General features: G+C 39.4%; 1 protein-coding gene across 1 annotated transcript; it reads right to left on the reverse strand.

Annotated features, from left to right (window-relative positions):
* Positions 1-8,925: 8,925 nt before the first annotated feature.
* Positions 8,926-44,204, reverse strand: LOC308632488 (uncharacterized protein; the record flags this gene model as incomplete). Its single annotated transcript, XM_081264581.1, has 4 exons — positions 8,926-11,355; positions 15,893-16,019; positions 39,008-39,360; positions 44,192-44,204. The coding sequence occupies 4 exons, from the start codon at positions 44,202-44,204 to the stop codon at positions 9,155-9,157; spliced, it is 2,694 nt and encodes an 897-aa protein (XP_081120707.1). The 3' UTR covers positions 8,926-9,154.
* Positions 44,205-72,089: the final 27,885 nt, after the last annotated feature.

A 72,089-nucleotide genomic window follows, 5' to 3' on the forward strand; every position in this document is an offset into this window, starting at 1 on the left:
TTTTATGCATAGGAGACAAGGAAGCAGTGTCTGTCTTTGGGTTCCTTGGATTTCAGATTCAGCTACACAGTCATCAGCCATTCTGCATTCCGGGGCTTATGGCTCTACCTTTTCTTCTTTTCTCTACTAAAAGTAGTCTCACACAGAGAACTGCTTTAGTTTTGATGTCATTTTAGTTTTCTAAGGCAAGTTAAGTTGTAATTTGGGAGTGCCTAGGGGGTTACTGCAGTTTTTAAGATTATTTCTAGTTTTAGATGGACATAATGCCTTTATTTAATTAATTAATTAATTTATTTATTTTTACATAGTACTGAGGATCAAACCCAGTGCCTCACATGTGATAGGCAAGTTCTCTGCCACTGAGCTATACCCCCGGCTAAAGGTACAGAATTTTTGGAATAATTTTCAATTTACAGGTTAGAATTGTTATATTGTGTTCAGAGGGAAGTGTTGATATACGTTTTTACATGATACAATTAGTACATCACATATCTTTCACCTCAAATATCATTATGGAGAAAATATTGAGAGTTTTTCCTTCTCATCTGTGAATGTACCACACATTCCTATGTGTACTCACCTTACTGTGTAATTGGACCCTAGAGCCCTAGACCTTGTTTTTCCCATAAAAATATGTTTATGAGCTCATCATTTGCTTCCAACACATACCCAGAAGTGGGAAAACTGGATTGCAAGTTTATAAATTTTATGGAAAAGTCCAGTCACTCCAAATGTCTTCCTCTTTTCCCCATTGGTATCTATCCCTATCATAGGCACCAAGACACCGCAGGCTTTAGAATGGGAAGTTTTTAAATGTGAGATGTGCTACTGGCAAGATGACCACATGGCGTGAGAAGATTGGTACAGATGTGGTGTCAATGGCCCACCTCCATTTCTGACCTCACTTCCACCTTATTAGGGTTCAAAAAACCTAAGGCAAGGCCTCCCCCAGGCTCGCCAAAGAGTAGGGGCACTCCAATATGTGTTGCAGGCCATGGCAGCTTTTCACTATTACTAGCCAGCTCCACCCATACTGTGCACTTATGACCAGCCCTGGCAAGAACTTTAATACCTGAAATGGGACTACAGTGAGTTCCTTCTGTGATTCATGGTCCAATACCTCTGATAATGCTGGTTATCTGATTATAGGTGACAAGTTCTGCTTCCTCACATGTTGAAGTTCAAACTTTAGAGAAGCATGCTGAGGAAAGCATATAAATCAGGGTTTATTTAATAAGGGATAACATAGACTTCTCCTGTGAAGGAGAAGGGGGCCCTAGCTGGTATCCTGGTATCCCAAGAAATGAGGTATTCTGCCCTTTTTATATGTCCTAGGCTTCCTTTGTTCTCCTGCCTTTCCCCCTCTCTTTCTCTTTCCTGCCTCGGTGACTAGGCCCAGGAATGCTCACTGGGAGGGACAAAAGGTGGGAACCAGGTGGGATGAAGGGGGAAGGGCAGGGTGGAGTATCCAAGGACACATTAACAACCTTATAGCTCCCTGTAGGGAGGGGAAATACCTGGGACAGGTTACCATGGCACAGGTTGGAGCAGGGGCAGGTTCTTGATAAGATCCCTCAGGAGGACTGTCTCTAACTTCCTAGACTCACTCAAAATTGGCCTCCTAGATCTGAACTGACTTGATTTACCTATCTATACTGACTGCCTGTCTAATTCTGGCTTCACCCCCAGATAACATAGGCCTAATTTGCTCTAACTGCAAGAGGTCTCTGCCCTACTGCACAGAGACCCGCAGTCCTGAGCCAAATGCCCAGTCCTGCCACAATTAAAACACCACCCTTGAGAATGGAGTCTCTGAAATTGAGGCTGGAGGGTCTGTTTTAAAGCCATGTTGAGTGTAAAACTCTGTAATTGGGTAGGACTAACATCTGCACAAAGGCAAATGAACTCAGAATCCATCCGTTTTTGTTGTTGTTGTTGTTGTTGTTGTTGTTGTTTTTAATGAGGTTGGAAGATGTTCTGACGAACTTTATTGGTTTTCTCAAATGCTAGCTGTTTGGCCAGGAACTCAGAGGCATTTGAGTCTCTGATTGATCTGTTTGCTGCCTGGTACTGACGTGCCACAAAAATCGGAAAACTGCTATTCTGATCCTGTTTAATCTGACTAAAATCCAAAGTAGGCTGATCCCAAAAAGGTATTTTTGCCACACCCTTTTGGCACATTCAGTGAACTGATCATAAATGGCCATATTGTAATTTAATTGTCTCTGTAGGTCTGTAAATTCCCCAGTTCCCACCCATTAACATCTCCAAAGGGGCATCAAAGCCTTGCCTCTGGTTTCTCTCAGACTGTTTGGTGCAACAATCAGTCCAGTGAGATCACCAAAGGAGATAATCACCCCTTGATAGACAAATCTTGGCCATAGAGATCAAGTCACATGGTGGTAAAGGCTCATTGCATAACGAATCAAGCCGACTTTGAACAAAGGCTGAATTTCGACTGTAAGTACAGCAAGCACTTTTGAACTCCTTTAGAGTCTTAAAAGGAACTGCAATGTGCACACAGACAGCTGATTTTGCTCGTTAATCTGCTCAAAGACTGTAAAAGGCTGAAAACCTGTAATGTCCTCCCCCACTTCCTGCCCTGTCCTAAGGCCACATTGGAGGGGCATAAGCAAGGATATCGCCAGCTCAGAGTAGTCACTGAACCTTGTTCTGGAGGAGAGGGGCTGGATCTGAATGGCGGGTGCAGGGCCAGTCAGACATAACCTACCAAAGCCCTCCTCCAGGTCTTCCTCACCCTCTGACTGAATCGCCTCAGACTGTGACCCGGTCAAGGAGCTGCACAACAATGATTTTCAAAAACTATTAGGAGATATAAATTGGCTGAGGCCATATTTAAAGCTAACTACATCATATTTAAGTCCTTTATTCCAGATACTATAGGGATATCCTTTTCCAACTTCTGCTCACAGCAGAAGTGAGAATGGCTTTAAGAAAAGTTGAAATTGCTATTAAAAATGCTCAACTTACTAGATTTAACCCACAAGAGCCTATACATTTATTGATATTTCCAACTCCTTATGTTCCTACAGGGGCAATATCACAAACATTGGAAGTTATTGAGTGGATTCATTTAGCCCACTCTTCTCAAAAGTCATTAACTCCTTTTCATAATTTTGTTGCTCAATTAGTGATCAAGAGAAGAACAAGTTTTACAGCTTCTTTGATCAGAACCTAATATTATAATCAGTCCATTTTCTTCTCAACAGAATGATTGACTTTTTCATATTTGTAATACTTGGCAAGTAGCTATTGCTAATTTTCCTGGTCAGATAGAGAGTCATTATCCTCATGATAAAATTATTCAATTTGCATTAGTAACTCCATTTATTTTTCCAAGGATTGTATGTGCACAACCAATGGATGGTTCACTAACAATATTCACTGATGGCTCAAGCTCAGGTAAAGCAGGTATTTATAGTCATGCTCGTACAAAGGTGATACAAACCTCATATACTTTTGCCTAATGAACAGAACTATAAGCTGTCGTTTGTGGTTTAAGTCATTTTGCAAACAAGCCCATCAATATTTATTTTGATAGCTTATATGCAGTTGGAATTTAAAAAAAATAAATTTTAACTATTGGGTGTACATCATCACAAAAGTTTTCAATTTGTTTCATACCCTACAAAGGGAAGTTCAAATGTGAAAGCACCCATGTTTTTCAGGCCACATATGGGTCCACACTAATCTTCCAGGGCCTCTAACATCAAGTAATGATAAGATTTATAAATTGGTAGCTGTTTGTCAACAAATGTCTTTGAGTGTGCACAAACTTCACATTATTTATATTATCAAAATGCTTTCTAACTTACATAAAAAATGTAACATTACTAGAGAGCAAACTCATCAAATTGTACATCAGTGCTCTCAGTGTGTTATATATACTCCATCTTTACCATCTGTGGTAAATCCCCATGGATTAAAACCAAATCAATTATGGCAAATGGATGTAACTCACATTCCTCAATTTGGTAACAATGTTATGTTCATGTAATTGTAGATACTTATTCTAGATTTATCTTTGCTTCAGTCCATGCAAAAGAAAATACTCAACATGTTATTTCTCATTGTTTGACTGCTTTTGCAGTATTAGGATGTCCTTTACGGATTAAAACTGGTAATGCACTGGCTTATTTTAGCTCTTTTTTTCAACAATTTTGCCTAGAGTTTCATATTGACAATGAAACAGGTATTACTTACAACCCTCAAGGTCAAGCTATTGTAGAACAAGCTCATTTATCTATTAAGCTACAATTACAAAAACTAAAAGGGGGACATAGGACTAGCATGCCCCCAAATAACCTTAGTCATGCTCTGTTTGTTTTAAATTTTCTAAATTGTGACTCAGAAGTTTGCACTGCAGCTGAGCGACACATGTCTTCCACAGCAACAGGCCCTTTAGGCCAAGTTTGGTGGAAAGATCTGCAGACTGGCCAATGGAAAGGACCAGATCCAGTGATTATGTAGGGTAGAGGTCATGCTTGTATTTTCCCAGAAGGTGCTTTCCATTCTATTTGGGTACCTGAAGGCACCATAAGGCATGGAGGACTTAGAACCAAGATTCAAACGACTAAGGATTGACCCAGAGATGCCAGACCTGGCTTCCCCCAACAGGAAGAACTCTCAAAGGAAGAGAGGAAGGAAGATGGCCCAGAGAGATGCAATGGTGAAGCTACCCTCAGGGGAGGAGCTGAAGAATCAGATGCTGCAGGCTTAACAAATTATTCAACAACAAGAAAAAATTAAATCTCTAAGGATGATGCTTGCTGCAATATTAACTCTATTGAGCTATCAGGTGAATGGGAATCAGGGAGAAACCTATTGGACATATTTTCCAGATGCACCTTTAGAACACCCAGAAGTGTGGACTGGAGAATCCATCTCAGTATTTACGAATGACTCATGTATGATGGGAGGAGGGTTTACAGACACCCATATTACTCCCAATCATGTGACTGGGTTTAATTATTCTGGCTATAGTGCTCAATTGCCTTTGTGTTGGTCCCACAATAAACTTGCTGCTGTCTAAAAGTGTCCTTTGAGAAAAAGACAGCATTTGGGAGACATAGACCAGCTAATTGTACTGTTCCTGGAGACTCAAAATCTTATATCACATCAGTTATTAAAATGGGGCTTTCTCATAACAAACCAGTCATCTCAGAAGAACGCCCACAAATACCTCATTTTCCTAATCATTATGTGATAGAAATTGTCATCTTTCATAAGATGTATTGTATAAATACTTTTCCAGTACAGCATAAGTTATCTAGAAATAGTGGGTATATTTTGGACTGGTCTCCTAAAATTGACAAAAGGCAATGGTGCGAGGGTATTACCATGACTCCTGGAGGATTTGTAACATCTTGACCTTCAGCAAAGGTGGCATTCAACAAGATGTTTGGTGCTTAATTGCTGCCTCAGAATTCTTTACTGACAAACCTTTACCAGATTTAGTAGGCAAAAACTAAATAACAGGAGGGTTCCTGTTATGGCCTATGGGCCTGTGTTCAATCTCCTGACATTTTAATTACTGGAAATGTGAAAGTTAAAAGAAAGGATGATAGATATCTTGTAACATGTAATAAATGTAATTTAACAAACTGTATCACCAGATATAATAGAGGGAAAGGAACACTGAAACTTCATCAGCCCACTTTTGTCTCATTGCCAGCTAACATTTTAGAGCTGTGGTATGCTGATGCTGGTTTTCATGTTGATGTTTACAACAATTTACATGTTCAGCTAGTAAGACCTAAATGTGCTCCTGGACTCTGTAATAGTGGGAGTTGTTGCTTTAGTTTCCCTTATGGCTTCAAGGGTCACAGCTTCAGTGGCCCTATCTAAAAATATTCAACATGCAAATGTTCTTAAAATTTAGCTTAGAATACTTCCAAGGCTCTTCATAATCAAATAAATATTGATGAAAGGATTGAGGCTAAGTTAAATGCCTCAGAGGCTACTGTCATAAATATTGGTAATGGACTTTCAGCTTTGAAATTCAAGGAAAGACTCATGTTAACTATAAGTATGTGTATGTTACTGTTGCCAAATACAATTCTTCCCAATGGGAATGGGAGGTTAAAAACCATGTTAGGTATTTGGTAAAATAATAATAACAACATGGATCTTTTGGTGTTACATCATCATATTCAAGATATACAAAAAAAGTAAGATTGATTTTTCAGATCTTACTTCTTTAGATAATCAAATACTTAAAGAATTGAATGAATTTAACCCTGGTAACATTCTTACACATTCTGCATGGTATATCCTTGTACTGTTCTCTTTGCTACTAATTCTCTCTTGTATTGTAATTGTAGGATGACCAGCCTTTAGAACAAGAATTTGGGGACTTGAAATAGTGACCCATCACCTACTTTTTCAAATTAAGAAGGGAAAATATGTGGGAAGCTACTCTGAATGACCCACACCTTCCAGTACTGAAGCAAGAAGCTCTGACCAATCACTACATTGGTGGTGACTTGGGCATTGGTGTGTCTTTAGATGTAGGTGTCACCACTGGGGTTGAGTTACACTCACCTGTCCCTTGTAACCCCGCCCCTTCTAGCCTTTTTGGATAGAACTTTCGAAAGAACAAGAGTCCCCCCAATAAAAGCCCACTTCCAAAGGTACTCGCTCTCTCTCACCAGCCTCTTGTGACTTTCTCTTGATCTCTCTTTTGGGGATCCTGAGGCCGATAGCGAAGAAGCCATCCTAAAGCTTGTTTAAAGGTAAAGGGTGTCTGTGTTTTTATTTGGTGTCCCTACAAATTCATACGAGTGATCTTAAGTTCAGGTGCCCACACAGGTTGTGGGCAACAGAGATCCTTTTGCCTCAGCCTCCTGAGCTGCTGGAATTATAGGCATGTGTCAACATTTTTGGCTGTGGTAAACTTTTGAACATGACTTGTATATATTCCAGTGTCTCATCTGAATAAGAACTTTGTTTTTTCCTGTGTGGTGGCAGGTGCTTCTGTTTCTGTGAAGACCTAAAAAGGGACAGGTGTAATCTGGAGTATCTCATAAGGACTCAGTGGTAGAGGAGTTTGGAGAGACTTTGCCATATACTCTCTATCTTTTAATCCCCAATGTAAAATAACCATGATAAATTATAGAATAGAGTGAAAAGTAGCCAAAGTCAGATTATATATAAAATTATATAAATTATGTGGGAGGCTAAAATGCTCTATGAGTATGGCTTTTTCCCCTCACCATAATTATTGGGCACTTGTTTCTGGTTATAGTTCCCTTCTGGTTGTTCAAGGCTAAATGGGTATTTGGTATTGGGCAAAAGTATTTTTCTAAATTTTTAATGTGAGTCTAGACTCCTTGGGGGTTACTCCTGGGGTCTTCAATAGTGGAGTTGGCTTCTTCAGTATTTTAGTTGTTTTCTACCACACATGCCAGGAGCCAGGATGGGTCAGTGTCCAGCTGACCACATGGCTTCCTGGGCAACCATTGGGATTAACCAATGGGCTTTCTTTTCACAAAATTTGCACTGGTGGCTCCTGGTTTCTGGGGTACTAAAAGACCCTGTGTTGGGAAATTGCATTGCTCTCCAAAATTGCAGGGCCCTTAGGACTTCTCTCATTGTATAAGGTACAAAAAAATTGGGAGGTACCAGGAATTGAATCCAGGGGTGCTTAAACACTGGGCCACAATCCCCAGTGCTTTTTATTTTTTATTTTGGGACAGGATCTCATTAAGTTGCTTGGGGCCTTGCTAAGTTGCTGAGGCTGTCTTTGAACTTGGGATCTTCTTGCCTCAGCCTCCTCAGTTGCTGGAAAAAATGGTGTCCACTACTGGGACCAGAATGTGTAGGGTAAATTTGAGAGTAGTAATTCAAGATAGAGAAATCTGGGGCTTATTTTCATGTTCTTATATCTTACCTATAACTGTCTTAAGATCACCATAATTACAAACAGAAAAAAATAAATGAAGATCTGATTTGCCGCAGTCTGGCTGGGCACAATTCAGGAGCCACTTGTCAAAAGAAACGAACTTTATTTTTAGAACCACACAGGCCAAACAAAACAGCTCCTCAGGAAAAACCCTCAGAGCCCAACTGCCACCACCGGCTTCCCACAAGCCTCTCATCCCATCACAAGCCTCTCCACCTCCCACAATCCTCCTGCTCTTGAGGCCGATTTGCTGGGTCATGTGGGCGGAGCCAAAATAGTCCCCCAATGAGCAGCTCCGTGGTCTGAAAGGGCAGGGAAACAGCCCAATGAGCATCACCACAGAGGAGCCAATCAGCTAGATGTTGCTGGGGCCACTGTGAGCCAATCATCAGCTGGCAGTCTGAAAGTTTGCTGGGGCCCCTTCAGTGGTGGCTCTCAACACTGATTTATGTGAATACTATTATCCAAATGAGCTAATGTTTCTAAAAAGATTAATGGAGATATTTTAGTATGTTTTTACTATCTGTTGCATGGAACCTTTAGTAAACAGGAACACAGTAGTACCTCTGACATATTACCATGATTCAACACCTAACATGTTAAATATTAAAAAATTTTACTTTTATTTAGTGGGAAAATTTATACACAATTTGATAAAGATTTTATAATCCACTATAAAGACTTGAAATTATAGACTAACAACTCTGAGGAACAAGTCTTCTTCTTCTAAAAGAATCTAAGTTAAATTGTTTTCTTCAGTTTTCAAAAGTGAAAATGTTGAGAAGTCTTTGATTTATAATAAATTTACATCCTTCCTGAGTCCAGTTTTCTGCACTATTTTATAGTACTTGTGATAATTTCTTTATTTCTCCCACCTCACCTAGGGATTTTTAACAAATTTTAAACAAAAGTTAAAAGAATTTTCTCATTTCCTTCTCACATATATCAAGATACAAAGTACAGATAAGGGCTTTGCTATATTTCTTATATTTCTAAAGATGTTTTCTTTATTGTAGATATTTTGCTGTTTTTTAAGACATATATTTCAGGCAAATATCTTTCCGCATTCCGTATAGATATCAGGTTTCTAAGGTTAAAAAAAAATTGAAATTTGAGTAAAGACTTGGGCACAGTATTTACACTGTTCTGGATTCTACACACATGAATTCTCCCGTGATAAGCAATGTTTGAGCCATTGCTAAAAGGTCTGCAACAGTTTTTACATTTGTACTACCTCTCCTCATTATGATTGGTCTGGTGATGAGTAAGCCATACTCTTTCATTAAGACCTTTCCCACATTCTTCAACTTGAATCTCTGCATTATGAATTCTCTGGTGCTGGGTAAGGCTTGATTTATACCTAAAAGCTTTAACACACTTATTACATTTGTAGGGCTTCTCTCCTGTATGAAATCTCTGGTGTTGAGTAAGCCCTACTCTTTGAGTATATCGTTTGCCACATTTTTCACATTTGTAGGGCTTCTCTCCAGTATGAATACTCTGGTGATGAGCAAGGCCTGCTCTTTGAGTATATTCTTTCCCACATTCTTTACATTTGTAGGGCTTCTCTCCAGCATGAATTCTCTGATGTCGAGTAAGAAATGAATTACACCTAAAAGCTTTGCCACATTCCTTACATTTGTAGGGCTTCTCTCCAGTATGAATACTGTGGTGTAGAGTGAGGTGTACTCTTTGAGCAAATCCTTTTCCACATTCTTCACATTTGTAGGGCTTCTCTACAGTATGAGTACTCTGGTGTAGAGTAAGGCCTGCTCTTTGAGTATATTCTTTCCCACATTCTTTACATTTGTAGGGCTTCTCTCCAGTATGAATTCTCTGGTGTTGTATAAGGTTTGATCTTCGATTAAAAGCTTTGCTACATTCCTTACATTTGTAGGGTTTCTCTTCAGTATGAATACTGTGGTGTAGAGTAAGGTGTGTTCTTCGAGTAAATCCTTTCCCACATTCTTTACATTTATAGGGTTTCTCTGCAGTATGAGTACTCTGGTGCTGAGAAAGACCTGCAGTTTGTCTATATTCTTTCCCACATTTTTTACATCTATAGGGCTTCTCTCCAGTATGAATTCTCTGATGTTGAGTAAGATATGAACTACACCTAAAAGCCTTGCTACATTCCTTACATTTGTAGGGCTTCTCTCCAGTATGAATACTGTGATGTAGGGTAAGTTGTGCTCTTCGAGTAAATCCTTTCCCACATTCTTCACATTTGTAGGGCTTCTCTATGATATGTATTCTCTGGTGTTGAGTAAGTTGTCCTCTTTTAGTAAAACTTTTCCCACATTCTTCACATATGTGGGGCTTCTCTCCCATAGGAATACTTTGGCATTGAGGAAGGGTTGAAATTTTCTTAATTTTTTTTTCACATTCCTTACATTTGTACACATCTTCACTGCTATGCCATCTCAGGTTTTTAGAAATTGTTGAGCAAATACTAAAGGATTTGCCACATTCTTCACATTTGTAGGATTTCTGTCCATTATGAATTCTGTGGTGCTTAAAAGAGGGCTGTTCTTGATTATAAGTTTTGCCACATTCTTTTAATTTGAAGTGTTGTTCACTGTTATGGTACCTGTGGTGTTTGAAAAGTGGTATGGAACTCCCTGCTTGACCACATTTCTTAAATTTGTAAGGCTCCCTTCCAGGTTGAGCTCCACTATACTGAGAAAGACTTGCAGTTAGATAAGAAGGTCTCTCATATTCCTCACAATAGCAAGGCATCTCTTGGCTCTGAGTACTTGGATGGTGATTTGTGCATTGAGAAAAGACATTCTCCCATTTCTCATTTTTGTAAATGTTCTGTGCACAATGACCACACTGATGTTCTCTTTTATTGCAACCAAAGCTAAAGTTGTTATGAGTTTTGCTACATTCATGCTTTTTCTCTCCAATGTAAGGGCACTGGTAATTGCTTAGCATAGAGACCTGGCTGAAGGTGTTGCTTGTTTCATCACATGTATTACATGCTTTCCAGAAATCTATATCTGAATTTTGATTAAGTAGTATGGAGTACATCAGGGCCTTTCCACAATCATTAAAAGTGTATGTTTGGGCAGGAGAAGAAATCTTTTGTTCATTGCAGAATGATGAAGAGGTTGTAAAAAAATTTTCAAAATCAACACTTTCAGAAACTTGTCCTTCAGTTATAAATTGAATACTTTTCTGAGCTATTATATCTTCTTGAGGACTGTTGATGGTATTAAGGACATTCTTATTAAGAATAGTCACTTCTAATTGGTCTTGTCCTTTATAATATGATTTCTGACCTTCACTGTTACCTATACTGTTCTGTATTTTCTTTTCTTGTAAGTGGTCAAGTTTGCAATATTCATATCTTCTCTTTAACATTTTTATAAATAAATGCTGTCTGCTGGGTTCTGGTAAAATTTTCTGAGTATGATGGGAGGTCATGGCTGAAAAAAAATGCAAATAACAATTATTTTACATATTGGTCTGAGAATATACTTTACAAATCTAACATAAAATTATAGCTATCAGGACATCAATATGGTGGCAGATTGAAAGTCATCATTACTCCATAAATATATGAACTAAATAACAATGGACAGACAAATTTTCTTTGTGAGAATTATCCAGTGTCTAAGATGAGTATACTATTAAAGAGAGTATTATAGCAGAGGAAATTCACAGTATCCAAAGGAGTATATCACTAAAAAGTGTAATACAGCAGAGGAAAGAAAAGTATATTATTCACTACAGGCCTTCCTCCTTGAGAAATCACCATTGTACAATTAGGAAAAATTAACCAACTCCCTTCTTCTCTCTCAATAGGAAAAGGGAAATGTAAAATGTGAATATTTTTGGCTTTCTTGAGGACTGCCTGAAAACCACTTTCTGTCTACCATGAGAAAGAACTGGATATAAGAGATGCTGGATGACAATAACACAGACATTCAATAATGTTTCAAAGAGTGTATGGTCTCAAAGGAGAAATATGAAAAAATCTTTTTAGTGGTAAACATATATCATATATCATACTCACACACACACACACACAATCCTTTGTCAGTATTACCTGGATAAAGTCAACACATGGAGATGAAGACAAATGACTCAGTTTTTAATTTTTATAAATTTGGTTATTTATGGATTTATTTAATTTACAAATTAAATTGCATGTGTTTTCCAAGAATTTCATGGCATTTGAAAATATAAATATATGATGACATGACTAATTGTAGCTAAGGAACATTTTATATACTCATCATTTTAGTTCATAGAAAACAATGCATTCATTCTACTATCAAAAATATACTACATTGGCCAGTGTGGTGGTACAAGCCTCAAAACCACACAACTCAGGAATCTGAGGTAGGAGGATCCCAAGTTCAAATCCAACCTGAGAAAACAAGTAATGCTGTAAGTGACTTAGAAAGACCCTGAATCAGAATAAAAAATAATAATAAAAGGGCTTGGGATGTGGCTCAGTATTTAAGTGTTTCGGGGCTCAATGCTTCTTGTATCCTTTAAAATAATACATTGTGGTCTTTCATCAACACTCTGAAAACACAGGAGCTGGTAACCATTTTACTCTCTGTACTTCTGAGTTCCATATGTGAGTCAGATGAGGCTGCAAATTACTTTGTGTGGCTGCCTCATTTCCTGTAATTCAAAGTCCTGCATATTCAGCCCTTGTCACTTTAATTGACAAGATAACTCTTTTCTATTAGTAATTGATTATGTATAAATACCATCTTTTTTACCCATCTAACCCCTGATAGGCACATAGGTGGGAGTCCATGTCTTGACTACTCTGAACAATGTCTGCACTGAAACAGTATTGGAACTCTCTCTTCAACACACTGATTTATTCTCCGTATGATACCTATTTAGAACTTGCATTTCTGGATTATAGTGTCATTCCACTTTTAATTTTTTTATGTGTGGTTCTTAGGATTAAGCTCAAGGATGCTATACTAATGAATTACAGAGAGTAAAATGGTTACCAGCTCCTGTGTTTTCAGAGTGTTGATGAAAGACCATAATGTATTAAATTGTTTGAGACATGGTATGACATGCCTCTTGCATGTCTTCCCAATTACTTGGGATTTCAAACATGTAGCACTGTGCTTTCTATTTTTTCAATTCTTTACTAAGTTTTATATTGTTTTCCAAAGTGACTATTAATCTACTACTGGCTGGCTTTTATATGGACAAATCTAAAATTGTACAATACACAAAGAAAAATGGACACTTGGCTAATCAATGGAAAAAAGTGAAACACTAGGAATTGAACATCAGGAAAGTAAGAGTTATGAATTATCCAAAGCACCTAAATAACCTTTTGAAATAATTTTAGTTTAGTGAACTAAGAAAGAACATAGAAAACTGCGAAAATTTCAGACAAAAAGTCATTACTATAAACAAGCAAAAATCGTGTACTTGAAGACTTTCTTAAGAAATAGTGTCTGAGAGAGTCAGGGGGGTTGGGCACAGCTGTAATCCTAGCAACTTGGGCAGCTGAGCCACAAAGATCACAAGTTTGAGGCCAGCTTCAGCAACTTAGTGAGACTGTCAAAAATTAAAAATGAAAAGGGATGAGGCAAAGGGCAGTAGAAAAGTAACTGAGTTCAATCTCCAGTATCAATTTTAACAGCCTGAGAAATTACTAATAGGAGCAAAAAAAAAGAAGCCCAAATTAAAGAATCTAAATTATGTCTAAGTAGAAACAAACAAAAAGACTCAAAGTTCGCTGTTCTCAATTATTCAGTGGTCACAAAGAGAGAATCTTGAGAGCACCAAAAGAAAAATGTGCAACTAAGAAGCATACTTGAATATAATTATTAGTCAATTTGTTAATGGAAGCTTTGCAATACAGAAAAAAAGTGGGGAATAGCATCAAAGGGATGACAAAAGAAAATTATCAACTGAGAATACTACAATCAGAAATACTATACTTCAACATCAGTAAAAATAAAGACTTTAAAAATATATAAAGGCACACAAACATTATGCCTACTTCTTTTTCAAAAAATACTAAAGTGAATTACTCATATTAAAAAAAATAAAATAAGTGTGCACAGCAACATAATGCATATGAAATTTTAAAGCTTTCTTACTAAGGAAAATTCATATACCAATATATAATTCAATTTTGCTGGACTAATGAGTCATAAAACTCTTTTTCAATAGAATTAGAAACATAAAAACATAAAAATCATCATAAACCTCTAAATATGTATGGAATATAAAAATAATTATGTCATCAATAACAATTTTCAAAGGATACATAAATAAATATATGTATTTTGTTATGAAATTGAAGTCAATTTGTTGCTAGTTAAAAACCTAGTGTAAGCTTAAAATTATTTTTATTAAAAAATCTAAGTAATTGAGAAAATACTCATAGAATGAAGGGAAGTGAAAGAGGAATCAATTAATGCCATGATAATAATGCATGAAACACAAGATAACTCAATTAAAAAAGAAGAGATAAGAATTATAAGAAACAGAAGAAACAAATAAAAATTACAACTCTATGCAGATTGCCAGAGACTAAATCTAAAGGTGCAATTTGAAGGCAAAAGTGTATAAGAATACTACCCACAAAAGCGATCAGAAGCTGGTTTTGAAATGATTATCATATGTGAAACTTATTTTAAAAGAAAAACTTAACAATGTATTTTATCTCAAATGTAATTTTATTGGCAAAAGAAACAAAAATAAAATAAAAAAGAAGCAAATATAATTGTATTGCCAATAGAAACAAAAATCAGACATAATTTAATTTCATCTTCTACTCCCTAATTTGTGAAATATTGGAAATAGCCATAGAATTATAAAATGTAGGTTAAAAAATGGAAAAATTAACTGATGTGAGGAAACCTACATTATAACTTGAAATCTACTGTATAAAATAAAATACAGAAAAGAAGAAAAGAAAACAAAAATTTAACCAACAAAATTCTAAATAAGCATGGTTTACAACACTTTTACATAACTGTAGTTTCCACCTGTGTCCTTGTAATTAAAATGAGCAGTCATTGTGAAACACCAACATACACTCTATGGCAGAAAAGTTAAACAGAGTATTCATTATAAGTATACCTAATGAGCTCTGCTAAGGGAATTTCAATTAATAAAAACATTTTAAGGATATCAGAGAAACTGCTTTCTGATACTAATATATTACTATCAATTCACCTAGAGGTCTCCAGAAATGTGCACAGATTTCAGAGGGACACACCAAATAATGGAAATGCCTTCAGATCATGCTGACCCTCACAAGCAAAGGGGAGTGTTTGGGCTGTTAATTTGACTGAACATAGACATCAATTGGGGAAAAGGAGGAGACTAAAGAGGGACCCATGCTCAACATAGGACAGTAGATGTCTTTCTAGGACAGCACAAAAATTAAACCTAAGCACCTGAAAGACCATTTCTGTGGCATAATAACTTCTCCCCCAACATTTGAATTTGCCTTCCTCCTTGCCTTTGGACCCCTCAATTGTGTTCTCTGTTTCATAAATTTCTACCCACCTGGGTATATAGCTCAAGGCTCTCTCCTTTGCACCAGGGGAGGGTGTCCAAATATAGCTTAAAGGCAAATGTTCATTACAAATTGAATTGACTGTTTGTTGGAATTATCACTGAGAGTATTGATGCTTCTATTCTGGTACCACAGATGGAAGAAATTGAATTTTGACATGTAGGTCACATCATTCTATATCTCTGAATTACTATAAGTACTACAAATTTTAAGTGAAGAGTATATATCACTTCAAGAAAGGGAAGGATTAAAAACTAAAAGAAATGGCTTAAACATTTTCTTCTCTGTAACAAAAACTGCCCAAGTCTTTTTCTTGAAAGCAAGAATCTGAAACTCATTCATGAAGAGAAGAAGTTCCCAGCAGAAATTCTGTGAGAAGAAAAAATTATACAATTAGGAATAATGATTCATTAGAAATTCTGAAGGGTAGCTCTACTCACCCAGGAAGACCAAGTTTCTGTAGTTCTCTAACATCACATCTCTGTATAAATTCCTCTGAGCAGGTTCCAGGCATTCCCATTCCTCTTCAGACAAATCAATGGCCACATCCCTGAATGTCAACAGTTCCTGAAATAAGAATAGGTAAATTAATAGTACATTGACCATTTGATAATTCACAGAGCTTGTAAGTTTGCTGAAGATGAAGTGAGCATTAGGAGAACTGACTCTTAACCAGTGATTTTTGAGGGACACAACAAATAGTGGAAATGATTTATTATTCAAGAAAATACTTTGTAACAGTGATATTCTCTGTCATCAAACTCTGAGGAGAGAGTGTCACAAGTTCACAAAAAAGTTTTTATACTCCAATTTTATAAAATAAATTGTAAAATTGAGGTAGCAACAGAGAATATACATTTTAATTGTGATTTTATATATCATAAGATAAATTATCTATTTCTCAGAGAAGAAAATTATGGTGGAAAAGTAGGGTGATTCTAAAATTTTAAGTGCATAACCATGAACCAGAGACTTACTAAAATGAGGTTAATGTCTGTGAGCTTCAGGTAGACTAAAATGAATGCCTACAGGACTGTGGTCTATTTCAGGACCTCCAGTAATAGAGTCACTGTCTGCATTAAATAAAAGGCAGGCAGAGGCGGCATTCCCCAAAGCAAGTCAAAAAATAAAAATTATTAAGGGGCTGGGGCTGGGGCTCAGTGGTAGAGTGCTTGCCTAGCATGTGTGAGGAAATGGTTTCAATTCTCTGCACCACATTAAATAAATAAATAAATAAATAAATAAATAAATAAAGTCCATCTACAAAAAAAAATTAAAAATAAAAAATACTAAGAAAGAAGAATTTCTTGATCAAACATAAATGTTTATGTAGATTATTTAAAAAATCCTACCAAAACATCTAAAGACAAAGGAAAAAAATTACTTTATAGGGAAAATGTGGCAGACAGCATTCACACCAAGCAAATAAGGTTAAAAGAGTTGTAGAAAAAATAGAACAGATTGATACAAAGTGTCAATCAACATAAAAGGACACATCAACATTGCTGTGATATCTGTAGCCAAATCAAAACTAAATGAAATAGTATTTCAGCAGACTTTCCATGGCATTGTAGAGATTGAGTCTCTTCTAATCATTCTGTTCTTTTAGGACTTACTTTATTCTTAGGGGAAATGAATGTGCATTTTATAAAATTTTGTGTATTTATAGATAGTGGAGCATCCAGATGGAATGTAAATAAAGCAGGGTTCACTTCTTCAGCAAATCTAATGACCCAGAAACATCCCCAATGGGAATCTAAGATACCAAGACAATCCAATGTCCATTTATCAAAAAGAAAACCTTTTGAATCTCGCAGGTCACATATGCCTGGCCTGGCTTTGATGAAAGTGAAAGAACAGAGGACTCCTGATAAAGGGGGGACATGTGCACCATATGTTTTAAACAGAGTTCAAGTTGACTGTTGTGAGAAGAAAGTGAAGCAAAGTGGATTTAAACATGTTAGACATAATACTGGAACAGTGGAGAAGTAATAGTCTGCATGTTCCATAGTAGTTTGAGAAGAAAATTCAAGTGTGCAAGAATAGCAAGACACCAGAAAACTAAAACTAAAGAGACCCTACAAAGAAATGGTTAAAAATAAAAAGAAAAGAAAGAAAGTCTTAACATAATCCTAATGGAATAGCAGTGGGAAAAGTAGGTTATACAAAACTCAAAAGTAGTACAATCAAGCAAAAATATAAAAAATGATTCTAGGATACATGGTAAGATTATGAGCAAAAAACGTGGATGTGGAATCGATGTGATTCTGCAATCTGTATATGGGGTAAAAATGGGAGTTCATAATACACTTGAATCAAATGTATGAAATATGATATGTCAAGAGCTTTGTAATGTTTTGAACAACTAATAATAATAAAAGAAAGAAAAAAGATTATGAGCAATGACTAAATAAACTGACTTGGTTTTTCTTTCTGTTTTCCCTTTATGTTTCTCTAACCATGGGGAAAATTAGGTCAGAAAAGACGCACAGAACATGGAATGTGGCAGAATATGCAGCAGGTATTAAATCCTAAAAACATGGCCAATTGAATTCATTGACCCATCCTTGCTATTCTTCTACAGCATCATATTAGAGATTCACCCTTCCTGATTAGGGCATTGTGATGCATAGTTGTAACCCCAGCAGGGGATTACCATTTTCTGCAACAGAAAACAGGAGGCTGAAGCAGGAAGATCAAGAATTCAAATCCAGGTTCAACAACTTAGAGAGGCCCTAAAAAGTTTGGTGAAACCCTGATTAAGATAAATGTAGAAAGGGGCTGAGGATGTGGCTCAGTGAGAAGTGTCCCTGGATTCAATCCCTAGTATTCAGAAAAAAATAAAAATATAAAAATTCTCCCTGCTGATTATAACTTTGATGATTTCCTCTATGTTAACTATAACCATCCAAACAGTCACAAACAAATAATTGAACAGTTTATTCTTAGTGGACAGAATAAAATATTTGTTAACTTAAGATTGGCTTTAATTTCCCTCCTGCCTCTAGCCCCATTGATACTGACTGACCTCGGCCCCAGCCAACACACACTCTTTTTCTGTCCCCTTCTATGTACATGCTGGCTTCATGGTAAAGCATTCTTTGATCTTATATCTGAATTTTCTTTTGTTGGTGGTATTACTGGGAATTAAACCAAAGGGCACTTTAAAACTGAACTATATCCCCAACTTTTTCTATTGTTTTGATCTTTCATGGTTTCACTAAATTCTCCAGGCTGACCTTGAATTTGTGAGCTTCTGGCCTGCATGTCTGTGTCCCTGGGACTACTGGCATCCACTACATCGCCCAGCTTGATCTAAACTTTCTATTCTCCATCAACCCCACCCACTCCCACCTGCCAGGTGTTCCATTTGCTTCTCCCAAGGAATGTGTCAGGGTCCACTTTATGCTTTGAACATAACCCTTGCTCTCTTCCACTGAGACTTATTTTAAAACTGACTTGGTTTTTTATTTCTGTTTTCCCTTTATGTTTCTCTAACCCTGGGGAAAATTAGGTTAACCTACTTTGTGTGTTAAGTCAGTACTTAAGCCAGGTTATATGTCCTTCAGCTCATGCTCCACAGGAACCAAGAAATACAGACTTTATGGCTGGCACTAGAAGTTCTAAAAAATATCTCTCTCAAGGCTAAAAGGGAATTATGACTCCTGACAGCACACAGCCTATGGGTAGACTTTGAGTCACTACTTTAAAACCTCTATTCACTGGGCATTGGAATCACAGCTTCTGAGACAGGAGTCCCCTCTATTTTTCTTTTGGTAGCAAAGCAATAAAACTTTTTTTTTCTTTTTCTCAAAACCTTGTTCTCATTATTGGATCAGGACTAGGGATAAGAACCAAGATTTTGCTATCAAATTTGTTCACCATGAAGAAAACTGAGAGTGCCCCTCTAGCCTTCTCAGGCAGGCCTGGCACTCAGAGCAACCCCACATCCACACTGATGATGCAAGGTGCTGATTAGTCCATTGACAGCTGAGTCTGGAGAATTAGACAAATTAGTGCATTTGTCTCAGGTTGTCCTGGATGAAGGGTAACTGTAAGTAAAGGAAAGGACTGATGGGTCTTTCCAGGAGCTGCCAAGGATACTTGGCTTCAGGGACCTCTTGTCTTCTCTTCATGAATAGTGTGGGTTTTTCTAATATGGGTCTACTCTGGGAAAAGGGAAATGAATGCAATGAAATCATGCCAACGTGGACATCTGGCAAGCTCCTCCTGTGTGCACACTGAGACCCTGGAGTCTACACTTCAGGTCCCCTACAGGGGAACATCTGGTCCCTCTGTCTGTGGACATCTATGGCACAATTGGTGTCAGAGTTCTGGTAAAATAGCAGTTGGGGACCTAAGAGATGTTTCCCCAGCTGGTCTTTTTTAAGGGGTCCCTTCTGTTGCCCCTGGCTGGGGGATCCACTCTGGTTGTCTCTTTGTGTTGGACTGAATGTTGCTGGCCCTTTAACACATAGACAATAGTGCATTGATCTCACCTGTGGACTCTTGGAAACAATCCTGGCTGAGTGGGCCACAAATAGGTAAAATTTTGCCTAAGAAAAAGCTGATGTTTTACTGTATCAGGCCACTGAATGACTTTCTGAATTGTTATATAATTTTGCTACTGGAATTAGTCTATCAGAGATAGGTAAATGGAAGAAATTCTACATAAGCAGGTATCCATGCCGTTACATAAGGAGTCCAACTGGCCTAAGACTAAGTTCATGGTATAACCCTCCTGTGTGCAAGAATAGCAAGGCACCAGAAAACTAAAGTTTGCCTAGCACTGTTTCTTAGCCCAGTTCCAGGCAGCTGCAGAACATCCCACTGTGGGTCAGAAAAACCAGCCTTATGTCGGAAGATAATTTCCAGAAAAGCTGCTGGGGTTTAGAGAAGTAAGTGAAGATGACTCAGACTCTGCCCTGCCTTCAACCTCCTTTGCCCAACCTGGGGAAAGAGACATAAAAGAACATAGCAGTGGCTGTTGAAACTTCTGTATTATGACTTGAGACAGGGATGGTCTCCTTTTCAGGTTTACAGGACATTCCACTTGCTCAGGGTACACTCAGCAAAGGGGAAGAGCAATTATTCCTATGAAAATATCCCATCAGCCTAAATTTACAGGAACATGGACAAGATAAACAATGGCAGAAAGAAAAACAGCTGTGGAGAAAAGCAGATGGCCAGAGTAGAGAGAAATCTCCAGCCTCACAGGCTCTGGACAAAAGCAGCAGCTAAGTTCTGGTTAAAAAGGCCAAAGGCCCTGGTCTCCCCAGGCTTCACTGCAGCCACACCACAAGCACAGGGCTCATGACCATGTGGAGATAGATAGAAGCCACTTGTTGGCTTCAGAGCCAGGTACAACCTCCAAGTTCTTGTCAACTGAGGCCAGGGAAATTGAGGAGAGGAGGTATGGTAAAAGACAGTCCCTGGCCACGTACCTAAAGCTCTCTTTTGTTTTAATTGGGACTTAGAGTGTTTTCTGAGGCAGCTCCCCATAACAATACCCACTTCCTTCCCATCCCTCCCCTTTTCCCCTTTGCCCTATCTAGAATTCATCTAATCCTTCCATGCCATGCCCCTCCCCAGCACATATTATGAATCAGCACAGCATCCTTAAATCAGAGAAGGCATTCGGCATTTTTTGTTTTCTTTTGTTTTATGTGGGTTTTTTTTTTGGGGGGGGGGGATTGGCCCCAATAGATTTTTCACTGTGACAGTCCAGCTTATAAAGCTGCAGAATGCTAGGCTAAAATTTTGGTGGCTGATATCCAAGAGACAAGAAAAACGAGTTTAGAATAGGACCCCAACCTAAAGGAGCTCTCCCAAGGAGACCATGAAAGTAGGATCCCTTGATACCTTTTTGGGAAATTCCTTCAGGAATCGATGGGACAATGCCTTTGTCTATATTCACTTACAATTAAGAAAATAGACATTCTCCTCTCTCTGAGTGCCCACAAGCCCTAATTTCTCTTCTCAAATTCTTTTCACCTCAGATAAGTAGGACCACATCAGGACAGAGGCTAGGAAGGCTTTTTAAATTCTATTTTAACTCTAATTCTTTGAGTTTCTGATTTTGGTCCAGTGTGCCTACGTTAATGTGTTTCCCTCATTAAACCTATTTTATCTAATTATAGAGTGTTTCTGTTGTTCTTGTTACACTCTACTTTGCTCAGTGATTAATTTACAAGAGTTAGCTCTCAATCTAATAGGTTTTAAAAAGCTGCATGGCAATTGATCTTTGTTTTGTGTATGTGTGTACACTAATGATTGTCATGTCTACTTTTGTTTGGTTAAAAAAAGTTTTTTTAACTTTTTAAACGATTTTTGTCTTCACTAAAAACAATGTTACTTAAAGTCCCAACAGGTATAAACAAATAAAAGTAAAGATGTCTTTAAAGGTTACTGACTCACAGTTTTTGTTTTTGTTTTAAGGGGTCAAATGACTGATAAAATGGTGATATCTATAACATGTCTATCATCTATCATTTATTTTCTAGAATTTTTCTTCATCAAGGAAGAAATGGCTAATGCTGTTCAATACATTTGTCTGATATCTTGATTTTTAAAAATAAGTAAACTAGATTTGACATATCTGTGATTAATCATATATATGTGTTTGTTAGAGACATATGATTAATTTACAAAGATAAAGTGCTAACAATATATAATATACCAAATACTCTTAATTTTTTAAATTTTATGGGTGATATATTTGATTATTGTTTATGTTTTTATAAATAGGTAAACAAACAGATAAAAAGTTAAAAGCTTCTAGGTATAAAAAGTACTTAGTAAAAAAAGAAATTGTTTCTAGGTAAGAAAGTCTTTATGTGCTAAAGTTGAAATACATTTACATAAACAACAAGGGGGTCGAATTCAATTATAAAAGATATATGTAAGTGAAGAGTAAATTTTAAAAAGTTTGTGTGAACTAAGTTGTTTATATGTAACTAACACAATCAGTTAAACCTATTCAAGCTTTATTTCTAAAGTCAAATATTAACGTACTAACAAAAACCAAAGTTTAATATATGTAAAATGACAAAGATTTTTTAAAACATTAATTTACTCTTTTTTAAAATTTTTTAATTTGTTTCAATTAGTTATACATGACAGTAGAACACATTTGTGCACTTTCATATATCATACATAGATGGGACATAATTTCTCATTTTTCTGAGTGTACATGTTCCAGAATCATATAGGTCATGCAGTCACCTATACATAAAGTAATAATGTCTGTTTCATTCTACTATCTTTCCTATCCCCACATCCCTTCCCTTTCCCTCCCATCACTTCCCTTTATCTAATCTAAGGTAACACTATTCTTAAGGTTGTGTCTGTTAAGTTTAATTCTCTAGAAAAACTAGTCTTAAAAAATTAGGGTTTGTACAACTCTGGCTAAACAGCAACTATGATTTTAGAGTACTGTACTACATTACAGAATCTAAATTTTCTTTAAAACCTAAACTATCAATGTAATTGTGGTACAATTACTCTTCTTTGGATATTAAATGTGTTCATATCTTCAAAATATACAAGTCTTTAAGGTAGAAGGTTTAAAAGAATATTTTATCAAGCTGGTGTTCCCCAAACTAAAGTTGTCTGAACTAGTAATTTTAGACTTTTATGATAAAAAAATTATGGGGGATTTATTTATATCATTTACAGTTCTGTAACTGAACCTAAACCTTATGTTATCTTTTATACTGGGGTAAAAATATAAGTGTATTTCTAAAAGATAATGAAAGACTGATCTGTTTAAATGTTAATAATGTAAAACATAAAAACATTTTGCCACTTTCCACAAAAATAAAGTTAAAAGCTCTCCTAGCCTTTCTTTGATTCATGTTTTAGATGTAATGGCATATTGTGTTAGCTACCATTCATATAGACCCAGGAAACAATATATATAAACTTTATAAAATGATATTTTTTAAAAAAGGCAAAGATCAACTTCAAAACTAGAACACTTTAGCTAGAACTTGTGAAGAGCTCCACCTTACTACCTGTGCCTCCCACCTTACCAAATGGCCCTCAAATTGGGCAGACTTCACTCACTTAAAGTTATATTCCAAAGATTGATTTTATTGTAGATTACTGTGATCTCAAGCACAGAATATAATTGTACAACTCAGTCAATGTTCAAAATTATGTATAAACTAAGTATGTTTTTATTCTCATTAATTTCACTTTGAGCTTTTCTTATAAACTTTAACTGATATGTGTTAATGCCTTACAAAAGTACAACTTTCAACATAACAACCTAAGTTAATTTCAGATATTAAGCCATTATCTATAGACAGATAGTATAAAATGTGTTTATTTAATTGTGATCTGTACTAATACAGATCACAAATAAAAGGGGTAAAAATTACTGTAAAGTTATAAAAATTATTGTTAAAGCTCACTACATTTACTTTAAGACTGGTAAGGCTATCTTGCTAGATGTTTGCAACTAAGGGTTAAAAATCAAGGTTAAAATAAAATGATCAAGAAAACTAATATTTGACTCTTGCCCTCTGAGTCAGCTTGATCCCAGGGAAAAGGGAACTTCTGTTAGAGCATGGCAACTCTATGTCACATGACCCCTCCAACAAGGGGGATTACTGGGATTCTAGAAAAAGAAAACCAATCGGTTCACATATAGCAAAAGAGGAGGCCCACTTGAAATGGGAGACATTAATTATGCTTCCAAGGGAAGCCACATGGTCAGGAAGATCTTGACTAATCCTGGTGGATGGCACTAGTGGAGCTAAAAGGCTACTCATCAGTTTCCTGATAGTGATCCCCAAGGGAAATAGGCTGACTCTCAACAGTAGATAGGAACAAGGTCATTTGGGCTAACTTGATCTTAAATATCGGGCAAAAATAGTTAAAACCAAAACAGCCAATTCTGTACATTAAAAAAAAATAGTTATTTTAAAGTAACTTAAGATGTACACTTGTGTTAGGCCCCCCTATCGCAAAACCAGTAAGACTGGAAGTGACAAAAGAGAGATTCTTAGGCAGGAATGCCTGATAACTCTCAAGAGAAACTGCCAAAGTCAGAAGTTTTTAGTCCTTTTAAGGTCTACAGATCTTCCTAACCTCCTACACAGGTAGGCTTCATCAATGCTGGTTTGATTATCTAGCCCCAAGTAACAAGGGTAAAGCAGAAAGTTTATGTCAATAACAAGACATTTTACAAAAATCAGAAGACATTAAGTAACTTAACTAAATATTGTGTTTGTATCCCTGATAACTCTGGCAGTGTTAAAGATTTCCATTACCAAATAAAGGCCTTGTTAGGCTTTGTTAGGCTTTGTTAGGCCTGGTTATGGGGACAACCCCTCAGCTCTTCCACCTCCTGGTAAGAGATTATTGATTTCTATCATCTTCATGATATTCATTGACATGTTCCAGATGCTGCAACATTTATTTTGTATCAATCTAATTTCAGTACTCAAGTCTTTTTGTTTCTCTCTCATAGAAGCACCCACCCTTAGATGACCATACAACATGTTCTTCCTGAAACAAACTTTTGCCATGGACCCATGGACCAACCCAGTTTCTAAAAGGGGACTCCAAACTGCTTGCGCTACCCCACATTGTCCCCTCTCATCTCTAAGCAAAAAGAGTGGTCAAAGCCTTTTTCCTTTTCCATAGGAGTAGAAAAACTAGAGGGGGAAATGAAGCAAGTATTATAGTCACAGTAGAAAGGTAAACAGGTCAGATCACCAAAATGAACACTGGTTTGGGTCCAGAAAGTTGAAGGCTGCTTCCAGGGAATTAAAATGTTAATGCCACCAGAGCCCTTCCTCCACCCTTACCTAAATAACCTACTCCTGCTTCAACCTGTTGCTAAGTCTCTCCTACAGGTACAACATAAAACTTGTAAGTTCCTTTTTGAGAACCAGCTGAGAGGGATTACAGATTTCCAACACCCGTTTCAGCCAGGAGACTACTTCTGCATCAAATATTTCCAAAAATTAAAATTAAAAAAAAAAAAAAAGACTAACACTCAGTTGGACGGGATCATACCTAGCCTTCTTAACCACTTGAACAATCATGAAAGTAGAGGGACTCACAGCATGGATTCATCACACCTGAGTCAAGACAACAAAAGTGTCTTTTACTACAGAATGGACAGCCCGTAGAGACCACAGCCATTCTCTAAAGATAGGACTAAAAAATACTTATAAGTTTTCTCTTACTTTGACTATGTTATAAGGTCCAAGCTGCTGAACCTTGTAGATACAATTTCATCATCTCAAGTGAGAAGATTCTAGCCTGAACAGATGGGTGGATCTGGAAACCAAATCAGAAAGCTGCTTGTGTTAACCCAGGACCAAATTTCACCTTAGGTGATGTGTCAGGAAACGCAACCTGCCTTGTCTTCCCTAACAATGCAATGGAGCCATCTGATTTTCCCACTGACATCTGTTCTTATACTACTACTGGAAGATCCACTGTGTCCTATTTTGTTCCCAGTCAAGCATGGTTTGCTTGTGACCTCAGACTGGCTCACTACATCTCCCCAGCCCATTATCCAATTATCTGCATTATGGGACAGGTATTGCCCCAGGTTTATGCCTACAGTGGGCCAGAGGGCACTCATCTCCTTTTAACCAGAGATGTTTTCCAGGTCAAAAGAGCAGTCTGCATTCTTATTCCAGCCCTCTTAGGGTGAGCTGTGGCAGGATCAACTGTGGTGGGAATTGTGGCCTTAATAGAAGGTGAACTATGCCTTTCTATCCTGGCACAAGAAGCAAGGAAGACCTAGATCATTTAGAACAAACTATTGACCACCTTAATGACCAGGTTCAATCTCTGACTGAAGTGATTCTTCAAGAACAGGTGGGGCTTAGACCTCTGTTCATGTCCCAAGGGGGACTCTGTGTGGCCCTGGGAGAGGCCTGCTGTTTTTATATAAGTGTGGTATCCTCAAAGCTCCCTAGCCAAGGTAAAATATTCAAGATGAAATTGAGAATGAGAACAAAATGAGTCTTGATTCCAGAGACGGTTTAACTGGAATGCCTGGCTAACTACCCTTCTCACTGGCCTGGCTGAACCCATAGCCCTGATGTTTATAGGATTATACATTAGGCACCTGCATTTTAAAATGCTCTTTTAAGTTCATTAAACAGTGCATTTCTTCAGTAAAGTTAATGTATAGGAATGGCCATTACAACCCCATACCTCACCTGGAAAGTGAATCAAACATTTTATTGTTCCTAGAAAAGGGGGAAATGCCTTGGTCCAGGATATATGTGGCTTGACCAAACTTTCTGTTAGCCTGAGATTCCATTTTATGTACGAAATTCTTCTCCTGTGACAAAACTCTCTGCAATCCTGATTCTGCTTAACACAGCCTGCTTAGAACCACACAGCTTGGGGAAATGTTTCTGTTCTTCTTGTACAATGTAAAATTGTTTTCTTTTTTGGTTCCCCCCACCTTATTTTTTTGGCAATGTACCCTGACTCAACTTGTCATTCTAATCAACTTCTTATGTTGCTATGGTTTTGACTTACTCATGGCTTGCACATTTTTGCTGTAAGGATGCACCCTGCCTTATGCAAGAGTTCTAAGTTTACAGGGGTCACTTGCTTGGTGCCCTTCTGGCCTGCTGGTGAATAATGTCCCATGTCTTGTTTCAAGACTCACCTTGTGATTTAACCTGTAACATCCCATAACATGTGAATGACCTGCTTAGAGTCATCTACAATCAAGAATAGCACCTCTGAAATACTTCTGCTGTGCTAAACCGCCCTCTTCGTGTGAAAATGAGGCATCCACCAAAAGCCCAATTTGTAAAAAAGTCAGGTTATCCAATGAACTTGAGTTTATATGTCACATGGAAAGCAGGCTATATTAGGACGTCAGGATCAGAGACAGTTATATTGTGCCAGAGATTGTTATGGCTCTGCCATATTTGGGTTCCTAATTTTAGTAATAGATAAATATTCACATTAAGCCCTAAAAAGAATAGAAATCAAATATTTGATTTCTACACCATATTTTCAAGTAACCTTTGAGAGGTTAAAGCAAAGCCTCATGACAGCCTTTACCCTAGGCCTGCCTGACTCACAAAGGCATTAAGACTATATATGAATTTCCCAGCACCATATTTTCACCAATGTATGTTTTTGGCACCTTTGTCTAGTATGAGATAACTGTATTTGTCTGAGTTTGCCATTGTGTTTTCTGTCCTATTGTTCTACACGTCTATCTTGATGACAATACTTTAACTTTTTGTTATTGTAACTCTTAGTACAGTTCAAGGTCTAGTATGGTGATGCCTCCTGCTCATTCTTCTTGCTTTGGCTATTCTGGGTCCCTTATTTTTCCAAATAAATTTCATGATTGCCTTTTCTATTTCTATGAGGAATGTTGTTGGGATTCTAATCATAATTGTCTTAAATCTGTATAATGCATTTGGTGGTATGGCCATTTTGACAATATTAATTCTTCCTATCCAAAAACATGGAAGATCTTTCCATCTTCTAAGGTCTTTTACAATGTCTTTCTTTAGTGTTCTGTAGTTTTCATTGTATAGGCCTTTCATCTCTTTTGTTAGATTGATTCCCAAGTATTTTATGTAGCAAAATGAAATTAAAACATTATCTGTTACCATGCATAAAACTCAACTCAAAGTGGATCAAGAACCTAAAAATTAGACTAGAGTCCCTGCACCTAATAGAAGAAAAAGTAGGCTCAAATCTTCACCAACTCAGATTAGCTCCTGACTTTGTAACCAGACTCCTAAAGCACAAGAAATGTATAATTAATAAATGAGATAGATTCAAACTAAAAACTTTCTTCTTAGCAAATGAAACAATAACATGAAGAAAGAGCCCACAGAGTGGGAGAAAATCTTTACTACAAGGACATCAGATATAGCACTAATTTGCAAGATATTAAAAGAACTCAAAAAACTTAACACACACACATATATAAATTATAAACATATATATACATATATATATTCCAATCAATGAATGGGCTATAGATCTGAACAGACCACTTCTCCGAAGAAGATATATATTTGATCAACAAATATATTTTTAAAAATGTTCAACTTCTCTAGTAATTAGAAAAATGCAAATCAAAACTATTATAAGATTTTATTTCATTCCTCCAGTCAGAATGGCAATTATTAAGAATACAAGAAATAATAAATGTTGGTGAGGATGTGGGAAAAAGGTACCCTCATACATTGCTGGTGGCACTGCAAATTGGTGAACCTAGTATGGAAAGCAGTGTAGAGATTCCTTAGAAAACTTGGAATGAAATCACCACTTGATTCAGCTATCCCACTCCTCAGTCTATACATAAAGAATTTAAAAATCAGCATACTATAGTGAGGCAGTCACATCAATGTTCATAGCAGCTCAATTCACAATATCTAAACTGTGAACCAACCTAGATGCCCTTCAATAGACAAGCAGGTAAAAAATATGTGGTATTATATATACAATGGAATATTAGTCAGCATTAAGAGATAAAATTATGGCATGTGCAGGTAAATGGATGGAATTGAAAACTATCATGCTAAGAGAAGTAAGCCAATCCCAAAAACCCAAATACCAAATGTTCTTTCTGATAAGTGGATGCTGATCCTTTTGGGGTGTGGGAGGGAAGAATGGAGAAACTTTGTACAAATGGAAGGGAGATGAGGAGAGTGGGCATGGGGATAGGAAAGATGGCAGAATGAGATGGACATCATTAACCTAGGTACATGTATAACTGCACATATGGAATGACTCATGTACAACCAGAGAAATGAAAATTTGTGCTCTACTTATGTACAATGAATCAAAACACATTCTGCTGTCATGTATAACTAGTTAGAATAATTTTTTACAAAAAGACTATACATGAACAAGAAAGAAAATGCAGCCTTCAGAGTTCTCCTATGGACACTGGTGACACTGCAACCAGTATCCTATCTGTGAAAACAACTTGAACACAGTAAAAGAACTGTCCTCTGCTTTTGTGGCATGACGGCCACCTGTGATTTACTTCAAGAGGTTGAGAAACCCACTCTAAGAAAACCCACTACTCTTGTGTGTTGAGTCCTTGTGCTGCTCAAACAGAAAGATGTGTATCTGCAGGCTGCTGGGAGGGTAGAAAGACTCCAGGCCATCCTATTAAACACTCCAAATGTCAGCCTCAAGAGAACAATGCCCACTTTAAGTCAAGCAACCTGTGCCAGCAGAAGGTCATGGGCCAACACAGCATGACTGCTCAGAGAGCTTGGGGACTCTTCAACAAGTGGGATTTGCTTTAGGAGCCTATCATTGAGCCAGACTGGGCCTCTTCACTAATAAAAGCTAGTTCATGGACAATGGCCTATGGATAGCTGAATACTCTGCAGTCAAGCAGCAACAGATATTTAAAGCTGAGCCTTGAAAAACCCAGAGATAGGCACTGCTGCCTGGAACCAAAATGTGTCTGGCTCAGGATGAAGTCATCATATCAAATGGGAAATTCTTCCACAATTATTCTGCTTACCTAAGTATTGGATGATCTTCCCATCATGAGGCACTGTGCTGGGCCCTCCTGTCTGAGCACCTGGAAAATTCTCTGGGATAATCTTTTGACTTTCTTGGAATTGTTTTATCTCCTTTCCCAACTCTGAAAACCCAATAACAAGGAGAAACTCTGCCTTCCTCTTCAATATGAGAAGCTAAGTGGCTGACCAACAATGTATCTCCAAAGAACTAAAACTAGTGTTGGGGGAAGACAATCCTAATGCCCCAATCCATGACCTCCTTACAAAACCTATAGCAGAATATTCCTGTATTCTCCAGGGTATCATGCATACATATATACAATTTTTCGTTTTTTAAGATCATTTTGAGACAGGGTCTTTTAAAGCTGCAGAGAGTCTCACTATGATGCTGAGAATGACTTCAAATTTGTGATCCTCCTTCTCAGCCTGTTGAGTACCTTGGGTTACAGGCTTGTGCCACCACCTGACTTATTTTTTAGCTTTTATAGAGAAGGATTCTATAAGTGGAAGCAGTGGTAAAAGTTCAAGTTAAGCCTCATGAATTTAGCCAAATGCTATCTTAAAAGTAAAAATTAAAATTGACTGGGGCCAGGTACAGTGGCACCCACCTGTAATCCTAGCAACTCAAGAGGCTGAGGCATGAGGATCATGAGTTCAAAGTGAAGCTCAGCAAAAGTGAGGTGCTAAACAACTCAGTGAGAACCTGTCTATAGATAAAATACAAAATAGGGCTGGGGGTGTGGCTCAGAAGTCGATTTCTATCCCCAGTAACAACGACAACAATAACAACAAAAAGACTGTGGATACATCTCAGGGGCAAGGAAACCCTAGGTTCAAACCCCACTAACAAAAGGAAAGATTATGCTGCCATTTAAAATAACATAGATGAAGCTGGAGAACATCATGGTAGGTGAAATGATCCAGACACAGAGAGAAAAATTTTGCATACTCTATGTGTGGAATCTGGGGGAAATTTTGAATGCACAGAGAATGTGTGGTTACTACAGAACAATCCTTAATAATAGTGTCCAATATACTAGATATTCCAAAGATAGTAAAAGTTTAGATTTTCCTATTACAGAATGAAGTAATTATGGGAAATGATGAATTTTCTTAACACACATCCACTGTATGTATTAATGAGATTTGATGTGATATTTTCATATAAGCATGCACATGTACTGATCATGTCCAACAACCCTTCTTCCACTCTTGATGCCCCAGAATCATTCTCAGACAGAGTGAAAACTCTACTTTTACATCAGTTTTATTCCATCTGCCATGTCTAATAGACAGCAAGTGATATCTCTTTCTGGGTCTGTCTTTTGTCACTTAGCATTACATTATTCAGTTCCATCTATTTTGCTGGACATGACAGGATCCCATCTTTGTCTATGGATGGATAATAATACACCATTGTGAATACACAACATACTTTCTGATGCATATGTTAAAATGGTTATCTATATCACTTATTTTTCTCTTTGTATATAATGCTAAACATGTTATTAAACAACATAAATTTATACAACAAAAGAAAATTTAGAAGAATAAATTATGAAAGTATGCTCTTGACCCGATTTTATCCAACTGAAAAGAAGTAATCAGGAGCATGAAAATAAATTCATGGTCCTATTTTATATTAAATTTGATGATAAATAAGACAAAAATATGCTCATTTTCTCTAAACCTGTCACTCACTAAAGAAATTTGGGAGTCTTCAGTAGATTCTATTACACTGAAAACTTCTCTTCTACAAACAATGAAATAAAACAGCTGGGTGATAGATGAGCAATTCATAATCTTTCTGCCAACTTAAACTTCCAGCGTTCCAATTATTTCACTTTTGACCAAGTCCTATCCAGAAGCATTTTTTAAACAATATATCCACTGCAATGTTTATACTCATATCTTCAGTGATCCTACAATGAAACCTCAGGGACCCTGTTCTTCAAACTCAGGGGGCTCAGCATGGATTTTGAGTCCTCTTCCTCACACTTTGAAACACCTAGTCTCCCTTCATCACAGCCCTGGATCCCATGTCTCTGAGTTCACACCAGCCTTCTCAACTCCACCTCCCCAGGTGCTGGCACTCCCCCTCCCTCTGCCACAGTTACACCTTCCAGCCTGCTGCATCTGAGCCTCCAACTGGTCCCCAGCTCCCCCTCCCCCTCCCCCTCCTTGCAGTCTGCCAGCCTCTCCTAGTAGCCACAGTCTCACATTCTGCCCAGCCTCTCCTTCATCCTAGGATTCACCTCACATGCCCTCCTATCAGAGAGCACCTGGCTGGGCCGGGGTCAGCGCTGGAGCCCAGCCCACTGTTGCCCCCTTCTCCTCCCCTTTTTCTGTGATTGAGTAAAGAGGGAGTCACACTTCTCTTTTACCGTTTGCTTGCTTTGCCTTTAACTCACATTTCTCTAGAACTACATGAAAAAGGAAAGCAGCAGGAGCCACTGGGGAGAAGGGAGGGTGGTAAGAGGAAGAGGGCAGGGAGAGTTGTTAGGGATCATCAATGCTCTGTGTCTTGTTGGAGGCAGTAGAGACAGGAAGTGCTCCCTCTATGGTAATTCAAGGATCTTTATCATTTTGAAGTTTGCCCTGTTCTTGCTCAATAAGATCTAATTTATTACATAAAATTTTGGGTAAGAGCATAAAGGAGGGATTTAAATGGGCACTAGAGGACACTTTTAATAGTGAATATGATAATTTTGTTGATTGTAGACCTGGTTTCATGGGTGTGTACATGTACATATGTTTAAACATAAAAGCATAAAACTCTGATGTATACGGGTTAACATATGTCCATCAAACCTGCATAAGACTGTAAAAAAAAAAAATGGAATGCATCTAAAGCTGAGGCTAAAAAGAAAATATAGAGTCTTTAACCAGTTAACTATAAAAAGACGAGGAATGTATCAGCAAGTAATCACACTCAGTAATTTGAAAAAACAAACTTTATAAAAATAAAAACAAAGAAAATGCTAACCAAAAAAGCAAAATTTGAAAATATGGAAACACATACACACACAACACAGGGGATCACTAATGTCAAATGTTGTTCCTTGAGAAGACAATTGAAATTGAAAGAACTCTGGTAAATTTGACAAGTAAACAAACATTGCGTTAACCATATATTATATAATTCTATATATATGTACATATACAACATGTTTCAATTAATTATGAGAATATATTCTGAAAGATGTATTGTAAGATGATTTCATCATCATAGAGAGTGCTGAGGAGCCATAAATTGTATGAACTACTATGTGCATAGGCTATATGCTACAGCCAATGTACATAAAGTCTATTCTTAACCAAAACACCATTATTCCACACGTGTATATTACAAAGTTACAGTGTTCAGTGTAGACAATGTAGTTAAAGAAATAATTAGACTGTGGAACTAAAAACAAAACCCTTCATACATTCCTTGCTATTAGACAATGATAAGGGAAGAAAACAATGGCATTCTTCCCCCCCCCAAAAAAAAATGCAGAAATAATGGGACATCTTTGTGAAAATAAAAATGCTATTGTACCCTTCACCCATATCACATAAGAACTGATTTTCAGATGCAATAAATTCTGAACTCAAAAGAAAATATAAAGCATTGGAAAGTCAGTGTAAGAAAGGGTGAACTAGGGTGCATATAGTGGTGCACACCTGCAATATCAGTTGCTCTGTAGGCCAAGGCAGGAGGATCACAATTATGAGGCCAGCCGCAGCAACTGAGCAACATCCTGAAGCAAAATAATATTTTTCAAAGGGCTTAGGATGCAACTCAGTGATAGGACCCCTGACTTCAATCCCCAGTATCACAAAAGAAGAAGGAAAATAACAACAAATATAAAAGAGAACTATTTCTCTGCAAAGTTACACAACATTTTTTAAATTTATAAATTATATAATACCAATAAAAAACTCTATTTATCAAATGATACCAATAAAAAGTGCAAGGAGAAGTCACAAAGTCAAAGAAACTCATCTCCTCACATATAATCAAATACACAATGAAATGTTTAGAGAGAGACCCCAGGAGAAAAGCAAGCAAGAGCCTTGAAAAATCACTTTTTAAAGGACACATCTAAGTGTTCAATAATCATAGAAAACTCAACCTCTTTGGAAATTAGAGAAATGTAAAATAAAAAACACATCATACACAGAAAATTAAATAGTATTGATGAATATATGGAGTAAATGAATGCTCATGAAGTAAAGATGAAGTTTAAGTTGTCATTATCTATCTGTGGAAACTATTTTGCCACTAAAGATACATGATACTCCCCCATTAGAAACAGAGGCTCCTGGAAATGGCAGCACACATGAACCCTAATGACATAGAAGGTCACAGTTGTATTTCCCAAAGACCTGAGGCCCAGGGGTGTGCCTAAGGATCCTGCACACTCAGGAAGAGGAACAACAAACTGTGGGAAATGGTTTCTAGGAGCCAGACAATTTTTGTCATAGTAAATACAATTATTAAAATAGTATACTACATGTCAGTTTTCAATAAGTGTCATACAAATGTTGCATTTAACCCAAAGCATGTTTTAAAAAGAAATGTGTAAACTTTATGAGAACATAAAATACACAGAAGAACATGAAAGACTCAATTATACATCTCATGTATAGATGACAAAACTCTTCATTATCAAGGTGATCATTTCCCCAAGTTAATCTAGAATAATACCCCATCAAAATTTTATCATGCAAAAGTAGCAGCTATCATTTCCTGACACTAATGTATATGAGTGAACTATATTATTACAAAAATAAAGACCCAGGAATCACAATACAGAAAATTCCACAGGTACATTCATATGTATATAAAAACCATTTGTATTGTTAAGTGCAACAGAAGAACCTACACATCCAAACATATCAAGAAACGTATTTAATGTGAATGAACGACACAACGCAACCTAAAGGTAGATGTTAGAACTGGAGGCACAGACTACTGATAGAGTGTGTGCAGCAAGGGTGTGGCCCTGAGTTGTAGTCCAGTACTCCCCAAGAAGCAGAGGTTAAGCAGGATAATATTCCAAACAGAGCAGACTAGGGGGCTGCTGACTCTCCCTTCATGAGACACCAAACATCTGCTTCTGTTTTGAGTCCCTCTTAAACAGACTCCTAAATGAGTTGAGAGACTTATATACAATGAACAAACTGAGAAAACTACTCATCATCAGATGAGTAGGAAAAGTTGAGTACACTTGGGCATTACTCATGCCTTAAGCAATGAGCCTATAATTCGGACAGTATACTCCAAATCTAGTGTCACCTTGAGTAGAGATGATTGGGGTAAAAAATAAAGCATATTTAACTAAATTGCCTGTAGTTGGGCCTGAATTTATCTGGTGCACAGAGAGGAAGGGACTAGAAATACACCAGTATCAAGACCAGAGGACAAACTAGTGGTTTTCTATGGCTGTGCATAATCCCTGGGCTTCTTCCCAGGGACAAGAAGAAAGAGTTAAATCTCCAGGGGTCCCAGTTTATTCCTAGAAAAGATTTGCCAGCAAACTCTGCAAATTGCTGTTGCTAACAGCTTAGCTTCTTTGTAGCCAGCACCAGAGTTAACAGGGAAATACAGTCTACCACAGGAAGCCCAAGTAGGAGTACAGCACTTCCTGAGCCCCCCCACCCCCCACCCAGCTACTCAGTAGGAACCAGGCCTGCCAATCCTTTCTTTAAGAAATTGAGGGGCTGGGGTTGTGGCTCAGCGGTAGAGCACTCACCTAGCACATGAGAGGCCCTGGTTTCGATCCTCAGCACCACATAATAATAAATAAATAAAATAAAGGTGTTGTGTCCAACTATAACTAAAAAATAAAGTATTTTTTTAAAAAAAGAAAAGAAATTTGAGCATGCAAAATTTGAGTGTCCCAACTTTAACTCATTTCATTCAATGGACTGCATCCAAAACCCCAAACCCTGGGAGAAATGGCAATTGTGCATGTGTGTATCTCCCCAGATCACAGAGGAGGGGCTTCACATTGGTGTGCAACCCTTCAGTGGGCTACAGACCTCACCAGGAGTGAAGAAAAATGGTTAAAAAGCACAGATCCTTGTTTTGTTTGTGTGTTGTGGTTATTTTGTACCAGGGATTGAGCCCTTAGGCAGTTTACAACTGAATCACATCCCTGGCCCTTTTATTACTTTTTATTTGGGGACAGGGTCATGTTCAGCTGCTTAGGGCCTTGCTAAGTGGCTGAGGCTGGCTTTGAACTTGCAATCCTCCTGCCTTGGCCTCCCCAGGTGATGGGAATACAGGCATGCACCACCATGCCCACCTACACATCTCTGCTCATTCCCTTTATTTCTAGAAGAGGTTCACAGCTCCTTCTTCCAGTGGCTACTGGGCAGCCTGAATTCTAGCAAGCTTGCATCAGAATTTAGTGCTCCAGTCAACTGTAAGACCTCCTGCAGCCTAAGCAAATGAGGTCTCTGATCATATGGAAATGGAAGAAAGAACCCCTTTTACACTGTTTCTAGAATATAAATTTGGTACAGATTTTTTTAATAAATAGCATGAAAGCTGTTTAAAAACTAAATGTAGAACTACTATATGATACAGTGATAATAATACTGGGTACACAGCCAAAGGAACTGGAATCCCTCTGTTAATAAAAGACTTCATACTCATCTTCATTTGGCAGTATACACAGTAGCCAAGGTAAGGAAAAAAGTGTCTTTTGGATAAAGGGTGCACCAGGAGATTCCTCCCACATGCAGGACACTCAGCTACTCCTGAGAGACTACACTCCTAAATTCAGACAGCTTTCTAATAGGTTAAGACCCAGGTACTGAAGTTCATGAGACCCTCCAAGAGAACTTAGACAGGCCAGCTGTGGGATCCTCGCATCAAGCAGTTCTGAAACATGGGATCAGGAAAATATCAGAGGGGATAATGAGAACCCAGTGACATAAAGTCTACATGGGGGAAAGTCATTTTGACCAGGTAAGGACGGACACACACAAGTTTACACCATGTAAGACTTTTTTTTTTTTTTTTTTTTTTTGTACCAGGGGTTCAGCTCAGGGCTACTTAACCCCTGAGCCATATCCCTAGCCCTTTTTTGAATTTTATTTAGACACAGGGTCTTACTGACTTGCTTAGGACCTTGATAAGTTGCTGAGGTTGGGTGGAACTCAGGATGTTCCTGCCTCAGACTCCTGAGCCACTAGGATTACAGATTGTTGTAACAGACTCAGGGCCACCAAGCCTGGCACTACCAAAGTTTCATACAGATTGACATGAATGTTGTATTTCACATGTGAACATGTTTGTTAAAAGAAATATGTGGGATTTATGAGAAACTAAAATATACACAAGTACATAAATGATTCAATTATACATCCCATTTACCAATGACAAAAATCATCATTAAAAGAATGACCATTTCCCCACACATTTATCTATAATATTTATTATCCCATCAAAACTGTTCTGTACATACATGAATACATCACAGTGAATTTCACCGTTATGTTTATCTATAAACCAGCAGTTTAAAACTATAAATAAATAGAAGACCAGGAGAGGAGGGAGAATGGGGAAATGGGCGGTAAGGAAAAAGGGGAAGAACCACTAAAATGGAGCAAATTACACTCATGCTTGTATGATTATGTCAAATAAACCCCAACATTATATATAACTATAATGCACTAATAAAAAAAATTCAGCATGCTTTATTTGTAATGGAATAAGGAACCAAAGAGTAAATTTCTAAAATTTATCCACACAGTTAAATATATGATCATTTAGCCAAGAAACCTTTTAATTATAAGAGCAAAAGAAGGAGCTATCATTACTAGATAGTGTATATCATGAAAATATAATAATATCATAATGATCATGGAATTACAGCATAAAAAATCCATAAATGAATCCATATAATTGTTGTTTTGTTTTTTTTTTGGTACTGGGGTTTAAACCGAAGGGCACTTATCCCCAACCTTTTTTTTTTTTTTTTTTTTTTTGTATTTTATTTATCAATAAGGTCTCACAGAGTTGCTGAGGGCCTCACTAAGTTTCTGAGGATGGCTTTTAACTCCTGATCTTCCTGCCTTATCCTCCTGAGCCACTGGGAGTACAGGTGAGCCTGGCTGAAAATCGTACTCTTAAATTCAATAGAAAGGTCTGTATAAATCCGACCATATCTAGGCCAGTCTCAGCAATTTAGCTACACCCTGTCTCAAAATAAAAAATAAAAAGTTCTCATGTAGCCCCAAAAGAACCACTAGTAAAATGAAGCTTCTCTTCTTGTCTGCAAGATTGTTACAAAGAATGTTAGCATTTTTTTTTTTCTTCCAGAGCGCTCTCTGTGGTTTGAGCTTGCTCTTTCAAGTAGAACACAGGTTTGCAGACAGATGTCACACACTCTGTCTCAAAGAGAGCTAGCTGTACATGTTATTCTTTTTGTTCTCCTTGGTAAAATAATAACCTGTGAAACCTCTCTGTATCCTAAAAATATGGGAAAAAATTGTAGCTGCCCTATAACCACGCACTGACTATAAATCTCAGAGAATTTCCCTACCAGGGTCCCTGCGTTGCTCCCTCTGGACGGCTGCAACTTAAGTAAACCTGCTGCCCGCGAATTCCTCAGGTGCCGCCCCCTCCTCCCTACATCAGAACCAGGGATGGAGCTCCTGGTAAAGCACCCTGCGGAAGGAAGGTTGGGAAGGAGGGAGAAAAAGCAAGAAAGCCAGCTAGCTCAGGAGGACGGCGGCAGCGAGGCCCAGAGCCACTGCTCCTCTCCTGCAGGAAAATCCCACGTGGAGAGACTTCTCAGACCGCCGTCCACCTGTCAATCACCACCCACCTGGGAAGACGGGGCTGCCAGCTGAGGGGTGCAGCAGGCTGGGCAGGAGCTCCGCTGCCGACACTCTCCCCACCTGGCTGGCCAGGGGCCTGAGGGGACACTGCCAAGAGGAGGGCTCAGGCCGCGGAGCCCGGAGTCCCCAGCAGCTCCTGGCCCCACCGCAGCCAGTCCCGCGGTTCCAACGACCTCCCTCCCCGGGCTCAAGAGGCCCCGCCCCACTCACCATTTCCTGGCGCTTGGGAGCCAGGCGGCCGCCAGGGATCTTCAGCACCTGCAGGGCAAAGCCACCTGGGACCCCAGGACTGCGACAGAAGCCTAGAGCCAGATCACGAGAAGGGCGGCTCAGAAGGAAAGCGCCAGGCCAGATCGCGGAAGCCGCCCTTGTCCTCGCTGGCTGTGCCGGGATTGGACGGTTCTCCCCGAGTGCTCTCTGCTGCACAGGGCTGCAGACCCGCCCCGCAGGCTGAGCCCAGAGAGCCTTCTTTCTGAATGACAGTAGACTGACATCCAACCCAGGAACCAGTGAGGCCAGAATGACAGGTTTCTGGTGACAGCTTTTACTTTTCCTCCTGAGGTCTGGGAATTGTACAAGAGGGCCTCAGGCTATAGCTAATCGTAGGCAAAGTTTCCTCTTAGAAGAGTGATGTAGTAGCGCCAGGGGACATGTGCTATGAACCTCGCATACAAGGTGACTTCAACTTAAGAATTATATGTCTGCATAGTATTTACGAGTGGAAATAATATATTTACAATTTCTGTGCAATTTCAATTAACTTTTCTTCTCTCTCGTTGTTTGAGTAGATAGATTGAACTGGGAAGTAATCCCCTAAAACAGCAATGTCCAATGAAAACCATATGTGAAGCACAAGGATAACTTAAAATTTTCTAATATTCACTTTAAAAATTTAAAAGAGAGAAGGGGAATTGATTGTAATGCTATAAACCAATATATTCAGAATATTATCCAGATTATTATCATTAAGTTAATGTAGCCCCAAAAGAATGTGAATAGGATTTTTTTTTTCCTGCAGAGACCTGACTGTGGTTTGAAGCTTCATCTTTTGTGTAAATGCCAGGTTTGCAGACAAATGTTGTAACAGATTCTGTCTCAAGAAAGCTTGCTGTACAAAAGTTATTATGTTTTTTTTTTTTAAAAAAAAAACCTGTGAAACCTGTCTGTGCTAAAAATATGGGTGTGTGTGGGGGGGAAGTAACTGCTATGTAACCACCCAGTGTAATGTAAACACCCACTGAGGATGAGTCTCAAAGGATTCTCCAACCCTGGATCCAGAGAGATTTTTTAGCCTTAGCTCCTCTAGACCACTAAAGCTTACATAAACCTGCTTCCTACAAATTCCTTGGGAGTTCTACCTCAACTGTCCTACATCAGTGTGACCCATATAAAATTACTAATGAAGCATATGTACTTTTGGAACTATATCCCCAAACTCACTGGATTTTAACCTTCTAGGATATCTTATTTTGCAGCAAACACATTTCAGATATGACTATTATAGGCCCCCTGTTTTCTGAAACATAAAGAGCCTGGTCCCCTGTTTTTTATGCCAGAGGTGACAAACACAGTTTCTTAATAATATTTCTCCTCAGACCCAACATCCCAGGGAGACAGTACCCTGAGTGAGAACAGGGAAGTGTTCAAAGCAGGTCACTCTTTCCCACTAGAAGGTTGTCACAGCTCCATTCCCATTGCAGCTATAAGACAGCAAACAAAGGAAAATGGGGTCCCAGGAAGTGGGGGACACATGTCTTCAGATCTGTCCACAGGCTTGATTCTATTGTTTCAAACATGAAATGAATACTTCTTATTTGGCAATTTGGCCTTAGACCTAATGGCCAGGCTATGATGTCTGTTTCATCCTGTGGTCAAAGCCCCACAGCTAATTAGCAGCTGGACTGGGACTCAGCATGAGCTGTACCTTATTCCAAAGCCAAAACCCCTCCACCAAACCAAAGGACTCATGCAACATTGCTTATTCTCATCAGATTTGGAATATGACAATTATTTTGTAAAGGAGCATTTGTGATTATATGTATAGAATACAGTACCATGTATTTCATATCAAAACACAAACAGAACTGTTATGAGGAACCACTTCAGAATACACTCTAAATTCAAATTCAAATCAAAGAGAGCATTATTTACCTGACCAGGGACTGTCACCCACCCATAGAGACTAAAGCTCTGTGGGAGAACAGCAATTTCCTGGCCTGGGTCTTGGAAATTTAAGGATAAAAACCACAGCTCAGGGGCTTCTCTCAGTGTCATGCAAGCAAGCCAATAATAAGAGGGACCTAAGCAGGACTGGAATTTTCCAGTTAGCAAGCAAGCAAGTTACAGAAGCTAAAAACAGCAGGTAGCTTAATCACATCCGGGTCTGAACAAGTGGTAGACAACTGTATCCTGAGTTTCAGCTGAGTTGGGGGAGATAATCTATTTTAAAGTCCTGTAGACCCGGGGCTGGGGATGTGGCTCAAGCGGTAGCGCGCTCGCCTGGCATGTGTGCGGCCTGGGTTCGATCCTCAGCACCACATACCAACAAAGATGTTGTGTCCGCCGAGAACTAAAAAATGAATATTAAAAATTCTCTCTCTCTCTCTCTCTTAAAAAAAAAAAAAGTCCTGTAGACCCATAAATGTACTTAAACTCAGGATGTAGCTCACCACAGCTACCATCATATCTTGAGTTGGATACATTCTGTGGGCTACAAAGTACAGAAAAATAATTTTGTTTAAAAGGAGACAGCTTTCATTTTTGTTTCTCAGAAATGGGTACTGCAGTTCCCTTTCACAGGAGCAGTAACAGGAGAACAAAGATGGATTATAAAATAACTAAGGTGGAGTCCCTATGGCCACACTTGTGTTTGTATAGCCACAGTGACTCCACTGCAGTTATCCCAGTACTAGAAACTTATTTGATTATTGCAGTTGTACTCATCATTTTAGTACTGATATCTATAAGCCATATGTCTAACATGATCAAACTAATACAATTATTCACAATTATATAGATTTCACCTTGTCTATATCTATATTAACCTATCAGCATTTATTTATCTATAACTATGCAGGCATATTGACTTATCACCATTCACTGTTCCATATCTTTTTCCTCTGGCTTAAATCCTATGTGTTACAGTTACATGATTTTATTACTATTACTTAGGCTTACTCCTGATGAACTTATCTATGAACTTATGTCTTACTGTTGCTTATCTATGTTACATTACCTAATTCCTATAATCTATGACCTATGTCTATGATTTATTGATTATATTGACGAGTTCACACCACAACAAAGACTTCTCATATACCTGAGTCATCATGAGACTCCCAATTCAGGATCTAGGGAATCTTGGCTCAGTTTACATCAAGGGCAAACATCATCTAGAATTAATCTCAACTCCCTTTTGCAAATAAAAATATAGGCTGATTTTTAAAATGTGGTAGATTTAATCAGGGTTTATAAATTATTCATCAGGCTTCTCTAGAGGGATATAAAGGACCACTGAGTCCTATGATTTCAAACACAGATAAACATAGGCTATAGAGAAATGTAGAAAATAACTTCTATATTGTAGACATAAAATAAGAGGAGGACAAAGAGGGACCTGTGATTATTGGCAGTGCCATGAATCATCTGATATAGGAATCTATATCAGACCAGGAAGATTCAAAATGTTGTATTTGAGCATGTGGATGGCATCAGTGCCTGTGGGAAAAGGTTATAATAAACTTTCAAAAGAAAACTGATGTGAGTAGCAGATAGTGGCTAAACAATTAGTATCTGCAAGGTGTCTTCCAGGGTTTTGTCAGTGATGGAGCCACAGCACATATGTGTTTAATAGCCTCCATGAGGATCTTCATCGACTGAGTCCTCCAAGAACATCCTCAATACAGGGAAAACGTAGGCTTCTACATATCAAATGACTTCTTGGCAGTATGTATCCAAACTGAGAACTGCCCAGACAGGACTGTATGGAATTCCTTCAAACCTGCTCCTGTAGGGAGAAAACCTCTCTCCTCCTAGAGAAAATATTCCAGGACTTAAGAGACACAATTTCTTGTCCTTTGTTTTGTTTTGGCAGGTCTTTAGAAACAAAGCTATTAACCACTTGTTCCTCCTAGGGCCAAATGCTTATAGACTACAGAATAAAATAAATAAATAAATAATTTCTTTAAAAAAAAAAAAGCACATCACAGGACTCAGAATCTGAATCAGGGAATAACAACCTTAAATGGCCAAGAATCAACTTGAAAGATGACTCAAGCTGATCAACTGAAAAATTAAAAATGAATGGAACAGGGTTGGGGATGTGACTCAAGCAGTAGCGCGCTCGCCTGGAATGCGTGCGGCCCGGGTTCGATCCTCAGCACCGCATACAAAGATGTTGTGTCTGCTGATAACTAAAAAATAAATATTAAAATTTTAAAAAATGAATGGAACAGTGTGATTCTATTTGCCACATAGATGAAAGAACAGCCAAAAACAAAAAAATGCCAACACCCAGGAAATGCAGCTTCAATGTGACCATGCTCTGCCTGTAGCTACTGCAATGTTACATGTGCATATTCTTTCAATCAGTATTTCATTTCCTCAGATTCTATCCTCATTAGGAAACCAGTTTGTTATCAGATAAATTGTGTCCCTTCCCCAAATCTCATGTTGATGTTCTAAATACCCAGTGCCTCAGACTGTGACTCTATTTGCACATATGTTGCTTACAGACAAAACTAGTGTTAATCCCAAGTATTTGGTGTGGGGCCTAATCCATAAAGCCACTTGGTCCACTTATAGGAAGTGAAAATAAGGACACAAATAAGCATAGAAAAATGTTGTGCAAACATAGAGAGAGAAGATGGCAATCTACATGTCAAAGAATGGGCCTCTGGGCTGGGGATGTGGCTCAAGCTGTATCGCGCTCGCCTGGCATGCGTGGGGCACTGGGTTCCATCCTCGGCACCACATAAAAATAAAAAATAAAGATGTTGTGTCCACTGAAAACTAAAAAAATAAATATTAAAAAAATTCTCTCTCTCTCTCTCTCTCTCTCTCTCTCTCTCTCTCTCCTCTCTCTCTCTCTTAAAAAAAAAAAAAAGAGTGGGCCTCAAAAGAAATCACTCCAGCAAGCATGTTGATGTATAGCTTCTAGAATTAGGACAAAATTAATTTCTGTCCTAAAGCCCACAATTGAGGCAGTGTCTTATGACAGCCCTATGAAACAGATGTAGCCCTCTAGAACACACATACACTGTCCCTGCAGCAGGGCTGAGTGAAGGTACAATTGGATCACATCACCTTCCACCAACATTGAAAGGCTGAACTGCTGCAAGAAATGGCATTTCTTACTGGAATATTCTGAAGGCAGGTGAGAAATCAGTTCCTTACCTGGTGGAACCATAGTGATATTACTATGGGCCTGCTATACGGGCAATGACTAAGACTCCATATCATGTAAGAAATCCTTCTCCCATAGGAAAAAGATGTCTCTGTACCCATTAATAGTTACCTAGCATAGCATACTTGGCAACACAAAATGGCAATTCTTATACAATGTAAAATTGTTCTCTTTGGTTCCTATTTTTCTTGGTCAATGTACCTTCAGTGATTGATTATCTAGATGTTAATAAAAATTTTCTAACTTGTATGCAACTAGGGTCATTCTGACCCACTTGCCTTCTGCTTGCTTGCTGCCATGCCAACCTGGAAAGTCCCTTGGGGAATACCAGTGTACCTATTGCATTGTTTTGCTAACTGCTCGATTCAGCTTCTGTTCACCTGCTTGCTTGCTGCTATATCAGCCCGGATGGGGTTTTTGTGGTTTTTCCTTTAAATACCCTAAAGTGCTGAAGCTCTAGGCTATTTTCTGCAGAGATGACTTGGTTCTGTAAAAAACAGCCCCAGCCAGTTGGAATAAAGACTCTTCAATTTGGACAAAAGCAAAATATTTTGCCATAGGGCATAGTTCCAAAAAATATGTAGCAGAATTTAACTTCCTTTGTGTAATCCTCATGTCTCTTCATGTAAATACTTTCCTGGTAAGACTGTTTTTTGTTTTGTTTTGTTTTGTTTTTTTGTCTTGTAGAAAGACTAGAAGAACAGTGTAGTCAACTGCTACACGGGCTACCTGGGGACCAAAACTAAAGCAAAAACCAGTAACAGTAAAAAAAATACCCATTGCCCAGTACAAATTTAAAATGATGCCAAATGCTTTCTCTGGTATTTCTACAAGTATGTAATCTGGAGCTTTATTCCTACTAGGTTTCAAGAGGTAGTAAATACAGTCCAAATACTTTTGGGAATGATTATGTAGATCATTCAAATGGTAAAGTGCTAGAACAGAGCTTAGAGCAGTTGCTATACTTGGGTATTTGTACTGGCTCTATCCTGACAATCTGAAGTACTTGCCTATAGAAACCCTTATGTGGTGCATTTCATTTTTTTTCTCAAGGAGACACACTTAACAAATGGTTTCCTGATGATCTGCATGAAACTCTGCAAAGAGATCACCTGATATCCAGTACAACATATAACTCTGACCACCCAAGCTGGTACCATGGGGATGCTTCCATTCAAAAATTGTATACCCAGATGTGAAATATATAAAATAAATATAGATCTCCATCCAGGGGTAACACCAGATTACAGAGTAAGATCCCTGGATAAATAACTCAGTAGAAAAATTATGATCCAATGCCTAAATATCCCCCCTGGCCAGCCAGGCCCAGTAGAACTGCCAGAGTTCTAACATCTAGTAATATCCTCCCATCATTGCAGGTCCCTTACAATTCCCCTCTACACACCCCCACATACATGTAAGGGGAAGGTGAAAGACTTCTCACATGTGCTCACAGAAAGGGCTTTTCTGGATTGGTTTTTCTGGACTGCCCTCTTTTACCTGTGGGTGCTTCCTGATGAATGGACATAGGGTCTGATGTTTGGCTTTGTCAACATCTATAAATGCTCCCACTCTGAACATTTTTTGTGGCTACAACCTTGGAGCTTTTGGACACATCAAGAAACAGATTTCTCTCTTGAGCATCTTCCTTCAAGTGAATTGGATAAGGGACAGTTTCTAGAATGTGTGCCTGGTTAAAAGATTTCTAATGCCAAAAACTTTAGGCCACATCTTCAAAATTTATTTCAGTGAACCTCTTCCAATAATTAGGCCTCCCCAAGTACTCCTGGGGATACTGACTTTTCATCTTCTCAACTGTATAAAAGTATGCAAACAAAGATGGCCTTTCAAATTCTTTGGGTAGCCATCAAGGCAGCCAAGGGCCTTAGTTTAAGAAGACAGATTTGGCTTCAGAATTTACATTTTATTACCATTCCTGTGACCCTAGAGAAGTGATCATGCTTTTCAGGCTTTACACACCCACACACAATGGGGATCACATTGGCATCTACTTCCTATAAGATCATAAGTGTAAATTAGACCAAACCCATGCAATTTACATTTTGGTGTCAACCATAGAAAACCCTGAAACTTTGACATGAGAATAACAATGGGTGAGAGACACCAGAGGACAACCTCTAGGAGGCCTGAATTCCAGCAGATCTTGTGCAGGTCCTTCTCTTCTAGGACTAACTGCACTCTGCATCAGCAACATGCTTGTTGAAATCAAATGAACCTCACATGTAGTTCATTTCTGATAATAAACCTTGCCCTGTTATCCTGCTATGTTTAGAATTAGATAGATGTGTGGCCCAGCACACACAGTGGGTCCCAACACTAGGCAGTTAGTGACTCTGTTCTTAACAATAGCGTGCAATAAAATTGAAGAGATACTGCTTCTTTATCAGAAAATACAGTTCACTGCAACACAGTTACCTAGGCTAGGTGGCTTAAGAACAACATCATTTTATTTTTAACAATTCTTGAGCATGGAGGGGGTCCATTTGATGCGTTCCATGTCTAAAACACTCAGGGTCACCCTAGGTGAACTAGGCTGCACAAAATAATCACACAAGAGACAAAGATTTCTTTTTCTTTGTGTCCTATGATGGCTCCTCTGACCTTAGAGGTCCATGGAGAGAGAGAGAGAGAGAGAGAGAGAGAGATATTACATGCTGATCTCTATTTTATTGAGGAGAAGCCATTCAAATGAGGCAAGGGGTCAGGTTTCAGAGGGTTGAGTGTAGCTTCATGATGTCTGGTGTCAGCAGATTGACTGACATCTAGGGAGGCCATGCCTATCTCATGAGCTGAGTGGGGATCATGGCAGAGTAAGTGAAAAGACCAGAGCAAGGAGCACCCAAACAGAGGGGCAACAGTGGTTCCATCCACCCTGAGGTCAGTACCCATAGTTCACACACACACACAGCCCATGCTGGCTTGCCACATCTCCACACTCTCATCACTCAAGGTTAAAGGGTGCTCAGTTCCTGTGTGGCAGCTCCTGACATATTTCCCCTTTCTTAATATAAAAAAAGGCAACTGGGGAATTATATCTTTCAGTCACTGGATTCTTGATCTGAGATCATCATGATCTATTATTGAAATGCAAAAAAAAATTAGTCAAAAACATATCACTTTAATAACATAATCAACTTGGAAGTCCCAGGTTATTATTATTACTCTGCCAAACACTCATCAGAAGATTCTTAATCTTTTCCTAATTTTATTGGAAAGCATTGTGTTTGGTCATAGAAATATAAACATTTTTATTTGGCATGGCATTTAAGCCTTTCCACACCATAGAGCAGAGGGCTCATTCACAATATTTATTACAGTGGCTTCTTAGAGCATTTTAACTTAGTTCCAATCCTTTCATCAGCATTTATTGACTATGAAGGATCTTGGAAATAATTTAAGTCCATTTTTAATAAAACCCATATATTTTAAGTTTTAAGACATAGCTACAAGGCTGTAATTGTAGAAGCAAGGAATAATATTTAAAGTACTCACGTCAAGGATCATGACACTAGGAGTTGCCTAGGTCTAGTTAATTGGCTTGCACTTATTTCAAAGCCTGAACATTAATTTCAGCATATTATAGCTCTGAAATATTAACTGGCAATAGCTAGTAATATAATAAGTTGTATTTTACATGCTACAGGATATTCATCATCCTTCCTCTTAATTCTCACATATAAGGACTTTATTAGGTCTGTAAGTAATGTAAATATTCTGAAGGTAGAAGTCAAACATCAAAACATCCTTTTGGGTGCCATCTTGCTGAGGGTTAGGGTATTACCAATAAACTTCCAGGTGTCATGGCATCCTTGCATAATCATCTTTGTCAATTCTGGGAGACCAATCTAAAATATTCCCATTATTTCTAGATATCTTAAGTAGTACTGGAAAGACATTTGCATAATCTATCCACCTAGAAAAGGTATTAATTTCTATTATAGAATTATTAGGGCAATAATACATTGGTGGATATTTTATGTAAATAACTGGCCTGAATAGGAAAAATCTATTTTAATAATCTTTCTGACTATTGTACAGATAAGTAAATTTAGTCTTAATCTTTAAGGACCAGCATGATTGGCTGGTTTAGGTTTCTTATATGCTGTCTTTTCCTCAAAAGATATTCCCAGACAGCCTGTTTACCATAGAATCAACCTATAGGTATAACTGACAATTGTAGTCAGTACAATTAATCTAGTTTCATGGGTGGACTTTCCAGTCCACACTGAAGACATATTAAATGTGGATCTGAGAAATGGGTTCATAGACGTTTGTTCATAAATTTTTACTTACCTGACAAGCTCATGTAACTGCATGGCTATAAACTCTGCAGTTGGGAGACTTACCTTCCTGTGTCGGGTTTTTTTCAGTCATTTTTACAGTGACTGGTTTAAACTCTCCTTTGAAATGTGATGGTCATCATTATAAAAAATTTATGTATGAAGACTTAAATTGGGTGTCAACATACCTTATATACAAACAGAGATATGAAAAATTGTGATATATATGTGTAGTATATACCTTAAAGATTAAGACTAAATTTACTTATCTGTACAATAGTCATTTTATTGTAATGCAAAAAAAATACATGTATAATGGCATAAATTAGCGTGAACATACTTTATATACACAGATACGAAAAATTGTGGTCTATATGTGTAATAAGGATTATAATGCATTCCACTGTTGTTGTGTATTTTAAAAAATAATAAAATCAATGAAAATAAATAAATAAATAAAATAAGATAACTGAGGTAAGGAAGTTGAGGTTCTAGATTAATGTCCAACAATTGTGACTGGGGGAACTGGGCTCTAGACTAAAAATTACCCTAATATGAAACACTGCACTTTATTTTCTAAATACTCTAAATTAAGAAAAAAGTAAACTCTCCTTTGAAATCTGAGTTAATTTATTGAATCATGTTCAGCAGCAGTGAAATTCTCAATATTACAATTAAGGAAAAAAATTAAATATTTTGCAAGCCTCTGGGGTCCTGTTTTCCCACTTTTTCTTTTCTTTTCTTTTTTTAAATATTTTTATTGGTTGTTGATGAACCTTTATTTTATTTACTTATTTTTATGTGGTGCTGAGAATTAAACCCAGTGCCTCACACATGGTAGGCAAGTGTTCTACCACTGAGCCACCCTCCCCTTTTCTTTATTTAATAAAATTGAGTAAAGGCTTGGCATAAGCCATAGTATCATCAGTTTAAGTTATAAATAGTACAAGTATTTAAATTATAAAAAAAAGATTAACCTTTTATTGATTATTGTAATTTCCCAATACAATTTAAAAAGAACCCTCAATCTCTTTTTGAGAGAGGGTCTTAAAATATCTCTATATTTCAGATTTTATCCTTTAAATATTATTCTTTAAATAATATTAATTATCTTTTAGAAAATATTATTAAGGTTACTTCTCAATGTAGGGAGTAATATATAAATCTTACCATATTTTTATGGATAATAGGTCCAGACAACTTATATAATACCAATGAATTTCCAACAAGGTTTTCAACTTTTATTATTCAAAACTAGTATTCAGGGGCTGGGGATGTGGCTCAAGCGGTAGCGCGCTCGCCTGGCATGCGTGCGGCCCGGGTTCGATCCTCAGCACCACATACCAACAAAGATGTTGTGTCCGCCGAGAACTAAAAAATAAATAGTAAAAATTCTCTCTCTCTCTCTCACTCTCTCTCCTCTCTCACTCTCTCTTTAAAAAAAAAAAACTAGTATTCAACTTTAATTTGGAGAACTTCAGTCCGAATAAAATGTTCTCCTAAATCTCATAATTATCCAACAAACAAAAGTAATATGTAAGAATCAGCAGTGTCTTTGAATCAATCAAATTTAATCTCCAAGGAGAATTGTCAAAATTGGGATCTAAGGGAGCAGTTTAATATATTTAGTGTTTAATCAAGGATATGAACTTATTCACCAAAATTAATCCTTGCCTTAAACAGTAAGAATCATTATTCAATAAAGACCTTCCTTAAAGGAAATAAACTTAACATCTTAATAGGTCTTTATCATGTCAAAATATGGACAAAGTCTTAGCTCATACTAGCATAGTAAAATCAGGAAAATAGCCTGAAATATCCTTGAATTAATCAGTTAAAATTTTTATAGTCAGTTTAGTACATACAATCTTTTTCTCAATTGTTTTAACTTTCTATATCACCTGTTTAGATAATGATATAAAGTTCTTTCTATTTAGGAAAATACTTTTATCATTAAAATATAGAATATAAAGATATTTTTTACCCAAAGATGATTTCTTTCTTCTTCTTGGGACCTCCAATGTGTGTTTTCTCTCTGTTGAAGCATCTTCTTTTCCTTTCAGAATTCTTCCAGGTTATACTTTAGAATAATCTCTGAAAACCTTAGAATCTAAATATCTTAATGAAAATATAGTTAAAGTTCTTGGATATTCCTGTAGATAGAATTATATTTGTTTATCATTTTATAGAGTTTGTACAATAATTTGAGATTACTTGATTATCTTTTGAAAGTAAATTTATAGTAAACTACATTTATCTCAGATATCTGTAACTAAAAGGCATAGCATCAGATAAATTCATATTAATTAAACAATTAGACATATGTGCTAATTATTTTATGTATAAACAACAATAGGTTATCCAAATACCTAGAAAATATATATATTAAGAAAAAGCACATAACTTATAATTGTAGTAACTTTATGTAACCACGTGGATTTTAAGATATTTGGATCCATTTCAATTTATTTTTAACTAGGAGTGCACTCTTATATGTGACGTCACATGATGTAGCTGAAATAAGATCTTGGTGTACACATTTATTCATTTCTTGTAATTATATAATCAGGAATGAGGAAAGGATTTCTTGATTATCACAGGAATATTGCCGGCTTTTGTTCCTGTGACAAGCAAATGCATCCTCATAACCTTCAAAATTAAAAGCAAAATATAAAGAAGCATATGTATTTCTTATAATTGTTATATTACCTCTGCAATTTCTCTTAATAATATAGCTATAAAGAAAAAAAGATTATTTAGCTTTGAAAATAAGTCAGGCTCAGGGCTGCAACTTAGAAACTTGTGGAATTATATTTTGTCTGAAAAAAATATTTCATCAGCATTTACAGGAGAGCATTCTTAAAAATGCAGGCTCTGTGTAGTTTCAGCAGCACATCTGTATGGAACAGGAAGTACAGGCTAGTGGCTGGAAGGCAGGACCAGATGTCTTGACTGAGTGACAGTGGAAGGACCAGTGGGAAGCCCATGAAAATGCAGGAGGCAGGACTAGGAAGCCTGCTCGGCCAGGCTTCAGGTGTTTACCATGGTGATGGAAACAGCATGAAGCTGGCTGCCCAGCACTGGGGCAAAGGCTCCCTGAGCTTCCCTAGCCAGATGCATTCTGTCAGGTTGGTGGCGGTGACTTATGAACAAAGCACCAAGCAGCCCGCCCCGCAAAAGAAACATCAATCAGGCACCCACGGAAACGCCTGTCAATCAGCGGATGTCCTGGTCAATCCTGGAGTTCAGCTAGTTCCCCCGACCAACTCCAGTGGGACAAAGAATACTAAAAATCCCTTTTTCTGTCCCAAGCCCTTCCCTTCCTACCATAAGCCCCATAAAATCCCAGTCTAGTCGAGCCCCCACGCAGTTTCTCCTCAGACCCTCCTCCTGTCCACTCAGTTGGACTGATAGAGTTCTGCCCGGGAGTGAGTCTCCATAAAGCCTCATTCAGCGGTCTTTTTAAATCTGCCTCCTTTGGTTGCCGCCTGTTGCCTGACCTTACAGTGCCAACCTTAGAAGTTGTGCAGGTGTTCTTTATATATATGCACACACATGTATGTTTGTGTGCCGCAGTCTTGGCTGGGCACATAATCACGAGCCACCACACACCTTGTAGATTCAAACAGCAATTCTTTATTCCCGAACTCACACCGGCCTCTACACACATGTTCTGGGGAAATCCAAGTTCTGCCGCACAATTCACGTCCCAAATACTTTCTCAATTCCACGAGAACTCAACGGGAACTCAGGCAGCAGGACACGCCCTATTCCCAGCAGCAATAACCTTAAACCTGGAACTTCCCTAAACCCAGATTGTCTTAAACCGGGAACGCCTTAAACCCAAATTATCCTAAACCGGGATACTTCCTAAAACCTGCAGGATATACCCTAAACCTGGATCCACCCTCATCCTAGAGCAGGGTCACCTTTCTCAAACACACATGCAATGTCACAGCGAATTTCCAAGGCAAGTCCATTTAACATGGGGTACGCTGGCAAGGAAATTTCGATGCGTCATTCCTACTTGGCAATGGCCCTCAGCATTTGTGTGCCCATGAGTGGGTAAGAAGTGGAAAATGACTCATATGAAGAGATACAGGGAAGGAATTTGCAGAATAATAGGTATTATCATTCCAAAATAAACATTATGGGAGGGGGCAGAACCCTACTGAACTCTGCTCACCTGTGGGCTAGACCAGTCCCTTTCTATGTCTGGGCCTCAGTCTCCTGAAAATGCAATGAGAAGTTCCATGTGAACCAGCATATGTATGTACTGAATGGGGACATAGTTTTGAGCTCCATAAATATTGCACAAGGTACCAATGTGGGTCAGGCTTGCATGTGAAGTTTTACTGACTTTCTGATATGGCTTCTGCAGATGTACATGAGGCTTGGAACAGCCAGATCTCTGTTACAGAACCATACACTTATGCACAATACACAAAGGTCTTGGCCCTTAGGGCAATCCCCATGCATTTACTCCACATCCAGACTCCTCCTGCTGTGAATAATAAGCAATAATTTGTAAGAAAAACCCAGGCAACTCACAGAGGGGAGGAAATGAATGAGTATCTGACTAGCCATTTCAAAGAAAGATACCAAATGACCCCCATGTATATGAAAATGTGCTCCACAATATTAATAATAAAACTCAATTTTAAATTGCAATGCAGGGCTTGGGGTTTGGCTTAGGTTGCAAAGCTCTTTTTTGATATATGTAAGGTCCATTTCAATTCTCAGTGCCAGACTCATTTAAAAGACAGACCACAATGTGATACAAATAGGCAATAGCTTAAGACCACTGATGAGAGTTATAAGGATGTAGAGCAAGTGAAATATTACACATAGATATTAATTTAAATGGTCACAACCACTTCCCAAAACTCTGTGATGGCCTCTTTTGAGATGAAAGTAGACTGTAGCTATTTCTCAGAGATCCTACTCTAAGACATACACCCAGTGGAAATGCCAACCTGTGTTCTCCATGTGAAAGAACATTTACCTCAGCATTATGTACAAACTGGAAACCATTCAAATATGTATCAGCAATGAAAGGATAAATAAAATGGTCTAGATTAGTTTTAAGTAGGATTCCAAACAGAAATTAAAATAAAATATCACCAAAAAGTATGTAATAATTGTGATTCTCATTGTGGACCTCATTGAATCATAATGACAGGATTGGGTGAAGTCCAAATATCCTATATCCCAGGCCACTAGTTAACTCCACAGTTAGTGCATGGCATAGGATCCTTTTAACCTGGATTGATCCATTAAATTTTATTAATTTTTGCCTGATTATTTGTGAACTTGCAGGAAGAATAGTGATTGACCACATAATAATCTCTGATTGTTCTTTTAAAAGACTCTTGTGGCTAGATAGCCATGCAGAGTCAGGTTTAACTTTCTCTAAAAAAACCTATAAACAATTTAAATATGACATGTCATTGCACACCTTGGTAATAAATATAAAGTTTCAAATTGTATCCTGTTATGAGGAGAAACACATGCTTTTGGGATTTATGTAAATCAATGCATACCACTGAAATAATAATTATGAATAATTTTCCAATCTTAGATAGATCAAAGATGGACTTGAGGTAAATATTTCACTTTTGTTCACAAAAGCATACCTGTTAGAATAGTTTTCTTTATTGTTTGAAGCATTGTTTTTAGTTTTCAATGGATCTTTATTTTTTTTAATTTATTTTTATGTGGTACTGAGAATTGAACCCAGTGCCTCACACCTGCTAGGCAAGCACTCTACCACTGAGCCACAACCCCAGCCCTGAACAGTTTTAATTTGTGTAAATTACTCAAGGCAAGCCAACTTTATAAAGAGAAGGGGCTTACATAGCTCACAATTTTGAAGATTCAACAGCATGGCACCTGGACCACCTCAGCTCTCTCTCCAGTGATTTTGGAGATTGAAGCAGAAGGATCACATATTCTTTTTTTATTTTTTCATTAGTTGTTCAAAACATTACAATGCTCTTGACATATCATATTTCATACATTTGATTCAAATAGGTTATGAACTCCCATTTTTACCCCATATACAGATTGCAGAATCACATCGGTTAAGGATCACATATTCCAGGCCATCCTCAGCAACTTAGCAAGGCACTAAGCAACTTAGATATACTCTATCTCAAAATTTAAAAAAAAAAATTAAAAGGGCTGGGGATGTGGCTCAATGTGCCCCTGGGTTCAATCCCCAGAACCATAAATAAATAAATAAATAAATAAGAAATTTAGACGGATTATTTAATCTTACATTTCAATACCCTTGGCATCAATACTTTTTTGAACGAACGCAGATGAGGCCCAGGAAAAGCATCCTGTCCCAGCTCAAGGATTGCTGTTTGAGGTGGGCAGGGATAGGTTTTCCACCAGAATGAGATCTTCCCAGTTTGGCAGCAAACAATGATGAAGTTCAGAAAGTGGGCACTTGGGGGCAGTGGAGTCCCACTAAACAAAAAGCATCTCTCAGCACAGCCCAGCTTTGGAAGGCCCTTCAGGTCCGTTTCATCGTCTATTCTAAGGATTTCCCAGGCGGCCAAGGGAACTGGGTAAAAGCCTCTCTGGGACCAGGGGCCCGGTTCTGACGCCAATTCTCTCATTCTCTGGCTAGGATCTGAGGGAAGTGAGCACCACTCCTGCTCCCTCCCTGACCTCTCCTCTCCTCTGAGAAAGGACTCACAACCAGGAGTGGGCCAGGGTCCTAAGTGGCCAAGGCTGTGACAGCACCTAACTGCAAAGCCAGGGGTGGGATGATCCCAGTGAGCCAGGCTGAGGAGCAGCCTCCAGCCAGGCCAGGAGGAAAAAGTGGTGGAGATGGCTGGTAGGACCTGGCCTGCGAAGGGCGCACCAGCTGGTAGCCAGCAAGGGCCTGTAGAATCTGAACCAGCCAAAGGGCCCTGGGCGGCTTTGGCCTCGCCCACGCAAAGCCACGCCCCCTGCCCGCTTTGCCCCAGCTGGTTGGGGAGATGCTGGGGATGGAATCCAGGACTCCAAGCTAGTGCCCACCCCACACCCCAGCCCTGTCCTTGCCCAGTTCCTCCAGAGTCAGTTTCAAACCCAGAACCTGATTGAGGAGGCCGCAACTGCAGAAGGAGGAATCCTGACCGCGACCCCAGGGCTGAAAAACCTCCAGGGTATAGTGAACTTGGAAGACTAGGCAGAGTCTCTGAACATTCAATTACTCACGCATTTCTTTCTCAGCATAGGGCCGGGACCACGTGGAGGCTCCCAGGGCACCTGCAAGTGGGGACACTTGAAACCAAACCGTGTCAAGACCCCTACTTCGCTAGAGCGTTTAGGGGCTGCCTATAAAGAGCCTGAGTTCTGGCCAGAGCAGGTCTGCTGAGCATTGTGCCTTCTCAGTGGCCCTTCCCCAGATCCCAAATGCACTTTCAGAGTAGAGACCCTTGGAAGTTGGACTAATATTTACAATTACTTCAATTACAGCCATTTGAATCAGTGTGTGATGGTATCTCAAAGTGTTTTCAGTTTGCTTTTCCAAGTTGACCAGTGATGTGGATCACCTTTCATATGCTTAATAGGCATTTATACATGTTCTTTGGTGAAATGTTTACTTTGCCCTCATATTAAGGGTGCTTTCCTTGATTCTTCTCTCATGACTGAGTTGAATTTTTTTTTTTTGTACTAAGGATTGAACCCAGGAATGCTCTGCCACTGAGCCACATCCCCAGCCCTTTTTATTTTGGGATAGGGTCTCACTGAGTTGCAGAGGCTGGCTTTGGACTTGTGATCTTTCTGCCTCAACCTCCCAAGTCACTGGGATTACAGGTGTGCCACTGCACCCAGCCTGAATCTTTTATATATTCTAGAAACAAGTCCTTATCACATATGTGATGTGCAAACACTTGTCCCTGTCTGTAGCTTATCTGTTTATTTTTTAAATAATTCCTTTTGCAGATAAAAGAGGTCTCTAATTTTGATGAAGCTCAAAAATTTTTAGATCATTTTTTGGTATCCGTCCTAAAAATTCTTGCCTAATGCCAGATCATGAAAAGGTTTTTGCCTATGTTTTCTTCTAAAAGTTTTATAGTTTGACTTTATACATTTGTAACTATACTCAACATTGTTTTACCACTAAATTCTATTACATCACACAGAACTATGCAACTGTATATTTATTGCATTTAAATTCACTCAACAGCTGGATGTGGTGGCTGTTAGGTACAGGACAGGCTGAATTAAGTTGTATGCAGGGCATGCCAAACAAAGTTAGCTGCAGAGTGACCTGGCCACTCAAACCCTCTGTCTGGTTCTTTATCACCTGTTTGCTTCAAGCCCAAACGCCCAACCCCCCCCCCCCCCCCCCCCCCCCGCTCAAGGCTGAACACTTAACCCCCCTTGTGCCAACAAGGCAGCTTGCAGACCCGGAGACCCCATTAGATTTGGGCTATAAAAACTCCCTCCCGCCGGGCCCCCCTCTCTCTTGCTCACTTGCTCTTGCTCTCTCTGTCTCTCTTGCTCTTGCTCTCTCTGTCTCCCTCTCTTGCTTTCGCTCTCCCTGGCTCTCTCTTTCTTCTCTCCCCCCCCCCTTTCTCTCTTCCTCTCTCTCTTTTTCTCCTCTTTTGCACTGCTGCAATAAAGATCTCTTGGTCACTCTGAATGTTGTGGTCACTTTCTTCTCAGTGGCCATGCCCATAATCCCAGTGGCTCAGGAGGCTGAAGCAGGAGAATCAGGAGTTCATAGTTGGCCTCAGCAACTTAGGGAGACCTTAAGTAACTTAGCAAGGCCCTGTGTCAAAATGAAAAATGAAAGGGGCTGGGGATGTGACTCAGTGGTTGAGTGCCCCTGAGTTCAATTCCCCATACCAAAAAAAAAAAAAAAAAACAAAAACATGAACTCTAGTGGTGGACACCACTGCTCAAGAAGCACAAGGAGAAGATGCTACCTTCTACATGCAAGGATAGCACAGGTGCTCCTTGACAATGAGGCTCCATCCCTAAAATACATTAAAGCTGAGTAGATCCTAAGTCCAATATGCATAGAACACCCCAATCAGCTGCATATCAGTAGCTGAGCCCAGCCTTCCTGAAACAGGCTCAGATCACCTTGCTAGCCTACAGAGGCAAGGTCACCTAGCAAAAAGTGAGTTTTGTAATCAAGGGTTGGCCCTCACCTGTGATATGTGAACACCTTTTTTCCAAAACCACCAGCTGTGCTGTGTCCTCTGTGGTCACATGGGATCTGAGGCTTGTGCCTCTGCCCGGCTGAGAACCTGTGGCTGCCTCTCCTGTCCTGTCCAGCTTCCTTCACTTCCTGACAGGTTCTTTTGGGAGTTCTACCTCAATAATTCATAGACACAAGAACTCCAAGGGCTGTTTTGAGGGATTCTGGCCTAAAACAGCATCCTTTTGCATAGGTTAATTATATGTGATTATCCCTGTGCTGGCTTATTTAAAACTGTCAATTTCCTCCTTGTCCAAGAATGGTATTTTTATGGGATATGCACTTTTAGACTGGTATTTATTAGACGTTTTTTTTAGAATGTGCCGCAGTCTCGGCTGGGCACAGAATCACGAGCCACCACACAGCTTTGTAGATTCAAACAGCAATTCTTTATTCCCGAACTCACACCGGCCTCCACACACGTTCTGGGGCAATCCCAGTTCTGCTGCCACCCAATTCACCTACTCCACGAGGCTTTTTTCCCAAAGTGCTCTCTGAATCTCCTCAGAACTCAACGGGAGCTCAGGCAGCAGGAACGCCCTAATTCCAGCAGCAATAATCCTCAACATCGAACTTCCCTAAAATCCAAGGTCTTAAACTGGGAACGCCCTAAACCCAAGGACTGGGATACTTCCTCAAACCTGATCAGCTCTAAACCCGGATCCGCCTTCCTTGAGCAAGGTCACCTTACATGCAATGTCAACAGCGAAATTCCAAGGCAAGTCATTTAACATGGGGTACGCTGGCAAGGAAATTTCGAATGCGTCATTCCTACTTGGTAATGGCCCTCAGCAAGAATGGAAGTTTATTTCCTCTTAGATGTTACTATATTTGGAGCTGGAGTGGTGAAGGCGATCCCCCACTCACTGTCTTGACAGGGTCACAGTGAGAAAAAGTGTTGGCAAAGCCGCTCTCCCACTGTCTTGACAGGGTCACAGTGAGGATGAATGCTGGCAAAGCCACACTGGTTGGTGGGTAGCTGAAACCATGAGACCCTTTTTTATGTAATTGGGACTTTGCATTTTCATGCTTATGTTTCTCACAGGAGGCATGAGTATGTTAAATGCCAAACAATTAAATTTCAGATGGCTAGAACAGAACAGGTAGTTCATGCCTTGGAAGCTGTTCTGCTACCCACCCCTCAGCATATCAAGGACAAAATAAAAGGCTATTCTTCTATCCTAGTACATTGTGGACAAACCTAATAACAGACAACAATCATCCTCTGAAAAACAAACTCTTTGAGAACTAGTACACCTTGACTGAGAAACAAATTTTTTGAGAACTAGTGTACCTTGACTGAGAAACAAAAGAAACTCTCTGAGAAAGCAGCTCAACCAGTTTTATGAGAATAAATTTAGGAATTAATTAAAATAGCTTTATAAGACACAGTTTTAGAATAATGTTAAAAATATTATTTAGATTCTTAAGTTTAGAAATTATTAAGTCTTTAGTTATATAGGTTTCTGATATGCTTTAAGGATGATTCATAAACTTTAGGACATTTTAAATATAAGATTTAAAGGGACTTTTTTAGATGGGAATTTTAGATTAAAAATAAAGTGCAGGTGTACTTTAGGTTAATGATTAATTAGGAGACTTAGAGTCTGGTTACGTAGTTTGACATTAGTTAATAAGGAAATAACATCTTGGGAAAAATAGTAAATCTTGGGAAAATCTGAAGGATGTAAATTGGTGACATGTTTTATTGATGAATCTGTACTTTGATGATTGTATGGCTGGGGGTCATATCCTGGAAGAATGTAGATCGGTGTGCTCTCAATCATGGTTAAGGAAATGTCATGTCTTGGCAAAGTTTTAAGTTATATAATCAATGACGTATTGTGAATCTATAATGATGAGAAAAATTGTAATAAAAAGGGGTCCCAGAGAAAAGCTGCTTTAGCTCTCTCTCTGAAGATTGCTCAAAGGGAACGACTCCTGTCTCATCATTTCGCCGACGCCACTCCTCCTTCGGGACTCCCTGGACCCCGCCGGGGCAGGCCCCCGGCACTGGAGTGTCCCCCAAAGGCCAGGTATCATACATGTTGAGGTAGGCATTGTAGATGGTGCAGTGAGGCCCCTCGTGAGGTCTTTAAGGAACTCCAATGCCACCACAGAAGTCACACCTGGAGAAGCACACACAATTAAAGTGCTGATTGTTCTCACAGGTCCTAGCACAGCACGCACAGATGGCCACCCAGTCATCTGAAAGAGCCTGGCCAAGGCAGGTGGAGGGACAGAACAAGGGCTGGTGGCCTTCACAGAGGGTCATTGGTAGGGAACTTGTGGCCGAAAAAAAAAGCATTCTTGCTGGGCTTTTTTTTTTTTTTTTTTTTTGTACTGAGGATTGAACCCATGGGCGCTTAACCACTGAGCCACATCCCCAGCCCTTTTTTATATTTTATTTAGAGATAGGGTCTTGCTGAGTTGCAAAGTGCCTTGCCAAATTGGGTTTTTTTATACAGCTCTAACAAAACTCCTAAGACTGGATCATTTATAACAGCAGAAATTAGTTTTCTCACACTTCTGGAACTGGGCCATCCATGTTTAAGATGCTGGCAGGGCCCGTATCTGTTGAGGGTTGGTCTCTGTCTCAGAAAGGATGCCTTTTGCTTCATTCTCCATGGGGATACATGTCTAGGGATAAGAGCATAGAGTACTGCATACATGGCATACGTTAAAGGCACTTGAGTGGCAGGTCATTCCCCTAGTGCTAGGCACATGAGCAGCAGGCCACTTACCCCATAGGCATGGCCTGGGTGTGAGGCCACATGTTGCAGTTCCTGTGCTTGCTCCTCATCCCTATCCTCAAATGGTTGCCACAAGGACAGTTAGCAAGAAATTGCATTGGTGGCCGCCTGCAATCTGCTTAGCTCCTGCCTGAGTATATATACATGATAACTGCACAATATAATCAGACCTGATTCCACCTTGGTCTCTGCAGCCACATTTTCCTCTACCCTGTTCCATGGACCTCCTCGCAGGATGAGAAAAAGCCCACGCAGATGCGAACACTGTCCCCCTGTGGCAAGGGGATGGGAGGGCACAGGGAAGGGGCCTACACTGTTTCCCTAATTCCCTAATGGAGAGAGTGTTAATCTGTTCAAGAGGCTCCACTTCCTGGAGGTCCCACTTTTAATACCACCATGGGGCATTAAATTTCAAAGCATGAATTTTAGAGGAAACTCACAGCACAGTATGGGGGAAAGGATGAACCCCCTACGTTAGGGCTGAACCCTCAGAAATGCACAGTGACCAAGTGGAAGTCCAAAATGTGAGTCACAGAATCCACAAAGAGCAGCATAGGTCACATACACTTAAGCCAGAGAATGGACAGGTCCTTGCAATGGGGTATTATTGGGCAATGATATCAAGCACTGATCCATGCTGCTATAGGAGGAAACACATTGTGCCAAGGAAAAGGAGTCAGTCAGCAAAGACTGCCTGTGGCTGATGTCATTTATAGAAAGAGCTCCCAACAGGTGGATCTGTAGAGACAGAGAGCAGAGGAGTGGCTGCTGGGGGCTGGAGGCAGGAGGCAGGAGGGCCAATAGGGAGTGACAGGTAATGGGAAGGGGTGCCTGTGGTTCCTGCTGCTATTTGGAGTAATATGCAGGGGGAGGAAGGTGTATTGAAAGAAGGACAAAGTTTTTATTTGTTCTCATTAGTTATCATGACAGTAGAATGCACTTTGACACATCATACATAAATGGAGTATAACTTCACAGTCTTCTCGTTGTACATGATGTAGAATCACAGTGGTCATGTAGTCTTATATGCACATAGGGTAATAATGTCCAATTCATTTTACTGTTCTTCCCATGCTCTCTTCTCCCTTCACTCCCCTCTGCCTAATCTTGAGTATTTCTATTCTTCCCTAGCCCACCTCCCTCCTTATTGTAAGTTAGCATTCACAGATCAGACAAAACATTCAGATTTTGTTTTTTGGGGGGAAATTGGCTTACTTTGCTTAACATGATAATCTCCAGCTTCATCCATTTACCAGCAAATGTCATCATTTCATTCTTTTTTAATGCCGAGTAATATTTCATTGTGTATGTGTACCACATTTTCTTTATCCATTCATCTGTTAAAGGGCATCTGGGTTGGCTCCATAGTTTAGCTATTGTGAGTTGAGCTGCTATAAACATTGATGTGGCTGTATCACTGTAATATGCTGACTTTAAGTCCTTTGGATACAAACTAAGGAGTGAGATAGCTGGGTCAAATTGTGGTTTTATTCCAAGTTTTCTTTTTTTAAATATTTTTTTAGTTGTAGATGGACACAATACCTTTATTTTTATTTATTTATTTTTATGTGATGCTGAGAATTGAACCCAGTGCCTCACACATGCTAGGCAAGTGCTCTACTACTGAGCTACAACCCCAGCCCCCATTCCAAGTTTTCTGAGGAATCTCCATACTGCTTTCCATACGGTTGCATCAATTTGCAGTCCCACCAGCACTGTATGAATGCACCTCTTTCCCTACATCCTTGCCAACATTTATTGCTGTCTATTCTTGATAACTGCCATTCTGACTGAAATGAGATGAAATCTTAGTGTAGTGTTCATTTGTATTTCTCTAATCTCTAGAGATGTTAAACTTGTTTTCATATATTGTTGATTGATTGTACTTCTTCTGTGAAGTGTCTGTTCAATTCCTTAGCCTATTTATTGATTGGTTTTGTTTTTGTTTTGTGTTAAGTCTTTTGAGTTCTTCATGTATCCTGTGTATATATGAAGGTTGGCTGCGTATATATATTAGTGCTCTATCTGAGATGCATGTAGTAAAGATTTTCGTCCATTTTGTAGGCTCTCTCTTTATGTTATTGATTTTTTTTCAGTTTTATTGATTTTATTTTTTTAAATACACGACAGCAAAATGCATTACAATTCTTATTACATGTTATTGATTTTTTTTCTTTTGCTGAGAAGCTTTTTAGTTTGAATCCTTTCCATTTACTGATTCTTGATTTTACTTCTTGTGCTTTAGAAGTCTTGTTAAGGAAGTCAGATCCTAATTCAATATGGTGAAGATTCGGGCAAGGAAGGACTCTTTTTTTTTTTTACAGGAAACTGAGGCCATAGTACATGACTATAATCTCAGCAGCTTAAGAGGCTCAGATAGGAGGATGAGAGTTAAAAGCAAGCCTCATCAATTTAGCAAGGCCCTAAGCAACTTTGAAAGACTCTGTATCAAAAAGTAAAAATAAATAAATAAATAAATAAATAAATAAATAAATAAATAAATAAATAAACGAACGAACAGGGATGTAGTTCAGTGGTTAAGTACCTCTGGGTTCAATCCCAGGTCCCCAAAACAAAAAAGGGGCTAGGGGCAGGGCATCCTGATCTGGAGTGCTCTGTCTCTCTGGAGAGCTCTGTCTCCCTAGAGGCACACTGTACTGAAGTCAGGAAGTGACTTCTGGGCACCATCAGAAGCATCTGGTCTGTTAAGATCTCAGCCAGCCCTGGGTGCAGAGCATGTGCTCAGTGTGTGTGGAGCCCATGCATTCAACCCCAGCACCCCTCAAATGTTAGAAAGATCACCAGAGGCAGCTGGCCCCTGACTTGTGTTCTCCAGGAGTGTGAAAGTGCAACATATACCCTACACAACAACTGGGTGCTCCTTTTCAGTCGGCGTTCACACCCTGAGTGATACAGTAAGTACTTTGAGAGCTGGGGAGAGGCTCAGTGGTAGAGTGCACTTAGCCTGCACCAGGGCCTTGGTTCCATCCCCAGCACAGAAACTAAGACACTTAGTATTGTAGTGAGAGGTTGGCTGTGTTACTGACTGCCCTAATGCAGCCTGCCGTGGGTGTTCTCAGGCAGGCTGGGACAGGCTATGGAGGTCATTATGTTAGAAATGTGATATCCATTTTGCACTCTTGATAGATATTTGTGTGTGTGGCTGGGGATCACACCCAGGGCTGCACCCAGGCTAGTCAAGCCTTCTATCACGAAGCTTCATCAGAGGCCCTTTTGTTGGTTTTATCTCTATTTATTTGCTTATATTTTGTGGTGCTGAATTGAAGCCAGGGGTGCTTAACCTATGAGCTACAATCCCAGCCCTTTTTATTTTTCAGTTTGAGCCAGGGCCCAGCTGTCCTTAGCCCACAAACTTTATTCTCTCCCTAAAAACCTCATACTCAACAGAGACCCTTAAAAGGAAGGCCATTGGGGGGCTCCTAGAAGTCTGATTTTTGGGGTTCCAGGTCCCTGGAGCCCATGGCTCTCACACAGGCATGCCAGGCCTGGGTCACTGCCCTCCTGCAGACTGCTGTGGGCCCTTCTGTTTGTACAGCCTCTTTCTCCTGCAAAGGCTGAAGGCAATGTTGGGCTGTGCAGGGAGCTGAGCTCCTTAAGTGAGTTGGGTGGGCATCTAGAACAACTCATTCTCCCCCACCAGTCCCATACTCAAACAGTGAGTTGGGGGGGCCTCCCAGGCTTGATGTCCTCTGTATCCACCATCTGAGACCCTAGCTGTGCCCACTGCTGAGGGCCAGACTCAGTTCCTGAAGGCCCAACAGCAGGCCTGGAATATTCATAAATGCCCAGGTCTTCCAGCCTTGGGCTGTGGACACCTGAGAGCTCCTGGCACGTACCCATCACTGCCTTTCTCTCCCAGACTCCATGAGCTTCTGGGCACTCTCCCAAGTCTCCCTCCTCTGTTCCAATTATCTCAGTTTCCCAGTGTTGCCACATGCTGTGCATGTGTTGCCAGTGTTCCCAGTGTTGCCACATGCTGGGTCACCATTTACGTTTGCAAATTTAACCTCCAAAGATCTGGCCATACTATGTCATGTTGAAACCAGAGGCAAACACATCTGTGTCCAACATGGGCTAGTGGACAGTCATCTCTTTTTCTGTTTATGATCATTTTTCTTTCTTTCTTTCTTTTTCTAGTACTGAGCATTGAACCCAGGGTGCTTAATCTCTGGGCAACATCCCAGCCCCTCTTTTTTTTACTGATGTTTTATTTTGAGACAGGGTCTCACTAAGTTGCTTAGAGCCTTGCTAAATTGCTGAGGCTGACTTTGAACTTATGATCCTCCTGCCTCAGCCTCTTGAGTTTCTGGGATTACGGGTGTGTGCCACCGCACCTAGGTTATATCCATCTATCTTGATCAAATATTTTTATGTCTCTTCAGTTACATTCCAAACCAGGAAAAGCAATACATATTTTCAATTGGAAAGAGGGGAAAGGCCATCATTTCCTTCTCATGTGGTCAGGAGGAACTATGGAGCCAGGATGACTGTATTTGAATACCTATCCCAAGTGATCCTGGGCAAGTCATTCAACCTCTTGGTGCCTTCAAGTTTTCATGGGCAAATAAAGTTAAAACCATCCATCCTTCAGAGGGTTGTGGGAACTGAGTTACTCTACATAAATCAAGAGCCCTAAATAAATGCTTGTTCAAATGGCTTGCTACTCGGGAGGCTAAAACACAAGGATCACTAGTTCAAGGCAGTCTGGGCAACTTAGTGAGACCCTGTCTCAAGCTAAAGTTTAAAAGGGCTGGGGATGTAGCTCAGTTGTAGAGAACCCCTGGGTTCAATCCCCAGAACTGGGGGGGAAAGAAGGTAGGAGTTTTTATTAGTGGTAGAGTCTGGACTTAGCCCTATGCTCAAGTTTTCTTTCTTCCTTCCTTCTTTCTTTTCTTTTCTTCCTTCTTTCTTTCTTTCTTTCTTTCTTTCTTTCTTTCTTTCTTTCTTTCTTTCTTTCTTGTTAAATAAAATAAAGTTCAGCTTAGCTTCCTGGGAAAGGCAGTAGGAGGGTCACAGTGTCCATGGAGGGCTCTGCTTTGGTCAAGGCTGCTCCCTTCTCTCCTAACCAACGTCTGGTCCCCTGTCTCCAAGGCTCAGATGTCAGAATTTGTGCTGGTTCTGATTTCTGCTCCAAGCTATTGGCCTAGAACATGGCCCAAGTCCTAGGTAGGTCCAATGAACCTTCAGCCACTCTCTCCTCTGTGAGCTCTGTCTTAGGACAGGATGCCCACGCCACAGCTGCCCTCCCAGGGTTGCTGAGTCCCTCTCTCTCCCTCATAAACCACCACAGGACAGTAGGACTGCCCAGTGCCCAGCCCTGACTGCAGTCTCTGGTGCTCCAGCAGCCCAGTTAGGTCTCCAGCCGACCAGCTGTACTGAACCTTCACCAAGGGACAATGACCAAGGATCAAGTCCCAATCTCTTAAAGCCTTTCCTGGCCAGTGAAGCCTGAGGTTCCCTCTTGAGGGCCCAATCTCTGCTGTCCTCCCAGCTGTGCTCTTCTTCTCTTGTGACAGAGACAAACCTAAGGGTCCTGGAGGATTTGCACATCACTAGATAAGGTCTATGTGGGGCTCAGGCTGCAGAGACTGGTTTGTGGAGACCAGGGATCAGGACTGTGGGCAGAGCTGGGGGAAAGGATGGGAATGTGGAGTGGTAAGGGGTATTTCTAATGGAAGAAGAGGCAGGGTGGGGGTTACATGAGGCTGGGGCTGGGAGCAGGACAGTAAGCAGAGAGAAGGTGGGTGGGGTTCTTCCTCACAGTGCTTTGTGCCTGAGCATCAAGGATGGTCCAGAGGTGGATTCTACAAGCAGCTTCTGTTTGGCAAGTATCCCCAGTTACCAGCCTCATCTATGACATGGCACCCTAGCAACTTCCTCCAAGATCTATTGGCGATCCCAGGATATGATGAGGTGGCTTCAGAGTGCTCAGCATGTGCTTGGCATGGTAAGTGGCTGTTTAGGGCCCTGGGTCACTCCTGGTTGTGAGTCCCTTCTCAGGGGAGGGAATAGGTCGGGGGAGCAGAAGTGGCGCACTCTTCCCTCAGATCTCACAGCCCGTGAATGTGAGAGGTGGCATCAGAACCTGGCCTCTGGTCCCAGACACACTTTTACCCAATTTCCATTGACCACCTGCCAAATCCCTTAAACAGACATGAAGGACCTTCCAAAGCTGGGCTGAGCGGGGATTCGCTTTTCCTTTCATGGGACTCCACTGCCCCCAAGTGGCAAATCCTTGAACATCATTCTTGTTTGCTCCCAAACTGTGAAGACCTCGTTCTGGCGGAAAACCAAACCCTGCCCACCTCAGACAACAATCTGTGAGCTGGGACAGGATTCTTGTCCTCTTGGGCCTCACCTGAATTCTTTTAAAAAATGAGATAATGCCAGGTGAATTGAAATGTGAGATTAAATAACCAATTTATTTTTTTTTTCTGGTCCTGAGGATTGAACCCAGGAGTACTTAACCACTGACCCACATCCCTAGCCCTATTTATTTATTTATTTATTTATTTTATTTTGAGACGGAGTCTCTCTATAAGTTGCTTAGTGCCTTACTAAGTTGATAAGGATGGCCTTGAACTTGAGACTCTCCTACTTCACCCTCTGGAATCAGTGGAATGAGAGGCTTGTACCACCGCATCCAGCTCATCTATGTTTTCTGATTGAATTAATAATGGCCTATAAATGTTAGCTCTGATTCTGTCAATCTCAGACCCTTTCTGCCTAAAGTGGGTGGCATTAATGTCCCCTTATCTTTGCCTTAATGAATCAAAGGAAGCTGCAAATGCTAGGAAGGGTGCCCAGCACCAGGCCACAGACCTGGAGCCATGCTCTGCACACCATATGACCTAGAAGGTGTGAGGGTAGAAGAGCTGGCTTTGCTGAGATGAGAGCGGCCTGGCCCTGCATGCTCCCTGCTCAGACTCAAAATCCTCTAGAAGGAGCATCCCTCACCTTACAAGGGTCTGCTGCCATTAAAGCTGGAAGTACAGAGTCAATTTCTCATGGTGGGGTCATGGGTGTGGATGCTCCCTCAGACCCCTTTTTCATGGACAGGAGCATGTGCCTACTACATGTGAGGCTTCCAGGTACCAACATAGACATATCCCTGCTCATTGACAGCCAGCTGGCACTCACGGGGCAGGTGCAAGGCTCAAATTTGAGCTGGGACAACCTCAGGTGGAGGACTGGGCCTGCTTTGGGATTTGTTCCCAGGTCTGGTGCTTCCCAGGCCTGGTCCTGTGTCACCAGAGCAGCCTGTTAACAGCATGGAACTGCTTCATGTTGCTGATCCCATCTCACAAAAAAATGAGGAGAGCAAGTCCCTTCCCTGCACACTCTGCTCTGAACACCCCCTCCCTTAATACCCTCCCTGCACACCTCCTCCCTGCACATTCTGCTCTGCACACCCAGTTCTGCACACCCTCTCCCTGTACACTCTGCCCTGCACACCCCATCACTGCTGAGCATGTCTTCGACCACAAATGCAAGTGGAGGCATCTCAGGGTCTGCTGCCTCTGGTTCCCAGGAATGAGTCTGCTTGTCATCTTGAGGACAGAGGATGTAATGCAAGGTAGGGTGGCAGGGGAATGTTGGGTAAATTTCCACAGTTCCAGTGTCCCTCATGGAGGAAGGCTTCTTGCCTTGGAAACTGACATAAATTTCCTGACAACACTGGTTTTGTTTTAGAGAATGGTGGATTTATTTTATAATTCTATCTTCTGCTAGATTGAGAACAAGAAAGTTTGTTGGATAGTGTTTCTATCATCTCTTGTGCCTGGCAATGTGTGTTTGTGGAAGCTTATGGGCTTGTCTTCTTGAGTTCTGACTTAGAGGGACTCAGACTTTGGCTGAGAGTCTCACCAGTTAATGGAATGATGGCCAGCATCTCATTGGGTTTTTTTTCCTCCTGCCAAGGAGGAAAGCTTAAAATCTAAAATAATTAGTGAAGAACAAAAGACAAAGAGTCAGAAATATAATTCACACTGTCTCTAGCAATTGACCAAATAAAATGTCCACTGGTCATTCCCAGACACCAGATGTTTCTATTCACTAGGCTTTGATGCGCAGTGACCAACCCACAACCCATGGACGGCTCATGAATACCAATATGTCTGACTTTGTTAAAGTCAGGGGTGTTGTAACTTGCTTATGTTTCCTGCTATGTCAGCTGTAGTTCTTCTCAATGAGATTTAACATAGAAGTGCTTTTAAAGTAGATTGTGTTCTGACTTTCATATTAGTACAGCTTGGCTCAGAATGAGGTTTGGACTTGGAAATGTGTGTTACTGTCTCCATTTTTATGGATGAGAAATGTCTGTGTCAGTGGTACTCTGAGGAGCACCATAGGCAGAACTGCTTGCCTAGTTTGTGACAGAAATTTGCAAGACAGGGCTGGGGTTTTTCAAGTTTTAGATTACTTCGTTTCAGTTGGACAAAATCAGGCCAAGGAGTATAGTTCCCTAATTTACTTTATTCCTTGTTTCTGTCTTTTGTTGTAGAAATTTAACTTGTGTAACAATATATTTAGCATACATAAAAAGAGAAAAATTAGTGCCATAGGTAAACAAAGTATGCATCAGACAGTATGTTAGGTATTCACAATGGTATTAGTATCAGTCACAAACAAAAAATGAAATCCTGTAATTTTCAGCAAAATAGATGGAACTGGATGATGTAATGCTAAAAGATGAAAGACAGACACAGAAGAAAATGTATCACAAGCTACTATCTATTATATATGGCAGGTAAAATAAAATCAATGTGAAAGCAGAATATTGACTCTGGCCAGGAAGGATTCTGGGCATCAAGAGTGGAAGAAGGGGGGAATTGAATATTATCAGTACATGTGCATGCATATATGAAAATATCACACCAAATTTCATTACTATGTATAGTGAATATGTCAGAATAAAATCCATCATCACACATATTTATTGATTCTGCAGTAAGAATACCTAAAATTCTACTCTTTGGAATTTCTAGTATATGATGCAAGGATTATTAACTACTTCTCTCTAATAACCACTGTTCTCTATACATGCAAATGTTTTTGCCCAGATTACACACACAGAGTATGCAATAGATTTCTTTCTGTGTCTGGATCATTTCCCTTACCATGAAGTCTCCAGCTTCAGCCATTTATTTATTTTTTTAACAGCTTTGTGTAGTTTTGTTAACCATTCAAGTTCAGTAGCATCTGTAATGATTTGCACAGAACTGGGATTGAAAAGTAAACAGATATTCAGCATCTAACAGTTTGAAAGAAGCCACTACATACTCTTCATAAAGATGTTTTTACAGAGCCAATATAGTACCTGCCATTTACTCAGTACACCAAGTGCACTGAAGTAGAAAATATGCAAAAATAAAAACAGCTACACCAAAAAGACTAACACTTTAGAAACAGATTAAATCACTTTCAGTTTCTCCCCCTTTATCCCCTAAAACAACACCTTATAGTCTGGATCTACATAAGCAGTCCTATATCAGCTTCTAGAATATTTGTGAGTAGGGAAAAAATAAAATGACAATGGCCAGTACAATCTTAGAATATTCAGGAAGGGAAGGAGAGAAAGTCAGTTCTTAGAACAAATTAGTCAGCTTCTGTCTCGTCAGCAGGGTCTTTGGATTCTTTGTTCTTCTGTACCTCTTCAATGTGCTTACTTTTCTCTCACTAATGCTCCAGTATGGCAGCCATTTATGCATCTCAGTTCTCTTTGTTAGTCAGTTTCTCTTCCTCCATTTTATTGAGGTTGTTGTTTTTTTCTATGGCTTTCTGAAGCACTTCTTTCTCATGCTCTTGACCTCAGCTTCACAGGACTTAATCTTTCTTCTACACTTCTAATTTCTTTTGAATTTCCTCCAAGGGAAGATGCTTATTTTTAGAGGGGAAAGGGGGAATCTAGGACAGATTATTTTGACAGAGAGCTTAGAATCAGCTCAAAAGCCTAGCCTGAGTCACATTTCCAGTTCTTTCATCTGAATATCAGAAGCAGCCATGGTGAAAAGAAGATAGGAGACTGGCAGTGTATTCTACACAATCCATAGGTAAGGAGAGCACTGTTGAGTCCAAGCCCCCTGGCCATACCCTTATCCATGTTATTTTAAATGGCAACATATTCTTTTCTTTCTGGGGTTTGAACCTAGGGTTGCTTAGCCACTTACATGTATCCCCAGTCATTTTTATTTTTACTTAGCACCTTTGCTAAATTGATGATGCTGACCTTGGACTTTTGCCCACTTCCACCTCTAGCATCCTTAGAAGTGACTGGGACAACCCACAAAGCCTTTTTCAGTGTTTCACTTCTATTATGAATGATACTTTAAGCTGTAATATTCAAAAAGTGAGCATGCATCCTGGAACATGAAGTAATTAACTACATGTATTCGATTTTGGCTATGCTCTTATCCACACTCATGGTGAGTGTGGAGAATGACTTAACTTCTAGTCTCTGCTTCAGATCAGTGAGTGGCCAAAAGCAGGATTCCCTTTGGACCCTGAAATCATTCTGCCATGTCCTAAGCCACTTTGATCTGCTGGAGTCCAGTCCCTCCTTCAGCTGCCTGTATGGAGTGAGGATGTAGATTTGGACCCACAGTTGCTGAACAGTGATGGGTCACAATTTGGCAGGTCTGGAGCCCTGCCTCTTCTCCTGGCACCTCTCACCAAGTGCCCCAGGAAGAGGCTTTCAGAGCAATCCTTAGCCTTCCTCCCAGGCTTTGTACATATAATCAGCCACCTGATTCTTCTTCTTTAGAATGGGCCCCAAAATCTATTCTATCTAGCCCCAGGGAATAAGATAGAGAGTAAAATGGTCAGGCTGTCAGGATAATGGGCCCCCGATTTAAGTTTTGTTATTGTTGTTGTTGTTTGTTTGTTTTGTTTCTTTTCCCCCTAATGCAAAACAAAACAAAACAAAACAAAACAAAAAAAACAACACCACTCCATGAAGTCAGCCTATAGAAGCAGTCCAAATATTAACAGCCAAGCCTCTATCCCAGAGCAAGGGAAAAATGAAAGTAGGGGCAGATTCAAATGGAGGTTATAGGTAAGTTCAAACTAAAAGGGCACAACCAATAGCCTTGATGCTTTTCCAATACCTGTTTAACACAGAGTTTAACCAACAGCCCTGGTAATTTTACAATATGTATCTGTTTAGCACAGATTCTGATCAGTTTCCCTACCCAGAAGGGACATAAGCCCCTCGATTAGTACATGTAAGTGGAAACCTACTGCCAGATTCCCTTCAGCCCTGCAAGACTTCTCTTTTTCTTTTCACTGAATAAATCCTACTCCTTTCACTCTTGCCTTCCATTATTGTCCAAGGATCTCCTTCATATTCGTGAGAAAAGAAGAACCCAGAAAGAAATTGGCAGTCAGCTGCTAGGGCCCACAATTAAGAGCTGGAATGTGCCACTCGACTTAAAGGAATCCCCATATCTATCACAACCCTGTTGTCAAATTGGTCTAGAAAGAAACACAGAAGAATGAGTCCATCACGCAGCCTCTCTGGACAAGGACGCCTCCTTCACTGACTACACAGAGGCCCAACCCATCCTTGCCACAGGTACCTTCACAGCCTCATTGATCACTTGGA

This window comes from Spermophilus citellus, assembly GCF_964194105.1.
Source record: "Spermophilus citellus genome assembly, chromosome: 13".
Classification (NCBI taxonomy): domain Eukaryota; kingdom Metazoa; phylum Chordata; class Mammalia; order Rodentia; family Sciuridae; genus Spermophilus; species Spermophilus citellus.